The sequence below is a fragment of the Pristiophorus japonicus genome, chromosome 5, assembly GCF_044704955.1.
Source record: "Pristiophorus japonicus isolate sPriJap1 chromosome 5, sPriJap1.hap1, whole genome shotgun sequence".
Classification (NCBI taxonomy): domain Eukaryota; kingdom Metazoa; phylum Chordata; class Chondrichthyes; family Pristiophoridae; genus Pristiophorus; species Pristiophorus japonicus.
This window is the reverse complement of record NC_091981.1, coordinates 24383166-24455254: the sequence shown is the minus strand read 5'-3', so window position 1 is coordinate 24455254 and position 72089 is coordinate 24383166. Positions and strand designations below refer to the sequence as shown.

At 44.2% G+C, this 72089-nt stretch overlaps 1 protein-coding gene across 4 annotated transcripts; it reads left to right on the top strand.

Annotated features, from left to right (window-relative positions):
- Positions 1-20620: 20620 nt before the first annotated feature.
- Positions 20621-69931, top strand: LOC139264252 (leukocyte elastase inhibitor-like). 4 transcript variants are annotated; one of them, XM_070880412.1, is made up of 7 exons: positions 20621-20702; positions 24003-24181; positions 44341-44478; positions 45351-45468; positions 45954-46096; positions 57329-57493; positions 68412-69931. In XM_070880412.1, exons 1-7 carry the CDS (start codon positions 20669-20671, stop codon positions 68814-68816), a joined length of 1182 nt encoding a protein of 393 aa, XP_070736513.1. In that variant the 5' UTR covers positions 20621-20668; the 3' UTR covers positions 68817-69931. The 4 variants fall into 4 exon arrangements, with proteins under 4 accessions (XP_070736513.1, XP_070736515.1, XP_070736517.1 ...); XM_070880414.1 differs by having other exon boundaries at positions 20633-20702; positions 24007-24181; XM_070880416.1 differs by lacking the exon at positions 20621-20702 and adding an exon at positions 20712-20853 and having other exon boundaries at positions 24007-24181.
- Positions 69932-72089: the final 2158 nt, after the last annotated feature.

Genomic DNA, 72089 nt, shown 5'->3' with positions numbered 1-72089 from the left:
GAGCTTTTATCTTGTGTAGTTATCTTTTATGTGGCACCTTATCGAATGTCTTCTGGAATCCAAATACACCACATCCACTGGTTCCCCCTTATCCACCCTGCTCATTGCATCCTCAAAGAACTGCAGCAAATTTGTCAAACATGATTTCACTTTCCTTTCATAAAACCATGCTGACTCTGCTTGATTGAATCATGCTTTTCCAAATGTCCTGTGACTGCTTCCTTAATAATGAACCCCAGCATTTTCCCAACGATCAATGTTAGGCTAACTGATCTATAGTTTCCTGCATTTTGTCTGCCTCCTTTTTTAAATAAGGGTGTGACATTTATGGTTTTCCAATCTGCTGGGACTGGCCCAGAATCGAGGGAATTTTGGTAGATTACAACCAATGCATCCACTATTTCTGCAGCCACTTCTCTTAAGACCATAGGATGTAAGGCATCAGGTCCAAGGGACTTGTCCGCCTTTAGTCCCATTATTTTACCGAGTACTACTTCATTAGTGATAGTGTTAGTATTAAGTTCCTCCTTACCTATAGCCCCTTGATTATCCACTATTGGGATGTTTTTAGTGAAGCCCGATACACAATATTTGTTCGACGTCTCTGCTGTTTCCCTATTCTCCGTTATTAATTCCCCACTCTCATCCTCCATGGGACCAACATTTACTTTAGCCACTCTTTTCCTTTTTATGTACCTGTAGAAACACTTACTATCTGTTTTTATATTTTATGCTAGTTTACTTTCATAATCTATCTTCCCTCTCTTAATTATTTTTTCAATCATTCTCTGCTGGCTTTTAAAAATTTCCCAATCCTCTGGCCTCCCACTAGTCTTGACCACATTGTATGCCTTTGTTTTTAATTTGACACCCTCCCTTATTTCGTTAGAGAGCCGCGGATGGTTATCCCTTCTCTTACAGTCTTTCCTTCTCATTGGGGTATATTTTTGTTGAGAGTTATGAAATATCTCCTTAAATGTCTGCCACTGCTCATCAACCGTCCCATTTTTTAGTCTATTTTCCCAGTCCACTTTAGCCAACTCTGCCTTCTTACCTTTGTTTATTTAAGCTTAGGACCCTGGTTTGAGAACCAACTTTCTCACCCTTCAACTGAATTTGAAATTCAACCATATTAGGGTCTCTCATTCCGAGAGGATCTTTTACTATGAGATTATTGATTAATCCTGCCTCATTACACAGTACTAGATCTAAGATAGCCTGCTCCCTGTTTGGGTCTGCAACGTACTGTTCAAGAAAACTATCCTGGATACACTCTATGAACTCCTCCTTAAGGCTACCCTGGCCAATTTGCTTTGTCCAATCAATATGATGGTTAAAATCACCCATAATTATTGCCGTTACTTTATTACAAGCCTCCATTATTTCTTGATTTATACTCCATCCAAAAGTGTTGCTACTATTAGGGGCCTATAGACTACACCCACCAGCGACTTTTTCCCGTTATTATTCCTTATCCCCACCCAAACTGGTTCAACATCTTGATCATCTGAGCCAATATCGTTTCTCACTAACGCACTGATTCCATCCTTTATTAACGGTGCTACTCCACCTCCTTTGCCTTTCTGTCTGTCCTTCCGAATTGTCAAATACCCTTGAATATTTAGTTCTCAGTCCTGGTCACCTTGCAACCACGTCTTTGTAATGGCTATCAGATCATACCCATTTGTATCTGTTTGTGCCGTCTATTCTGTTATGAATGCTACGTGCATTTCAACAAAGAGCTTTTAAATTTGCTTTTTTACCCTTTTTTCCTGCTTGTTTCCTCTATCCTTCAAACTCACTTTATACATTTTTGCTTTCTAATTCCAGCTTTACTCCCCTCCCTACTCTGAATGTAGTCTCAGGTTCCCATTCCCCTGCCAAGCTAGTTTAAACCCTCCCCAACAGCACTAGCAACCACCCTGCCCCCCCCCCCCCCCTCCCCCAGCTCTATTGAAAGCTGGAATTGTTCAACATCAACATTTGTAACAAGCCCAGACCAAATATGAGCTTGATGTTTCATACTGAGTGTTTAGCACAGTTTATTGTTGTAATATTTCAGATTATTATCCTACCCCACTTCTTTGGGATGTCTGTTCCCATCTCATATGAATGCAAATGGAAGATTTTACATGACAGTTTTGCAATGCCAAGATGTATGCATTTATACAAAAAAATGAGTTTCAGTCTGTATGCTTGGAGTCCTATGTTGTATGCAAACATAGAGTGGGTAAAATCTAAACTTATTTGAGCAGAGTAAGTGACTTGAAAATATACCGTACTGGTGGCTGAGATATTTACTAACATCTCATTGGTAGGAAGGCCATATAAATATCACGTACTGCAGCAGTACCAGTAAAAACTGGTTATAAAAACTTCAAGGTATTATTAGTGCTCAGTCTTAGTGTAGTCTGGATTAGGTAAAACTCACATGTGGGACTATATGAATACACAAGCCCACATAACTGTAGTTTTCGCATATCCATACAATCAACACCAATAAAACTAAAAGCAACAAAAATGATCTCTGGGTCAAATGACATTAAATTATATAAAATTTTGTTCAATTTACATTTGGTGATTCTTTGCCATTATCAAAATGCGGTTGAAGGCACCATTGAAAAGCCAGCTTTGCAAGTCGAGAGAAATGCAACAAGGTGGACGGAGATGCTTCAAAATTGTGGGAGCAAGATGGCTAAAAGGCTCTTTTGATAGAGGAGAAAGGGGCTGGGGGTGGAGGAGAAGAACGCAGGAGAAAGCACCAGAGGCAGGAAAGGATCGGGGTGGAATCTGAATGAGGATTTTGAAATTGATGCTTTATTATTTCTCCACGCCCTCCTCCCCCACCCCCCACACCGCTCCCCCCATACCCACCCCTCACTTTTATGCCATACTTTCCTTAGAAATAGTTTTAAAAAGGACAAGAGTATTTTTTTTATAAGATCAACTGAAATGCTGCAACCTCATTAATTATAACAGAGGATTCCAGTGGTTAAGTTATCAGTCAACAGAATAAAATGTCTGGACACTCCCTTCTGGCAACATATTTGTGCTGGAATGCACTGCCTGAAAGCATGGTGGAGGGAGTGTCAATCGTGGCTTTCAAATTGAATAAGTAGAGAAACGAATTGCTGGGCTATGGGGAGAGGGCAGAGAGTAGGACTAGCTGAAGTGCACTTAGAGAGCCATGCTGTGATCTACTGTGCTCTACAAATTCTATGATTGGATTAAAAGAAGACTTGCATTTATACAGCGCCTTTCATGAACACCGGGCGTCTTAAAGAGCTTTACAGCTAATGAGAGACTTTTGGACTGTAGTCACTGTTATAATGTGGGAAACGCGGTAGCCAATTTGTGCATAGCAAGCTCCCACAAACAGCAGTGTGATAATGATCAGATAATTCATTTTTGTTATGTTGATGGAGTTCATAAATGTTGGCCTGAACACCGGGGATAACTCTCCTGCCCTTCTTCGAAATAGTACCATGGGATCTTTTACATCCACCTAAGAGCACAGACGGGGCCTCGGTTTAACATCTCATTTGAAAGACCGCATCCTCCAACAGTGCAGAACTCCCTCAGTACTGCACTGGAGTGTCAGCCTAAATTTATGTGCTTAAGTCCCTGGAGTGGGACTTGAACCCACAACCTTCTGACTTAGAGGCAAGTGTGCTACCCACTGAGCCACAGCAAGCAGCAATGCCATCTGCAAAAACACATTCTTCCATCTGCCCACTAAATTCTTCAATTGCACTTTCAACTTTTTGAATATCACTTTTGCAATCAATGTCGAGGCAACTTCAGGATTACCAAAAGGCTTCATGTAAACTTCTCATTCATTTCATACAGTTTTATAGCGGACCTTCTTGTCATTCCAACGCACACACATGCACACATCTGAAGCACATTGTTGTGATTCTGTAAAGCATGCACTCCCATGTTCCGCCACCAGGGAGTGCATCCCTTGAAGTCCCAAGGGATCCCAGCATCCCTTGGGAGCACTGTATATAAGCCGGCCCCTAAAGCCTGTTCCTCACTCTGGAGCGTCTTAATAAAGACTGAGGTCACTGTTACTTTGACCTCCCTGTGTGCAGTCTCATCTGTGTTAGGAACACAATAACTGGCGACGAGTATACGAATCCAACGCAAAGATACAGCAAACTGTGGGCATCCTGGAGAAGTTCTCGGAGGGTGAGGACTGGGAAGCCTAAGTCGAATGGCTAGACCAGTACTTTGTAGCCAACGAGCTGGTCAGAGAAGGAAGCGCTGCAAAAAGGAGAGTGGTCCTCCTCTTAGTCTGCGGGGCACCGACCTACAGCCTCATGAAGAATCTTCTGGCTCCGGTGAAACCCACAGATAAGTCGTATGAGGAGCTGTGTACACTGATGCGGGAACATCTTAACCCGAGGGAGAGCGTGCTGATGGCGAGGTATCGGTTCTACATGTGCCAGCCATCTGAAGGTCAGGAAGTGGCGAGCTACATCGCCGAGCTAAGGCGACTTGCAGGACAATGTGAGTTTGATGGCTACCTGGAGCAAATGCTCAGAGACTTTTTTTGTACTGGGCATTGGCCATGAGACCATCCTACGAAAACTTTTGACTATAGAGACATCAACCCTCAGTAAGGCCATTGCGATAGCACAGGCGTTCATGTTCACCGGTGATAACACCAAACAAATCTCTCAGTACACAAGTGCTAGCAATGTTCATAAATTAACTGAAACTGTGTTTGAGAGTAGAAATGTACAGGGCAGAAACCACGAGTCTGCAACTGCCAGCAGGCCTCAGGTGACCCAGATGACTCAGAGTCCCCAATCAAGGATGAATGCAAGGCAATTCACACCTTGTTGGCGTTGTGGAGGCTTCCATTTGGCCTATTCATGTCGCTTCAAAGGGTATGTTTGCAAGAGCTGTGGAACAATGGGGCACCTCCAACGAGCTTGCAGACGAGCTGCAAGCTCTTTAAAACTTGCAAACCACCACGTGGCAGAGGAAGATCGGACCATGGTGGATCAAAGCAATTTCGAGCCTCAGAGAGAGGAGGCAGATGCTGAAGTACAGGGGGTGCACACATTTTCGACGAAATGTCCACCTATAATTCTAAATGTAAAATTGAATGGCTTACCCGTAGCCATGGAACTGGACACTGGCACTAGCCAATCCATCATGAGTAAAAAGATGTTTGAGAGACTGTGATGCAACAAGGTACTCAGACCAGCCCTGAGCCCCATCCACATGAAACTGAGAACGTACACCAAAGAGCTTATCACTGTCCTGGGCAGCGCCATGGTCAAGGTCACCTACGAGAGCACGGTGCATGAACTGCCACTCTGGATTGTCCCGGGCAATGGCCCCGCACTGCTTGAAAGGAGCTGGCTGGGCAAAATCTGCTGGAACTGGGATGACATCCAAGCGTTATCACATGTTGATGAGGCCTCATGTACCCAGGTTCTTAACAAATTTCCTTCCCTTTTTGAGCCAGGCATTGGAAACGTTTCGGGGTGAAGGTGCGGATCCACTTGGTCCCAGAGGCACGACCCATTCACCACAAGGCGCGAGCGGTACCTCACATGATGAGGGAGAGAGTGGAAATCGAGCTGGACAGGCTGCAATGCGAGGGCATCATCTCCCCAGTGGAATTCAGTGAGTGGGCCAGCCCGATTGTTCCAGTACTCAAAAGTGATGGCACGGTCAGGATTTGCGGCGATTATAAAGTAACTATTAACCGTTTCTTGCTCCAGGACCAATACCCACGACCTAAGGCAGACGACCTACTTGCGACGCTGGCAGGAGGCAAGATGTTCACCAAGCTCGACCTGACTTCGGCCAACATGACGCAGGAGCTGGAGGAGTCTTCGAAGGGCCTCACCTGCATCAACACGCACAAGGGACTGTTCATCTACAACAGATGCCCGTTTGGAATTCGGTCGGCTGCAGCGATCTTCCCGAGAAACATGGAGAGCCTACTCAAGTCAGTACCACACACGGTGGTATTTCAGGACAACATATTGGTCACGGGTCGGGACACCGTCGAGCACCTACAAAACCTGGAGGAGGTCCTCCAGCGACTGGATCGCGTAGGGCTGCGGCTGAAGAGTGTCTTCATGGCAACAGAAGTGGAGTTTTTGGGGAGAAAGATCACGGCGGATGGCATTCGGTCCACAGACGCCAAGACAGAAGCTATCAAGAACCCAGGCCACAGAACGTCACGGAGCTGCGGTCATTCCTGGGACTCCTCAACTATTTTGGTAACTTCCTACCGAGGTTAAGCGCCCTCTTAGAGCCCCTACATGTGTTATTGCATAAAGGTGAGAACTGGGTATGGGGTAAAAACCAAGTAATTGCTTTTGAGAAAGCCAGAAACATTTTATGCTCCAACAAGCTGCTTGTATTGTATAACCCGTGTAAAAGACTTGTGCTAGCATGTGATGCGTCGTCGTACGGAGTCAGGTGTGTATTACAACAAGCTAACGTTGCGGGGAAGTTGCAACCTGTCGCCTACGCCTCCAGGAGCTTGTCTAAGGCCGAGAGAGCCTACAGCATGAGAAAGAGGCATTAGCGTGTGTGTTCGGGGTAAAGAAAATGCATCAGTACCTGTTTGGCCTCAAATTTGAGCTGAAAATAGATCACAAGCCCCTCATATCCCTGTTCGCTGAAAACAAGGGGATAAATACAAATGCCTCAGCCCGCATACAAAGGTGGGCACTCGCGCTATCAGCGTATAACTATACCATCTGCCACAGGCCAGGCACCGAGAACTGTGCAGATGCTCTCAGTTGTCTACCATTGCCCACCACGGGGGTGGAAATAGCGCAGCCTGCAAACTTGTTGATGGTGGCGCAGTCCACAGACTTGTTGATGGTCATGGAAGAGTTTGAAAATGATAAATCACCTGTCACGGCCTGCTAGATTAGGACTTGGACCAGCCAAAATCCTCTGCTGTCCGTAGTAAAAAACTGTGTACTGCATGGGAGCTGGGTCAGCATCCCCGTTGAATTGCAAGAGCTAATCAAGCCGTTCCAGCAGCGAAAGGACGAGCTGTCCATTCAGGCAGACTGCCTGTTGTGGGGTAACCGCGTAGTGCTACCCAAAAAGGGCATCTTGGACCTCCACAGCACATACCTGGATATAGTAATGATGAAAGCGATAGCCAGATCCCACGTGTGGTGGCCCAGTATTGATTCTGACTTAGAGTTCTGTGTACGGCAATGCAGCGTGTGTGCTCAGTTGAGCAACGTGCCCAGAGAGGCACCACTAAGTTTGTGGTCCTGGCCCTCCAGACCATGGTTAAGGATCCATGTCGATTATGCAGACCCGTTTCTCGGTAAAATGTTCCTGGTGGTGGTGGATGCTTTTTCAAAATGGATCGAATGTGAAATTATGTTGGGAAGCACCGCCACCGCCACCATTGAAAGCCTGAGGGCCATGTTTGCCACCCACGGCCTGTCTGACATACTGGTCAGCGACAATGAGCCATGTTTCACCAGTGCCAAATTTAAAGAATTCATGACCCGCAATGGGATCAAACATGTCAACTCGGTCCCGTTTAAACCAGCCTCCAATAGGCAGGCAGAGCGGGCAGTACAAACAATCAAACAGAGCCTTAAACGAGTCACAGAAGGCTCACTTCAAACCCGCCTGTCCCGAGAACTGCTCAGCTAACGCACGAGACCCCACTCGCTCACAGGGGTGCCCCCAGCTGAGCTACTCATGAAAAGGACACTTAAAACCAGACTCTCGCTGGTTCACCCCAACCTGCATGATCAGGTAGAGAACAGGTGGCAGCAACAAAATGTAAACGATGGTCACGCCACTGTGTCACGGGACATTGATCTGAATGACCCTGTGTATGTGCTAAACTATGGACATGGCCCCAAGTGGATCGCGGGCACAGTGATAACTAAAGAAGGGAGTAGGGTGTTTGTAGTCAAACTAGACAATGGACAAATTAGGAGAAAGCACTGGACCAAACGAGGCTGTGGTTCACAGACTGCCCTGAACAACCCACAGCAGACACCATCTTTTTCGAGCCCACAACACACACCAAAAGGATCACGACACCACCCCGGACCAGGAAATCAAACCCATCATGCCCAACAACCCAGCAAGGCCAGGCTCACCCAGCAGCCCTGCAGGGTCAACAACACGCCATCCCAGCGAGGGCACAGCCAACACACCAGAACAAACATTTGTACCGAAGCAGTCCACCAGGGAAAGAAAGGCTCCCAATCTACTCACCTTGTAAATAGTTTTCATTTTGACTTTGGGGGGGGGGGAATGATGTTGTGTATCTGTAAAGCATGCACTCCCATGTTCCGCCACCAGGGAGTGCATCCCCTGAAGTCCCAAGGCATCCCAGCATCCCTTGGGAGCACTGTATATAAGCCGGCCCCTAAGGCCTGTCCTCACTCTGGAGTGTCTTAATAAAAACTGAGGTCACTGTTACTTTAACCTCCCTGTGTGCAGTCTCATCTGTGTTAGGAACACAATACACATAATCTAGCACATAAACAGAAAATGCAGGCAATCTCAGCAGGTCTGGCAGCATATTTGGAGAAACAGGCTTAACGTTTCAGGTTGGTGACCCTTCATCAGAACTGGAAAAGTTTGAGATGTAACAGATTCTTAAGGGACAGTGAAAGAAGGAGGGGAGGAAAGAACAAAAGGATCTGATAGGGTGGAAGGCAGAAGAGATTTAAGAGCCAAAATGGATGATGGGCAAAAATGGCACAAGTTAAGAAACAAAAGATGAGTCCAGATGGGGTGTGACTGGCAGTTCAGTGCAGTACTGAGAGTTTGCTGCACTGTCGGAGGTACCATCTTTCATGTGAATTATTAAACCAGGTCTGCGCCGTCAGCTGGAGGTAAAAGATCACGTGGCACTTTTCAAACAGCAACAGTCAGTTTCCCGACCAACATTTATCCCTCAACCAACACCTAATAATAGGTGATCTGATCATTTATTTCATTGTTGTTTGTGGGATCTTGCTGTGTGCAAATTAGTTAACGCATTGCCTACATTACAACAAGGACAACACTTCAAAAGTATTGCATTGGCATGTCAAGCGCTTCTGGACGTCCTGAGGATATGAAAGATGCTATATAAATGCAAGTTCTTTCTTTCACACAAGCGTAATCAGACAAAATTTGACATCAAGCTAAAAAGATTAGGAGAGGTGACTAAACGCTTGGTCAAAGATAGTGAGGAGGGGAGAGTGGCAAAGAGGTGGAGATGTTTAGGGAGGAAATTCCAGAGCTTAAGAGCCAAAAAAGCAGACGGAATGGCCACTAATGGTAGGACAAAGAAACAAGGACATGCAAGAGGCTAGATTTGGAGGCTAGAGGAGATTAGAAATAGAGGGAGCGAGTCCATGAAGTGCTTTTAAACATAAATGAAAATTGTCACTCAGCGGGCAAAGGGAGGAGTGATGGGTGAACGGGGCTGGATGCGGGTTTGGATATGAGCACCAGAGTTTTGGATGAGTGGAAGTTTATGGAGGGTGGGAGGCCAGCCAAGAGAGCATCGGAATCATCAAATCTGGAGGTGCAAAAGGCATAGAAGAGCAGCAGACTGACTAAGGCAAGTGTGCGATGTTAGGGAAATAGAAGTAGGTTGTCTTTGTGATTGGGAGGATCTAGGGTCAGAAGCTGAGGTCATGGTCAAATAGGACGCCAAGATTGCAAACATTTGCCTTCAATCTGTGGCTGGGGAGGGGTTGGAATTGGTGGCAAGGCCGAAGATGACGTCTTTGGTTTTTCCCATGTTTAACTGGGACAAATTGCAGCTGATCTGGGATTGGATGTTGGACAAGCAGGAGGCAGTGGAGGTTTGAGAAAGTTGGTAGAGAGGTAGACTTGGAGGGAGAGGCGGATCATCCCAAAGTGCTTTACAGCCAAGGAGGTTAATGATTCTAAGGCCAGAGGCATGCAAGTGTTTACAAGAGCAACAATTGGTGGTTTTAGATTCACCATCCGGGCCTTCATGTCAAATCGACTCCCACAGATGAGGACTCTCTACTGCTGTCCATCACCACCATTTGTTCTTGCTCACGTGTGATCCGAGAAACACCAGGTGACAGCACTACTTTCACTACTGGTACCCCGACATGTGTGTATTTGTGCTGGTGCTTGGTGTGCGTGGGTCGTGTGACAGTGTAGCCTCAGAAACTACGACCTCCTCTTTGGCTGGACAGTGGAGGGATGGGAGGGGGGGTGGGTGGAGAGGGGAACACTTGATGGGCCTGAGGGAGAGTAAAGACTGAGGGTAAGAATGTTTTAAGTGACCAGTATGTACTTGATAATATCTCAAAGGCTGCCGATATCAAGTCAACATGAGTGACGGTTGTATGCCATGTGGCTGTGTGATATGTAATGCTGTCACCAGGTAGCTGGGAGGTCCCCCTCTCTCCATTGCCCACTGTCAGCAGCTCCGAAACACGGTTCAGCTCCAGGGCCGCCTCCTCTGCTGAATTGAGCGGTGTTGTGATTGGAGGGTCACCACTGCCTCACCTGGGTGTTCTGTGATCTCTTCTCCTGTAAGGAGGGAAACAAGAGACCTTTGGGTAAGAGTCATGGAATGAGTGGAAGGGATGGATGGGCAGCATCTGTTGAGAGTGACTATGAGGCAGAGGTATTACATTGCATTAAGATGAGAGTGAGTGTCAGTGATGGATGATCAGATGGGGATGTGAGTAAGTGCATAGACAGTGAGAGATGGGTGCACATGCAAGGTAGGCTGGTGTGAGGAGTGGCATGCAGGAGTAGGCGTGGGAAGGCAGAGTGAGGGGGTTGGGGTGACACGCACATCAGGATGTAGGGCAATGTGGCATTGTACTCACCTTTCCTGACCTCATGAGGTCGTTAGTGTTTATAACACTGAATCCATGTTCTACCAACAACACTTCTGCTGCTCACCACTTCTACAATCTCCAGCCATGCATTTTTCATCTGAGCAGCTGGCCTCTTCCTCCCATCAGCAGAGAAGAGAATGGCCTTGAAATTGTGGTGTCTGTGATGGCGTACTCTCAGAGTATGCATCGCATTCGCATTGAAATGCCTCGACAGATCATCCGAACCACCTTAAAACTGAAAGTTGGGCTATTTGACCAACAACTGCCTAGCAATTCCACATGCAACTCTTATGGCTGGTAAAAGCAGGTATAGGGTTTGCATGCATCAGCGCAAGGGTATATACACAAGGCTTGAATAAAGCATTTAAAAATCCAAAGTTATGCATGCACACTTGAGAGTTTATGCGAATATTGGCCCGGATTACAGTCTTAATGATGTGCAATTTTCAAAATTAATTTTTATGAGTTTGGTGAAATGACAGAACTTATGATTAAAATTCAACTACTGTTTTATTATATCATTTTTACATTTTGTGATTCTATTGCCCATCATTACAGGATTCCCTTCATAAATGACTTCAATGGAATCTTCCATTTTGATTGGAGGACCGGGCCCGTGTGATCCCAGGGATGCTTCCAAACCGCCTGCGCCCTTGGAATCCGTGGGCCACTACGCTTCCGTCTGCCTGGAGGCCTGAGACCACAACTCTTCACAGCCTGGCTTCAGGAAGTAATTTTGTAAATGTATCGCGGGTCAGAGGCGTATTCTGGAGGTACAACTCCGACTGCAATTTCTAGGCCGATGTCCTTGCAGGCCCCAACTCCTTGGAGTAATATCTCCAAGGAGGCAGCAATAAATCTGGGGTCTGCTTTCTGCCTTTGAGCCTGAATAATTAAGGACTGAGTTTTATCAAATTGTTAGAGCGCAACCAATTCACTTCTCACAACCTGGCTTCCATCTCCACCAGCCTTCAAGTGACACCTGCGCACTGCTCCTTTAAATAGCTCAGCTGAGGTAGAGTCATCAGACCTGCTCCAGTTAATTGGTCAGGACACCCGGAAGTCTGGTTCAACGGCAGTGACTTTGTTATCCACGCCACCCCCCCCCCCCCGCCCCCCCTCTCTGCCTCACCAACCCCCAGCTGCCATCCATACAGAGGTCAACATTCAGCCCAATGTTTCAGGTCTGTGATCTTTTGTCAGAATACAGATGATACCCGACCTGCCGAGCATTTTCTGTTCAGATTTCAGATCTCCAGCGTCTGCTTAAATTTTGCCTTACGTAGTGGTATAGCAGGTTTGCTCAGCATTAAGGTTCAAGCTTCCATGACAATGAAAGCCCAGGAAGATCACCGGTAGAGACACTTAAAATCAACATCCCACAGAATCAGACACTAATCTGTAAAAGAATTAGTCGAATTATTGTGTAGTGCCCTGCTTCTGTTCTCTTCTGCAAATTAAAAATTACAAATGAAATTTCTGGATTTACGGGTTATAATCGGTGTACTATTTAATCTGGCAGACACATTCATTTCTAAATTTTAGTACAGCACAATGCAATGGATTTATTATGCTGAATACACTATTTTGTTTAGCTTCGATAATGCCATTCTAAAGACTGGAGGCTAGAGTTGGCATTCAGAACAAAACATTGAATTCATTTTATGTGCCAAGCCCATATTAGATCATGTGCTTTTTAAGCTGCTGTTATTCCAAATGACTGCAGTTGCTGATGCTGCAGAAACTCCTCTTATCAATTCAACCCAGTTAGGCAGTTCTACAGGTTAACGAAGGAAATGCTGAAGATCATCAACAAACATCCCTCATTACAGTTTCTGTCTAAAGCAACAAATCCTCATTATGCCAATTTCAAGTAAGCACTGCCTTTGTTGCCAGGGATTCAGAAATGCACATCGGTCAAGATCACATTATAAACAAAAAATGATAAGTGATGTTTTTGTTACAATATGACCTAAGTTGGACAACACACAAAAAACTATTAAAAAAGGCCATCCACACAACGCAAGAACTTAAAAAAAATTCATTCCTGGGATGTGGGCGTCACTGACAAGGTCAACATTTATTGCCAATCTCTAATTGACCTTGAGAAGATGGTGGTGAGCCACTTTCTTGGACCGCTGCAGTCCTTGTGGTGAAGGTACTCCCACAGCTGTTAGGGAGAGGAGGTCCAGGATTTTGACCCATTGATGATGAAGGAACGGTGATATACTTCCAAGTCAGAATGTTGTGTGACTTGTAAGGGAATGTGGAGGTGATGGTGTTCCCATGCACCTGCTGGCCTGTCCTTCTTGATGGTAGAGGTCGCGGTTTTGGGAGGTGCTGCCAAAGAAGCCTTGGTGAGTTGCTGCAGCGCATCTTGTAGATGGTACGCACTGCAGCCATGGTACACCGGTGATGAAGGGAGTGAATGTTTAAGGTGGTGGATGGGGTTGCAATCAAGTGGGCTGCTTTGTACTGGATGGTGTTGAGCTCTTGAGTGCTGTTGGAGCTGCACTCATCCAGGCACTTGTCATCTCAGGAGGCCATTGAATGGAGAGCCAAACTAAACTTTCCTTTTCTAAGCTTTTTCTGTCATACAAAAGTATTAGTAATGGGAACATGAATTTAAACTTTATACTGTGGCTGCTCTCCACCTGCCAATTCCCACCTTCCACCTCCCTTCCCCCCCCCAAGCCTCCATAGTACAGACTCAACAAAGACAAAACCTTGGACACCCCTGCGCTAACTGACTTTACTGCTAATTAGCAATAGGTTGGTTATAGTGCAACCATATGGGTATTTCTTGTTTGCTTTTTCACTTTGTTTGTTCCCCCCCCCCCGCCTTTCTCACCAATTTACTCCCCTCCCCTCATAAAGGCAAGGTATGGTTACCCTCCAGTACCTCATGCGAATGACCATTACCATTATTTAAGTATGAACTTCTAAACTGAGAGTTTACAGACTATTTAATCGTGGAGGTCATCACAGCTGAAGCTAATCCTGTCCTCATCATTGTCCAGGCACAGTCACTTCCAGTAGGGATTACTGATTGTTCAGGAGCTGGAAGCTTGGCTTAAAAAAAACTTTCCCTCCTGACGCACAGTGTATTGCCGCCAATTGTAGTATCCCTATCACCACCCCAGCTAAGTCAGTATAGACCAGGAGTCAAATCTGGGATCTTCCGGCTTGGTAAAGGCTCAGCCACTCACTGCATACACTTACTGAGCTCTGATGTTTTTACATGTGCCCAAGCATGGATGTGCTTGCCAGTTGCTTCTGGTAAGCCAAACAATAGCAGAGAAGCAAAGGTTAAAATAAATGTTAAAATAATTTTTTTTTTTTAATGATTTAAACATTCACTTACATTTAAAATTAGTTTAGGTAAATTTTGTCCTGTTTAAAAATGTTTACATTTATTTTTCAAATCATTACATTTTTATTTTAAATGTTTAATTAAAGGATATTTTCATTAATGTTGAACCTGTGATCTTTTCTTTTTATTTAATTAGTGACCTCGCCATTTCTCATGGCTTTTCTATTCCTGTTGTGTTGATCAGTGACAATCCTATCTCTAACTAGTTTGTAGTATCCTTCACAACCTGTGTACATTCATGCCCATCTCTTCCACAACTCCCTGTCTAATGGCCCTAAACAAAGCTATGAGTAATAGTCTCCTACTATGACTGTAGTGTGTTGGACTGCTTTCTTGTTCTTTTTCGTTTTGTTGCTTTAAACGTCAGATTACACACACAATCAGTTGTAGTAATGCAGGATCAGGTCTTTATTAAAACCTCATACTAATCTGTATGAGCGAACAAATCTTTTCATACTACACAAAACCAGTGTGAGAGCTGCTGAGACACACCCGTCACAAAACCAGTGTGAGCACAAGCTGCTTTTGAGACATCACACTGTCTGATTCCAGTGTGAGCTGCTAAACGGTGTTTCTTTACATTGCTTATACTTATTTACCTTTGATCACTACATTCAATGCATACTATCAATATATCATGGTACCGGGTACATCAATTTATATACAAAGGTCACTGAATAACAACATAAACTAAACAACCAGGCTCTCAACTCTTCTAAATGATTTACTGGCACAATAAAACCTTCCACTCCCTAAAGAGTTATCAAGTTGACACATTCAGATATGGCTGAATGACTCTTACACATTCTACTATTATCTTTCCCATGAAGATATCTTTAAAATCATCTTAGCCAATTTACAACCCATGCTCAGCAGAAAGCTCTTTTAACTTTTAACTCATCGTGTGCTGGTCTTACAGACTGTGCAGAAAGAATAGCGAGGTGCCCAAGTAGTGTGAACCCTGTTCCCATATAGTGCATTATCCCTCTTTGTTCCCCTCAACCACTCTGCAAGCTTCAGTATGGTTGACTACACAATTCTCTTCCCAATGCCTCCTCTGTTGTCCAGTTTGGTGGAATCGCTCTGCTTGGTTCCAGTCTTATCTATCTAATCAAAACCGGAGTATCTGTAGAAATGGCTTTCCAGCCCAGCCAATACCGTCTGCTCCCGTGCTCCCCAAGGGACCATTCTTTACCCACTCTTTTAACCCTTGATGTCATCACCTGCAGACATGGGTCAGCTTTCATACATATGCTGACATTACCACCACTCTTGACCCCTTTGCAAACTGGTCAAACTGTCTGACTTCCAATCCTGGACAAGATCCTTCAACTAAACATTGTCACAAATTCTGTACCCTTGCCACCAACTCAGTATCTGTCCCAGGTCACAGTCTCAAGTTAAACCAGATTGTTTACAACCTTAGTGTTCTGTTCAACCCTCAGCGAAGTTCCCAACTCCATATTCTCTCTAAAACAAAGACACCTACTTCCAACTCCGTCAGCCCGTCTTCTGCTGAAACCCTCACTTCCAGCATTGATTACTGCAGTGCTCTCCCATCGTCCATGGTCTGTAAACTTCAGCTCATCTGAAACTCTGCTGTCCAATTCTATTCCACACTGAGTACTACTTGCTCATCACCCATCCTCGTTGACCTAAATCAACTCTCGGTCCCCCAATGCTTCCGATTTAAAATTTCCATCCTTATGTCCCATGCGCAAGAATTCCCTCTCTAAACCACACTGCCTTTCTTTTCTCTCTTTAAGACTCTTCTTAAGCCCACCACTTTGACCAAGCTTCTGATCACCCCTCTTAATCTCTCCTTCTTTGACTCTGCGTCTGTTTTTCCCTTATGCTTCTGTAAAGAGTCTTGGGATGTTTTCCATATTAAAAACGCTGTGTAAATGCAAGTTTTGTTGCTATCCCTAGTTGCCCTGAGAAGGTAGTTTTAGAATTGAATGGTTTGCTAGACCAGTTCAGAAGGTATTAAAAACCACTGGCACTATCCTTCCCTGATTCTTCCCTCTCCTGAACCTGATGCTGTTACACATGTATCACAAAGTCAGCAGATCCCCTCCACGATAAGTGACAGTTTTAGGCAGTAGGTGAGGGGCAAAGCAACGCACATCGATGATTTTCATTTGCAGACAAGCCTTCTGAAATGCTGAATCTTCGACTTAACAAAAAATTTGAAGGAAACTTAACAAATTAAATTAAAATCCTATTCCTTGCAATGATCAGCACTCCAGTCCCTCCGGTGCCCATTAGTAGCGGAAGGCCTGAAGCGTGCCGGTGGACACCTCATGCTCCATCTTCAGGGACACTCGGGCAGGAACATAGCTGAGGAAGAGAGGCAGGCAGTGGGGCCGAACAACCTCCCCCTTTGAAGTGCTGAATGTTCCATATAAAAAATGTGGGACAGCTGGGATGTATGCCAATGCCACTGGACATTAGTTTGCATCAAACAATCCCTGTCCCGCGTCCCTACGGACGACAAACTGATTCTCCTCAGCGACTTCAACGCCAAGGTCGGCAAGGACACAGACCCCTGGGGAGGCATGATCAGCAGAGAGGGGGTAGGGAAAACCAACTCCAGCAGTACCCTGCTCCTGACAAAATGCCGAGAACACAACCTTGTCATCACTAACACCTTGTTCCGCCAGAGGGACAAGTACAAGCCATCGTGGCAACACCCTCACTCCAAACATTGGCACCTGCTCAACTATGTCATCGTTCGAGCCAGGGATCGCAAGGATGTGTGCATCACCCTCGCCATGACAGGAGCTGACAACTGCTAGACCAACCACCGCCTAATCCGGTCCATCATCAACATCAATATAGCCCCAAAGCAGCGATGGCAACTGAAGCAGCTCATCGCCAAAGCTTACACACAAGCACCAAGACGTAGCTTGGTTGGCGGTGAGGAGGGCCCTACCCGTCAGAGTGTTCATGCACAGCCGACGCCTCAGCAGCACGGCACGGTGCCCCCGGGCCGGCTGCGGGGCGGACGAGACTGTCACCCATCTCCTTCAGGATTGCGCCTTTGCAACGCAGGTCTGGAAAGAGATGCAGTGGTTGCTGTCGAGGTTCATCCCAAGCAGCTCCGTAACACAGGACTCTGTGCTCTACGGGCTGTTCCCAGGGACACACACCAAGACAGACATCACCTGCTGCTGGAGGGCCATCAACTCGGTCAAAGACGCTCTTTGGTCTTGCCGAAACTTGCTGGTCTTCCAGAACAAGGAGATGACCACGTCCGCATGTTGCAGACTGGCGCAATCCAAGATCCAGGAATACGTGCTGAGGGACGCACTGAAAATTGGTGCAGTCGCCGCAAAGGCACGGTGGGGAAGGGCCACAGTCTAAAGCCCTTCCGCCACGGAAAACCCGGGGGCAGAAATCAGCACCAAACTCCCTCGGGCTGTATTTGTAATTTACACTTTGTATCTGTAAACACCAATGTCGTGCCATGTACAATGCAAGGTGCGTTATGAAATGCATGTTTGAAAAGACAAAATGTAAATGTACCGTCACCCATTCTGGGCACTGTATTGTAACACATAAAATGTAATTTGTGTAAATGTACCACAATGTACCCTGTTAATTGTACTGAATCACAGTTGAACAGAAAAACGAGAAATGTAACGAACGGAACTGCCGTCAGCACCCAGATGTATTGTATGGGATTGCTGACCGCAGCGAAATGTAATGAAATGCCATTGAATGTACTGTACAGAATCTTTTTTTATGAATAAAGTATATTTTGGAAAAAAAAACTGAAGCAGTGCCGCAAAAAAAATCAATGCCGGGGCACTCATAGATCCAGCTAAGAGAGCCCTATACAGCCAGTGCCTCCACTGCTAATCTGGCGACCCTTGATGACCCCGAGACGCAGAATGCCCACAGCGCTTGGTCTGCCCTCCAGATCACCATAACCAGTGCCTGCGAAGAGACGCTCAGTCACTCAACCAGGAAACACCAGGACTGATTTGATGAGAATGTTCAGGAGATCCAAGAGCTAATAAATCACAGGGCATTTCTGAACCTAAAACAACAATCCAACTCGGGAGCAGCAAAGCAGCTTTACAGACGGCTTAAGGCCAAGGTGCAACAAAAAACCCGCGACCTAAAGAATAGATGGTGGTTGGAAAAAGCACAGGAGATTCAGCAGCTGGCTGACAACCATGATGTACGAGGATTCTTCACAGCAGTTAAGGCCACCTATGGCCCAAGCACCCAAGGCCCCACCCCACTACTGGCCAAGATTGGGGAGACAGTCATCAAGGACACCGAGGTAGTCAGGACCCGCTGGAAGGAGCACTTCGGAGATATCCTCAACCAAGACTCTGCCTTTGACTCGCGTGTCCTCGACTCCATCCCGCAGCATGCTACCCGCCACCACCTCAGCGAAACCCCAGCCCTGCACGAGGTAGAAAAGGCCATCCGCCAGCTCAAGAAAAAACAAGGCAACGGGAGGGGATGGAATCCCCGCTGAGCCACTGAAGTATGGCGGAGAGGCACTATTGGCACGTATGCATGACCTCATCTCTCTCATCTGGAAGGAGGAGAGCATGCCGGGAGATCTCAGAGATGCAGTAATCATGACCATCTTTTAAAAAGGGGACAAGTCCGACTGCAGCAAGTACAGAAGAATCTCCCTGTTATCGGCTACTGCGAAAGTCATCGCTCGAAGCATCCTCAACCGTCTTCTCCCTGTGGTTGAGGACCTCCTCCCAGAGTCACAGTGCAGATTTCGTCCACTATGGGGTACAACGGACATGATCTTTACGGCACGACGACTGCAAGAGAAATGCAGGGTACAGCACCAACCCTTGTACATGGCCTTCTTTGACCTTACAAAGGCCTTTGACACTGTCAACCGTGAGGAACTATGGATCGTCCTCCTCCATTTCGGCTGCCCCCAAAAGTTTGTCACCATCCTTCGCCTGCTCCACGACGACATGCAAGCCGTGATCCTGACCAACGGATCCATCACAGACCCAATCCACGTCCGGACCGGCGTCATCGCGCCAACCCTCTTCTCAATCATCCTCGCTGCAATGCTCCACCTCACACTCAACAAGCTTCCCGCTGGAGTGGAACTAAACTACAGAACCAGTGGGAACCTGTTCAACCTTTGTCGTCTCCAGGCCAGATCCAAGACCGTCCCAACCCCTGTCGTCGAGCTACATTATGCGGACGCTCTTGTGTCTGCGCACATTCAGAGACTGAACTCCAAGTCATAGTCAACATCGTCACTGAGACGTACGAAAGCATGGGTCTTACACTAAACATCCGTAAGACAAAGGTCCTCCACCAACCTGACCCCGCTACACAGCATTGCCCCCCAGTAATTAAGATCCACCAGTGCGGCCCTGGACAACGTGGACCACTTTCCATACCTCGGGAGCCTATTATCAAGAAGGGCAGACATCGACGACAAGGTTCAACACCGCCTCCAGTGCACCAGCGCAGCCTTTGGCCGCCTGAGGAAGAAAGTGTTCGAAGATCAGGCTCTCAAATCTGGCACCAAGCTCATGGTCTACCGGGCTGTAGTGCTACCCGCCCTCCTGTATGGCTCAGAGACATGGACCATAAACAGTAGATACTGCAAATCGCTGGAGAAATACCACCAGCGATGCCTCTGCAAGATCCTGCAAATCCCCTGGGAGGTCAGATGCACCAACATTAGCATCCTCGACCAGGCCAACATCTCCAGCATCGAAGCGCTGACCACACGCGACCAGCTCCGTTGGGCGGGCCACATTGTTCACATGCCTGACACAAGACTCCCAAAGCAGGCGCTCTACTCGGAACTCCTACACAGCAAGCGAGCCCCAGGTGGTCAGAGGAAACATTTCAAGGACACCCTCAAAGCCTCCTTGATAAAATGCAACATCCCCACCAACACCTGAAAGTCCTTGGCCAAAGATAGCCCTAAGTGGAGGAACAGCATCCGGGAGAGTGCTGAGCATCTCGAGTCTCGTCGCCGAGAGCATGCAGAAAGCAAGCGCAGGCAGCGGAAGGAGTGTGCGGAAAACCAGTCTTCCCACCCACCCTTTTCTTCAACGACTGTCTGTCCCACCTGTGACAGAGACTGTAATTCCCGTATTGGACTGTTCAGTCACCGAATAATTCACTTTTAGAGTGGAAGCAAGTCTTCCTCCTCGATTTCGAGGGACTGCCTATGATGATGACATTAGGAATAAGAAAGGTAATCAGTTTGCAACTTTTTCTTTAGCGAGAGTAGACAACACATTACAGTTGTGTGCACAATCCAGCTCAAACAAGACCTGGGCACAGTTTGTGATTTCACCCTCGGTGAGGTCACATTGTGTGATTATGGACACGTCTCCACAGTTGTCGTGTGCTGCTGTCTGTGGCCGCGCCCCCTTGATCAGGTGACTGGACCCGATAAAGGGGCGGGAGCGCCGGGAGCCGGGTTATGCGCTGCCTTTTGTGCTGCAAATCAGCCAGCAGTGAGTATGCCTGTCTTTTGCGTAGAGCTGCGTTGGCGTTGGTTTGTCGTCTCTCTGCTCGGTGTAACTTCAGCCGCGTTGTGTGGGCGCAGTGGCCCGGGGCGTTGCGGGGAACAGTGGGAATACTCCGGGGCGGTTTGGCTATTGCTAAGTGGGTTGTTATTTCGTTTCTGTATTCATCGCCATGTTAGTTAGCCTCCGAGATTTTGGGCGGGGAATATTTCGGATATTGTAATTGAGAACGACTTGAATTCAAAATTTCTTTCTCGTTTTTTAAATTTAACAGAATGTCAGTGGTATTCCGAGCACTTCATGTATTGCCGGCTCATAAATGAGTTTAAATTATTCAACCTTAAAAACAATACATTGTCAACAAGCATCATGTGGTTTTACTTATTACAGCTTTTACAACTTTAAAAAAAAACAATTCAAATACTCAAATTGCCATGGTGGAATTTCTCGATCACTTATCTAGTGACATAACCACTCCTAACTTTAATAAAAATCGCTCTGCTGTACGTGATTTAAGGGCTTAATTATCATTTTTCTGGTAACTTCCTGAAAGGGGAGACGCCCTTTGTCACCAGAATGAATAGGAGCCCTGTCTGCTTTTTCCCCCCTTGTAATCTTTTGAATTCTATGCAGTGATCTGATACTTCAATGTTGATTGTCAAAAAAAATCTTGAACATTTCTAAATTCAGCTGTTGAAAGGATACACCATGATTCCCCCACCCGAATTGTTAAACCTGTCTTACTCTTCGATGCTGCCTGCCCTGACCATTTCCAGTATGTTTTTTTGCTTTTAATTTTAAATGAAAATTATTCCTTTTTTTAATTTAGTGTAATGTGAGCACTGAGTTAATTTGTGATTTTTATCTTTTTTTTATTAACTAACTTTCTCTGCCATAATGGTACCTAATGAGTGTGGGTAAAAATAACAGCTATCTATACTTATTTTATTGCAGTAGTCTATTAGTGTTTAGCTGGCCATGTGCTCTTAATTGCCTTAAAAAAATTACATGTGCATTTTAAATGTACATTTTACATTTCTGTAATCTTTCCCCATGCAGTTCAAACATGTTGAAAATTGTTTATACATTGAGTTTGACTTTTTACTCAATGAACCCAAAATTCCAAGCCCAATTACATGTCTATTTAGAAATCAGTTTAACTGCAGTGGGAAATGTGGGAGTGTCACCAGGATGGTTCAGCTTTCGTGGGGTGGGTCTGCCATTGTACAAATAATATAACTGAGTAACCTTATAAATACATAGTAAATTTGAAACTCCCTTGGCTTTGGTTTGTAGTAATACAGTATTCCTGCAACCATGATATTGGAAACTAGATTGTTGTGTTTAACTGGAAAGCTGATTTGATTATGCCACAGAGGGGCTAGTGGCAAATCCGGGTGCTCGGAAGCATTTTATTCAATAATAATGCTGTTGTTGCTCAATTTTACACTTGTGTAGTATTCTGATATCCAGTGTGATTGCAACATCTCCCCATATATAAAATCTTTTGACCTTGTTTAAACAAGCCTTCAAAAAATGTGTTTTGTGACTATCTATCTGAAATATTTACTGAGTTGTGCATTCTTGGTCCCCAGCACAGTCAAGTAAACTTATGTTAATATCAGCCCACAAGTAATTGCATGAAGCCATTACCCTTGCTATTCACTTTAAAAAAAAAAATCAACAAACTGTTGTATGCAGTGGGACAAGAGCCAACAACAACTTTGTTGTGTCTTTAACATAGTAAAATTTCACAGGAGTGTTATCAAAAAAAATTTGACACCAAGCCACATGAGAGTGGAACAGGTGAAGTTCATAAATGTAGGTTTTAAGGAGAGTCTTAAAGGAATGGGAGAGGTTTAGGGAAGCAAGTTTACAGAGGGTGCAAGGTGGGAGGCTGGCCAGGAGAATGTTGGCATAGTCAAGTCTGGGGGTAACAAAAGCAATCATTTGAGCCAACTTGCACTTTCATTTAAGTGTTCCTGCACGTGGTGAGAAAACTAGTTTGAATCCTGGAGATTCACAGTTGCTGCTGTTTTCAATTTGGGGGGGGGGGGGGGAAAGAGCGCAATCAACTTAAGGTTTTGGAGCAGTGAAAAAGTTCCAGGAAATGGTGGCACTGCGGGGACAGTGGCATTGCTAGTTAGCGCCTTGTGTTCCTGGGACGTTTGTGGCAGTAATAATGGCGTATGTAGTAATTTTGACATTACTATGGTGGTACAGTCCAGGAAATTCCAGACCAATCTCTAGCTCTGTAATGTGACATCACCCCATTATAATATAAAGTTGGAATATTACTCCTAACCTGCTGACCAGCATTCACAACCTCTGTTCTTCACCAGCCTCCCCCATCCTCAGCCAAAGAAATAGGGGTAGCAATTGCCCCCCCCCCCCGGCCCGAAACTGGGCGCATGCACTCTGTTTAAATGGTTTTTACCGCAGCTGCGGTTCAGGTTGCCTCTTGAGTGAAATTCCGCTTTTTCTTTTTACTTTGATCCGGTAGTCACTCCTAATGGGGATGGTGACTACACGAGAGGGGAGGCTAAGAGGCAGTGTAAACGCCTGAGGGACGGAAGTTGGGGTGGTGCGGAGTGACCGCCGCAATGACGTCATCACTGTGCTTCACTTACAGGGGAGAGCCTCTGCGATTTTAAAACTTTGGCCCACTGGGCCATCAGGGAGGGTTTCGGCTGGGCCAATGGTCTGGCACCCAAGAGGGAGTGCCAGGCTGCCTGTTGCCCAGCCGAACCTGGGGGTATAATTGTCTGGCCAACAAAAACATGGTGGTAGCGGCAATGCATCCTTCCCTAAATGGGAAGCTGTACTACCGTTTCTGAATGCCACAGCCTCACTGGACCACAGGCAAGAAGCTTGTTTTGGCACCTTCGGGCGGGCCGAAGATTTTCAGAGGGCCATATCGCTGTTGGGTGGGTGGGTGGCGGAGACAAGGTAATGATGCGCTTACCACGGATCGGCGGGAGCGATCGGGGAACCAGTGGGGGAAAACTCCATGAAAAGTTGACCACTTCGTAGTGTAGCTGCCGATTTGCAGTGGTAACGGGCCTTGAGGAGAGAGGCCTGTTTTGGCCCATAGAGCTTACTGGTCTTTTGTCAGATTGTGTGCAAAGCAAAGGGTGTAACTTTCCCCACCCCATGCAGCTGAAACTTGATCTCTAATTCCTAATCTACTGACTGGAGTTTCTACAAAGTATCCTTCCTGAGAGGGAGAGGATGCAAAACAAAGGAAGCCGCTTACAATTAAAATGTTTTCTTTCCCTCTTGCTCTAGATAGATTCGGAATGGATCCTCTGGGTGTTTCAAATGTCAAGTTTGCTGTTGATCTCTTCAAGCAGTTGGATAAAGATGATAAAACTGGCAATATCTTCGTATCTCCATTAAGTATATCAGCTGCTCTGGCCATGGTGTATCTTGGTGCTAAAGGGAGCACTGCAACTCAGATGGCTAAGGTGGGTGATGCATGGACTTTAAGGTATGTCTTATTTCCTCGTGACTAAACTGAACAAGCACCATGTAACTACATGAAGCTCCTGGATAGACAAGTATCATACGGCTCGACTCAAACCAGCGCCTCTTCAACTTTGGCAGCAGTCAAAGAATCATACTGCAAAGATGGAGGCTATACAGCCCACTGTGCTTATGCTGGCTCTTTGAAAGTGTGATCCATTTAGTCCTAATCTTCTGTTCTTTCCCACAGGCCTCTAACTGTTTTTGTTTCAACTATACATCCAATTCCCTTTTTTGAAAGTTATTATTGAATCTGCTTCCACCACCCTTTCAGACAGTGCATTCCAGATCAATCATAACTTACTGTTTGTTTTTTTTAAAAGAAAACATTATTCTCATCTCCACTCTAGTTTGCTAATGTTGCAGAAATTCACTGGACTTGTTGTAGGATGTTTGAATGGCACCAAATCATTAGCCCCACTTAACAGTAAACCTATGTAGTTTTGTTTTGCTGTTAATTTGTCTGGCGGAATAACACAAAATTACATGGTCTACAGCACAAACAGGCCATTCAGCCCAACTAGTCCGGCTGGTGTTTATGCTCCACCCATGCCTCCTCCAACCCCCTGTTCATCTAACCCTATCAGCATTGCCTTCTATTCCTTTCTCCCTTGTGTGTTGAGGGAATTTCCCCTTAAAATGCATCTATGCCATTTACCGCAACTACTCCATGTGGTTGCGAGTTCCACATTCTAACCACTCTCTGGGTCAAGGAATTTTTCTTGAATTCCCTATTGAATTTATTGGTGACTATCTTGTATTTATGGCCTCTAAGTGGAAATGTCTGCTCTTTCATAACCTTAAAGACCTCATCGGCTCACCTCAGCTTTCTCTTTTTTTTTTAAAAGAGAAAAGAGCCCTGACCCATTCAGTCTTCCCTGGTATCGTCCTTCTAGAATAGTACAGCACAGAAGGATGCCATTCAGTCCATTTGAATCCTGATCAGTTGTGCAATTTGATGTATTTTAGATTGATTTGCAATTTAGAAACTGTGAGCTGACACAGGACAACATCCCAGAGTACTTGAGGAGGTGGCCTTGGAAATAGTGGATGCATTGACAGTGATTTTCCAACATTCCATAGACTCTGGATCAGTTCCTGTGGAGTGGCGGGTAGCCAATGTAACCCCACTTTTTTAAAAAAGGAGGGAGAGAAAATAGGGAATTATAGATCGATCAGCCTGACATCGGTAGTGGGTAAAATGATGGAATCAATTATTAAGGATGTCATAGCAGCGCATTTGGAAAGAGGTGACATGATAGGTCCAAGTCAGCATGGATTTGTGAAAGGGAAATCATGCTTGACAAATCTTCTGGAATTTTTTGAGGATGTTTCCAATAGAGTGGACATGAGAGAACCAATTGATGTGGTGTATTTGGACTTTCAGAAGGCTTTCGACAAGGTCCTACACAAGAGATTAATGTGCAAAGTTAAAACACATGGGATTGGGGGGATTGTGCTGACGTGGATTGAGAACTGGTTGGCAGACAAGCAAAGAGTAGGCGTAAATAGGTACTTTTCAGAATGGCAGGCAGTGACTAGTGAGTACCGCAAGGTTCTGTGCTGGGGCCCCAGCTGTTTACATTGTACATTAATGATTTAGACGAGGGGATTAAATGTAGTATCTTTAAATTTGCGGATGACACTAAGTTGGGTGGCAGTGTGAGCTGCGAGGAGGATACTATGAGGCTGCAGAGTGACTTGGATAGGTTAGGTGAGTGGGCAAATGCATGGCAGATGAAATATAATGTGGATAAATGTGAGGTTATCCACTTTGGTGGTTATAAACAGAGAGACATACTATTATCTGAATGGTGACAGATTAGGAAAAGGAGAGGTGCAACGAGATCTGGGTGTCATGGTACATCAGTCATTGAAGGTTGGCATTCAGGTACAGCAGGCGGTTAAGAAAGCAAATGGCATCTTGGCCTTCATAGCGAGGGGATTTGAGTACAGGGGCAGGGAGGTGTTACTACAGTTGTACAGGGCCTTGGTGAGGCCACACCTGGAGTATTGTGTACAGTTTTGGTCTCCTAACTTGAGGGACATTCTTGCTATTGAGGGAGTGCAGCGAAGGTTCACCAGACTGATTCCTGGGAAGGCGGGACTGACATATCCAGAAAAACTGGATCAACTGGACTTGTATTCACTGGAGTTCAGAAGAATGAGGGGATCTCATTGAAACATTTAAAATTCTGATGGGTTTCGACAGGTTAGATGCAGGAAGAATGTTCCCAATGTTGGGGAAGTCCAGAACCAGGGGTCACAGTCTAAGGATAAGGGGTAAGCCATTTAGGACCGAGATGAGGAGAAACTTCTTCACCCAGAGAGTGGTGAACCTGTGGAATTCTCTACCACAGGAAGTTGTTGAGGCCAATTCACTAAATATATTCAAAAAGGAGTTAGATGTAGACTTTACTACTAGGGGGATCAAGGGGTATGGCAAGAAAGCAGGAATGGGGTACTGAGGTTGCATGTTCAGCCATGAACTCATTGAATGGTGGTGCAGGCTCGAATGGCCTAATCCTGCACCTAGTTTCTATCAATGTTTCTATTAGTTAAGGCCAGTCATTATGGTTGAGGTGGGTAGAAGAAAATAGAAACTAGTGGGAAATTCACTCAGTATAATTTTATAGTTCTGATGTAAACTAATTCTGCACTCAATGATAAACTCTGAACCTTCTCCTGCATGTGACAAATCATCTAATGTCATTATTCTCTAGAGTTTAGAAGAATAATTGGTGATCTCATTGAAACCTACAAAATTCTTAAAGGGCTTGACAGGGAAGATGTTCCCATGGCTGGGGAATCGAGAACCAGGGGTCACTGTCTCCGAATAAGGGGTCAGCCATTTAGGACTGATGAGAAATGTCTTCACTCAGAGGGTGGTGAATCTCCATAATTTGCTACGCCAGAGGGATGTGGAAGCTCAGTCATTGAGTATATTCAAGGGATATTGGGATAGTGCAGGAAAGTGAAGTTGAGGTGGAAGATCAGCCATGCTCTTATTGAATGGCGGAGCAGACTCGAGGGGCTGAATGACCACCTCCTGCTCCTCATATGTTTTTGCTATAATCCCACTGTGATGTGCTCATTTATTGGCTGAAAAATATAAACCTAGGAGGAAAAAATAAATTGTTTTTAAATAACACACATTGTCAGTAATTTAAGTATTTTTTAAAGAATTTTTGGCAGGTTAAGTCCTTTCATTGAGGATGGGCTTTTTAAAATAGTTTTTTCTTGTCATCCAACTTGGGTCATATTGTAACAAAAACATCACTTATCATTTTTTGTTTATAATGTGATCTTGACGATGTGCATTTCTGAATCCCTGGCAACCAAGGCAGTGCTTACTTGAAATTGGCATAATGAGGATTTGCTGCTTTAGACAGAAACTGTAATGAGGGATGTTTGTTGATGATCTTCAGCATTTCCTTCGTTAACCTGTAGAACTGCCTAACTGGGCTGAATTGATAAGGAGTATCTGCAGCATCAGCAACTGCAGTCATTTGGAATAACAGCAGCTTAAAAAGCACATGATCTAATATGGGCTTGGCACATAAAATGAATTCAATGTTTTGTTCTGAATGCCAACTCTAGCCTCCAGTCTTTAGAATGGCATTATCGAAGCTAAACAAAATAGTGTATTCAGCATAATAAATCCATTGCATTGTGCTGTACTAAAATTTAGAAATGAATGTGTCTACCAGATTAAATAGTACACTGATTATAACCTGTAAATCCAGAAATGTGTGATCCTGTATTTCATTTGTAATTTTTTAATTTGCAGAAGAGAACAGAAGCAGGGCACTACACAATTCGACTAATTCTTTCCAGATTAGTGTCTGATTCTGTGGGATGTTGATTTTAAGTGTCTCTGCCAGTGATCTTCCTGGGCTTTCATTGTCATGGAAGCTTGAACCTTAATGCTGAGCAAACCTGCTATACCACTACGTAAGGCAAAATTTAAGCAGACGCTGGAGATCTGAAATCTGAACAGAAAATGCTCGGCAGGTTGGGTATCATCTGTATTCTGACGAAAGATCACAGACCTGAAACATTGGGCTGAATGTTGACCTCTGTGTATGGATGGCAGCTGGGGCGTGGTGAGAGGGAGGGAGGGAGGGAGGGACTATTTAAAGGAGCAGTGCACAGGTGTCATTTGAAGGCTGGTGGAGGTGGAAGCCAGGTTGTGAGAAGTGAATTGGTTGCGCTCTAACAATTTGATAAAACTCAGTCCTTGATTATTTAGGCTCAAAGGCAGAAAGCAGACCCCAGATTTAGTGATGTTTCCTTGGAGATATTACTCCAAGGAGTCAGGGCCTGCAAGGACATCGGCCTAGAAATTGCAGTCTGAGTCGTACCTCCAGAGTACACCTGGCCCGCGATACATTTACAAAATTACTTCCTGACGCCAGGCTGTGAAGAGTTGTGGTCTCGGGCCTCCAGGCGGACAGCAGCATAGTGGCCCACGGATTCCAAGGGTGCAGGCGGTTTGGAAGCATCCCTGGGATCATGTGGGCCCGGTCCACCAATCAAAATGGAGAATTCCATTGCAGTCACTTATGAAGGGAATCCTGCAATGATGGGCAATTAAATCCTGAAATGTAAAAACTATATAATAAACAGTATTTGAACTTTAATCATAAGTTCTGTCGTTTGACCAAACTCAAATTAATTTTGAAGATTTCACATTAAGACTAATCTAGGCCAATATTTGCATAAACTCTCATAGCCCAACTCTTTTCAGGCAGTTCGGATGATCTGTCGAGTCATTTCAATGCGAATGCGATGCATACTCTGAGTACGCTATCTCAGACCCCACAATTTCAGGGCCATTCTCTTCCCTGCTGATGGGAGGAAGAGGTCAGCTGCTCAGATGAAAAATGCATGGCTGGAGATTGTAGAAGTAAGCAGCAGGAGGATTGACATGGATTCAGTATCAGAAACACTAATAACCTCGGTCAAGAAAGGTGAGTGCAATGCCACATTGCCTTACATCCTGATGTGTGTGTCGCCCCAACCCCCTCGCTCTGCCTTCCCAAGCCTACTCCTGCACACCACTCCTCACACTAACCTACCTTCTCCGGTGTACCCATCTCACTTTATGCACTTGCACTCATCCCCATCTGACCATCCACCACTGACACTCACTCTCATTTTAATGCAATGTAATCTGCCCTATAGGCTGCCTGCCCATCCCTTCCATTCATTCCATGACTCACCCAAAGGTCTCTTGTGGGAGAAGAGAGCACAGCACATCCAGGTGAGGCACTGAACCAATGGTGACCCTCCAATCACAACACCGCTCAGTTTAGCAGAGGAGGCGGCCCTGGAGCCGAGTCGTGTTGCGGAGCTGCTGACAGTGGGCAATGGAGAGGGGGTCCTCCCAGCTACCTGGTGACAGCATTACATATCACAGCCACATGGCATACAACCATCACTCATGTTGACTTGATGTCAGCAGCCTTTTGAGATATGATCATGTACATAATGGTCACTTAAAACATTCTTGCCCTCAGTCTGTACTCTCTCTCAAGCCCATCAAATGTCTTTTTCCTCCTCCCCCCCCCCCCCCCCCCCCCCCCCCAGTCCAGCAAAGGCGGAAGATGAATCTTCAGAGGAGGTTGTGGTTTGAGGCTACACTGTCACACGATCCAAGCGCCAGCACAAGTGTACACACGTCAGGGTACCAGTAGTGAAAGTAGTGCTGTCAGCTGGTGTTTCTCGGATCACACATGAGCAAGAACACATTGTGGTGATGGACAGCAGTGGATCTGAGGGAGTCAATCTGACATGAAGACCCAGATGGTATATCTAAAACCACCAATTGTGGCTCTTGTAAACACTTGCAAGCCTCTGGCCTTGGAATCATTAACCTCCTTGGCTGCAAAGTGCTTTGGGATGATTTTCTTTCTCTCCCGCTCGCTCTTTCGCTCTCGCGCACATTGGAAACGGCCGTGCCACCAATTCCAACCCCTCCCCAGCCACAAGTTGAAACCAAATGTTTGCAATCTTGGCGTCCTATTTGACCATGACCTCGGCTTCTGACCCTAGATCCTTTTTACACCTCCAGATTTGATGATTCCGATGCTCTCTTGGCTGGCTGCCCACCCTCCATAAACTTCAACTCATCCAAAACTCTGGTGCTCATATCCAAACCTGCATCCAGCCCTGTTCACCCATCACCCCTCCCTTTGCCTGCTGAGTGACAATTTTCATTTCTCTGTTTAAAAGCACTTCATGGCCTTGCCCCTCTGTCTAATCTCCTCTAGCCTTACAACTCTGCATTCCTCCAAATCTAGCCTTTTGCCTGTCCCTTTCTTTGTCCTACCATTAGTGACCATTCCTTCTGCCTTTTTGGTTCTTAAGCTCTGGAATTCCCTTCCTAAACATCTCTACCTATTTACCTCTCTGCCTTTCCCGCTCTCTTTGACCAAGCATTTAATCACCTCTCTGGACCTTTTTAGGTTGTCAAATTTTGTCTGATTACGCTTGTGTGAAAGAAAGAACTTGTATTTAAATAACATCTTTCCAAACCTCTCATCGTGGATAAAGTCAGACTAGATACTGCAAGCTCAGTGTGGCTATAGTCCTTTTATTGCAGGAGTGCCTCTCCAGCCTGTGAGGCCTCCTTTTTATATACAGGTTCTCCCAAGGGATTGTGGGATCCCTTGGGACTCGAGGGGATAAGCCCTCTGGTGGTTAGACATGGTAATTACATGTTTACATACATAACACTCAGGACATCCAGAAGCGCTTGACATGCCAATGCAATACTTTTGAAGTGTTGTCCTTGTAATGTAGGCAATGCGTTAACTAATTGCACACCGCAAGATCCCACAAACAACAATGAAATAAATGACCAGATCACCACCTATTTTTAGGTGTTGGTTGAGGGATAAATGTTGGTCGGGAAACTGACTGTTGCTGTTTGAATAGTGCCACGTGATCTTTTACCTCTAGCTGACGGCGCAGACTTGGTTTAATAATTCATATGGAAGATGGTACCTCCGACAGTGCAGCAACCCCTCGGTACTGCATTGAACTGCCAGTCACACCCCCATGTAGACTATCTCTTGTTTCTTAACTTGTGCCATTTTTGCCCATCATCCATTTTGTCTCATCATTTCTGCCTTCCATCCTTTTGTTCTTTCCTCCCCTCCTTTAACTGTCCCTGCACTTTCTTAAGAATCTGTTACATCTCAAACTTTTCCAGGTCTGAAATGTTAACCCTGTTTCTCTCCACCAATGTTGTCTGACCTGCTGAGATTTCCAGCATTTTCTATTTTTATGCCCGCCTAGATTATGTGCTTCAGGTGTGTGCATGTGCGTGCGTTGGAATGAATAGAAGCTCTACCGTAAAACTGTATAAAATGAAAAAAGTTTACATGAAGCCTTTTGGCAATCCTGAAATTGCCTTGACATTGATTGCAAGAGTGATTTTCACAAAGTTGAAAGTGCAATTGAAGAATTTAGTGGGCCGATGGGAGAATGTGTATTGGCAGATGGCATTGCTGCTTATGGTGTCAGCTTGGCTCAGTGAGTAGCACACTCTCCTGAGTCAGAAGGTTGTGGGTTCCAGTCCCACTCTAGGGACTTTAGCGCACAAGTCTAGGCTGACACTCCAGTGAAGTGCTGCTCTATCGGAGGTGCCGTCTTTCAGATGCGATGTTAAACCGAGGCCCCGTCTGTGCTCTTGGGTGGACGCCAAAATCTCATGGCACTATTTTTGAAGAAGGGCAGGGGAGTTATTCCTGGTGTTCAGGCCAACATTTATCAACATAACAAAAATAGATTATCTGGTCATTATCACATTATTGTTTGTGGAAGCTTACTATGCAAATTAGCTGCCACGTTTCCCACATTACAACAGCGACTACACTCCAAGTACCTCATTGGCTGTAAAGCTCCTTGAGATGTCCAATGTTCATGAAAGGTGCTATATGAATGCATGTCTGTCTTTTTTAAAAATAGAATCAAAGAATGGTTACAACACAGGTCACAGCATGGCTCTCTAAGTGCACTTCAGCTAGTCCTACTCCACCCTTTCCTCATAGCCCAGCAATTTCCCCCCCCCCCCCCCCCCAGCTATTTATTCAATTTGAAAGCCATGATTTATACTGCCTCCACCACCCTTTTCAGGCAATGCATTCCAGCACAGATATGTTGCCAGAAGGGAGTGTCCAGACACTTCATTCTGTTGAATTAATTAATGAGGTTGCAGCATTTGAGTTTATTTTATTTTTTTTAAAACACTCTTCTCAGGAAAGTATGGCAGAAAAGTAAGGGCAGGGGTTGCGTGGAGAAATAATAATGCATCAATTTCACATTCCACCCCTCGCCCTTTCCTGCCTCCTGGAGCTCTCGTGCGCTATGCTCCTCCAACCCCCACCCCCAACCAACTTCTCTATTTACTGTAGCAGAGCCTCTTGGCCATCTTGCTCCCACAATTTTGAAGCCCCTCCATCCACCGTGCTATATTTCTCTTGACCTGCAAAGCTGGCTTTTCAATGGTACCTTCAGCTGCATTTTGATAACTGCAAAGAATCACCAAATGTAAATTGAACAAAATTTAATGTCATTTGACCCAGAGATCATTTTTTGTTGCTTTTAGATTGATTGATTGTATGGATGTGAAAACTACAGTTATGTGGGCTTGTGTATTCAAATAGTCCTGGATTAGGTAAAACTCATCTGGACTACACCAAAACTGAGCACTGATAATATCATACATCTTGAAGTTTTTTTAACTAGTTTTTTTTTCTTGGTGTTGCTGCAGAATGTGATATTTATATGGTCTCCCTACCAATAAGATGCTAGTAAATATCTCGGCCACCAGTATGGTATATTTTCAAGTCGCTTACTCTGATCAAATAAGTTTAGATTTTACCCACTTTGTTTGCATGCAACATAGGACTCCAAGCATGCAGACTGGAATTCATATTTTTTTTGTACAACTGCATTCTTCTTGGCATTACAAAACTGTCATGTAAAATCTTCCATTTGCATTCATATAAAATGGGAACAGGCATCCCAAAGAAGTGGGGTAGGATAATAGTCTGAAATATTACAACAATAAACTGTGCTAAACACTCAGTATGAAACATCAAGCCCATATTTGGTCTGGGATTATTACAAATGTTGACATTGAACAATTCCTTACAGCAGGCAAACTCCAATTCCAAAACTTGTCAAATCCTGTATGTTTCATCTGCTCTGCAATTCTCTCATTTAGTGTAATTACTGTTTAATATATCATGTGCAGAAATATGGCCATTCCATGGTGCACAGTCTTGCATGCTTGGTGAATTTAATTAGATTATTATTAAGCACCAAAGAGGATACTGATTTTAATGAATATAACTTGGTTCTGAAACAACCTTTTGCAATTTGAAATGTTTGTGATTGATCTGCAACAATATTTACTTTGAGATGACATTCCCAGCTGATTGTCACTACTCCTAAAAACAAAGGAATTACACTCTAATCCTAAGAGGTTCCAAAACCTTGCTGAGCCCACTGGAGATTAATTTCCCATTCATGTCCCCTTTCTGAACCAATGTATTTGCATATTAATGTTTGTGTAGATATAGCTGATAACTTGGAATAATTAAGCCGTTTTACCATTTTCGCTGTTTTAATTCTCTTTTTTTTTTGTATCTAATTTTGAGTTTTTTTTAATACTAAGTTTAATCATATTAGAACTCACCGACCGGGGAATTCCTGTGATCTGCTCCTGTTTGTTGACGGTTACTTCGCTGGAAATGTGGGGTAAACCCCATTTAGTTTCCAGCACATTTCTTGTTGAAGTAATGCCAGTGAAGCATGAGCAGATCGAAGGAATTTTCCCAGCTGCAATGACAGTGTAAACAACTTCACCTGAAGGGAAAAGCTGCAGGCCTCGCCTCTGGGTTGGGGATGCACAATTGTTTAAAGCCTTGGATTAAATGTCAATGGGTCTGAAAAGATGCAGAAACTATAACCAAACAGCCTTATGGAAATGAAGACCTTTCCATTACCAGCAGTGGAGGAAGATACTCTGCAAGTGTGAGATGTAACCATACCGTAATCCAGTTTATAAAGAATGTGGTTATGATTTTGCTTCGAATACTACCGAGGAAATCTTTTTCCTCCTTGTCAGCTGATTATTTAGTACTGTGTGGGTGCCACGACACCATGTGGCGCTCCCAGAACTATCGTGCCTTTCCCCCTCAACTTACTCTGTTCGCGATCCCATTGAATGATCTAGCTCTCACATTCCCCCACAAAAATAAATTCCATCACAAGTGGTATAATGCGCAACATTTTTACATAAAAAGCATGATTTTATGAAATTGTACAGAGTTCTTGATCTTGCTTTCCAAAGTGATTTATGTAAATGTCTTTTTCTTTTAAATACAAAATCCAATTGGGTCGAAATAAACTTTTCCAGAAAGGTGCAGAGCACTTACCAATACAATAAATATTGAGGTGACCATTTTTAAAGGAGGGCTATTTATCTAGTCCCTCAAAATGACTGGGGGGGCTCAATAGGACATCGATGTAGGGGCAAAAAAAGGATACGCTCTAGAGCTGTAGAACTCTGGGAAAAGTTCCCTAGCCAATGATTCCATTGCCCTCCCTGGCTACTGTCTCCAGCTAAATGAGATTATTTCATAACCTCCTTGTCCTATTTAACCCTGTTGAGCTTCTGACCCCATAATAATCTTAAAGAGCCTACGCCCACCTGCTACTGAAACACTCATGTTATCTCCAGGCTCCATTATTCAATGCTCTCCTGGCCACCCTCCCACTTTCACACTCCATAAACTTGATCATCAAAAACTCTGCCTGTATTAAAGCACTCTCCCAATTGTCGCTGATGGAGTACTCCTGTGCTCACTGATCGACATTGGCTTCTGACCCCATAATCTCCATCACAAAGAGTCTACTTCTACAATATTGCCCATCTCTGCACATTTGCTCCTGAAACCTCATTCATGCTTTTGTTAACTCCAGACTCAAACTATTCCAATGCTCTCCTGGCCGTCCTCTGATCTTCCACCCTCCATAAACTTGAGATCATCCAAAATTCTGCTACCTGTATTCTAAGTCTCCAAGTCTTGCTGAACTACATTGGCTCTCGATCCACCGACATTTGAAATGTAAAATTCCCCTCCTCGCCTCCTCGATCTCCAGTATCCTCCTCCAGCCCCCACAACCCACCTGCATTCCACCAAGTCTGGTCTCCTGTGAATCCCTGACTTCATCTGACCATTGACATCCATACCTTTAGCCGTCCAGGCCTAAAGGTTGGAATTTCCTCCAAACCTTTCACCACGCCACCGCTCTTGCCCTTTTATTACTTTGTTATGGTAGGACCAGAACAGATGCTCTCGGCAGAGTGTTTGCTAGTGCTATTGGTTAGGGTTTAAACTAAAATGGCAGGGGGATGGGAATCGATGCAGGGAGGTAAACAGGGGGCAGAAGCAAAAAGTAGGAAGGAGAAAAACAAGAGTGGAGAGCAGAGAAATAAAGGGCCACATTACAACATAATTCTAAAAGGACAGTTTTAAAAAAAAAACAAGGCTGAGTCTCGATGCGAGGAGCATTCGAGTTAACTGCGCAGACAGCTGTTTACGGATATGATGTAATTGGGATTACGGAGACATGGCTCCAGGGTAACCAAGGCTTGGAATTCAATATTCAGGAAGGAAAAGGTGGGGTAGCATTACTGGTTTAAAGAGGAGATTAATGCAATAGTAAGGAAGGACATTAGCATAGATGATGTAGAATTTATATGGGTAGGGCAGAAAACATTAGTGGAAGTTGTGTCCAGACCACCAAACAGTAGTAGGGAGTTTGGGGACGGCATCAAATGGGAAATTAGGGATGTGTGCAATAAGGGTACAGCAGTTATCATGGGTGACTTTAATCTACATATTGATTGGGTTAACCAAACTGGTAGCAATACTGTGGAGGAGTTGTTCTTGGAGTGTAATAAGGGATGGTTTTCTAGACCAGTATGTCGAGGAACCAACTAGAGAGCAGGCCTTCCTAGACTGGCTCTTGTGTAACACTAGAGGATTAGTTAACAATCTGATCGTGCGAGGCCTTTTGGGGAAGAGTGACCATAATATGGTGGAATTCTTGAGATGGAGTGACAAAGTTAATTCAGAGACTTGGGTCCTGAACTTAAAGAAAGGAAACTTTTGACGGTATGAGGCATGAATTGGCTAGGATAGATTGGCGAATGATACTTAAAGGGTTGACGGTGGATAGGCAATGGCAGACATTTAAAGATCCCGTGGATGAACTACAACAATTGTACATCCATGTGTGGCATAAAAATAACAAAGGGAAGGTAGCTCAACTGTGGCTAACAAGGGGAATTAGGGATAGTGTTAAATCCAAGGAAGAGGCATATAAATTTGCCAGAAAAAGCAGCAAACCTGAGGACTGGGAGAAATTTAGAATTCAGCAGAGGAGGATGAAGGAGGGGGGAAAATAGTGTGAGTAAGCTTGCAGGGAACATAAAAGCTGACTGCAAAAGCTTCTATAGATATGTGAAGAGAATAAGATTAGTGAAGACTAATGTAGGTCCCTTGCAGTCAGAATCAAGGGAATTCATAATGGGGAACAAGGAAATGGGAGACCAATTGAGCAAATACTTTGGTTCTGTCGTCACTAAGGAAGACACGAATAACCTCAAATATTAGGGGACTGAGGGAAATCCTTAGTCAGAAAATGGTGTTTGGGAAATTGAAGGGACTAAAAGCTGATAAATCCCCAGGGCCTGATAGTCTGCATCCCAGAGTACTTAAGGAAATGGCCCTAGATGCATTGATCATTTTCCAACATTCCATGGACTCTGGATCAGTTCCTATGGACTGAAGGGTAGCTAATGTAACCCTACTTTTTTAATTTAAAAAAAAAGCAAAAACAGGGAATTATAGACCGGTTAGCCTGACATCGGTGGTGGGGAAAATGCTAGAGTCAATTATTAAAGATGTAATAGCGGTGCATTTGGAAAGCAGTGACTGGATCGGTCCAAGGGGTACTGAAGTTACATGTTCAGTCATGAACTCATTGAATGGTGGTGCAGGCTCAAAGGGCCGAATGGCCTACTCCTGCACCTATTTTCTATGTCTATGTTTCTAAGTCCGTGTGGATTTATGAAGGGGAAATCATGCTTGACCAATCTAGAGTTTTTGAGGATATAACTAGTAGAGTGGTTAAGGGAGAACCAGTAGATGTGGTGTATTTGGACTGTCAAAAGCCTTTTGAAAGTCCAAATACAAGGTCCCACACAAGAAATTACTATACAAAATTAAGGCACGTGGTATTGGGCGGGGGGTGGGGGGGGGTGGGGGGTGGGTGTAGGTAATGTATTGATGTGGATAGAGAAGTGCTTCCTGTCTGCCAACCAGAGTGGGAATAAACTGGTCCTTTTCAGAATGGTAGGCAGTGACTAGTGGGGTGCTGCAGGGTTCTATGCTAGGTCCCCAGCTATTTACAATATACATTAAAATGATTTTAGATGGAGTCGAATGTAATATCTCCCAAGTTTGCAGATGACACTAAGCTAGGTGGCAGTGTGAGCTACGAGGAGGATGCTAAGAGGCTGCAGGGGGACTTCGACAGGTTAGGTGAGTGGGCAAATGCATGGCAGATGCAGTATAATGTGGATAAATGAGGTTATCCACTTTGGTGGCAAAAACAGGAAGGCAGATTATTATCTGAATGGTGACCGCTTAGTAAAAGGGGAGGTGCAACGAGACTTGAGTGTCATGGTATATCAGTCATTGAAGGTAGGCAAACAAGTACAGCAGGCAGTAAAGAAAGCAAATGGCATGTTGGCCTTCATAGCGAGCGAAATATAGGAGCAGGGAGGTCTTGCTGCAGTTGTACAGGGCCTTGGTGAGGCCTCACCTGGAATATTGTGTTCAGTTTTGGTCTCCTAGTCTGAGGAAGGACATGCTTGCTATTGAGGGAGTGCAGTGAATTTTCACCAGACTGATTCCTGGGATGGCAGGACTGACCCAAGAAAGACTGGATCGGCTAGACTTATACTTACTGGAATTTAGAAGAATGAGAGGATCTCCCAGAAACTTATAAAATTCTGATGGGACTGGACAGGTTAGATGCAGGAAGAATGTTCCCAATGTTTGGGAAGTCCAGAACCAGGGAACACAGTCTAAGGATAAGGGGTAAACCATATAGGACCAAGATGAGGAGAAACTTTTTCACCCAGAGTTGTGAACCTGTGGAATTCTCTGCCACAGAAAGTTGTTGAGTCCAGTTCATTGGACATATTCAAAAGGGAGTTGGATGTGGCCCTTATGGCTAAAGGGATCAGGGGGTATGGAGAGAAAGCTGGGGTGGGGTATTGAGGTTGAATGATATTGAATAGCTGTGCAGGCATGAAGGCCGAATGGCTTACTCCGGCACCTATTTTCTATGTTTAAAGCCTACCTCTTTTGACCAAGTGTTTTGTCTCCTCCTTTGTCTCCGGTGTCAATTTTTGTCTGCTTTGCGCTCCTGTGAAGCACCTTGATGTTTTACTACGTTAAAGGCGCTATATAAATGCAAGCTGTTTTTAAGCAGAGTTGGGTGTGGTACCGATTTGATATTTTTTCTATGGTGGGACTGAGCATTTCAAGAAGAAATTTATGCTTTACAGCAGTACCAACAGAAGGCATTACTTTTTTGAACTGAAATATTGAAAATATCTATAAACTGGGACTGTTTGCAGGGGGAGCCTGAGCTTTAGAGAGAGCAGAGTCAGGAATGAGCCTGTTGGCTAGACTTCCCATTATTATCGCTTTGGGTGATATTTCCTGGAGTGCATAAGGGATGGTTTTCTAGACGAATATGTCGAGGAACCAAATAGGGGGAGGCCATCTTAGACTGGGTGTTGTGTAATGAAAGAGGATTAATTAGCAATCTCGTTGTGCGAGGCCCCTTGGGGAAGAGTGACCATAATATGGTGGAATTCTACATTAGGATGGAGAATGAAACAGTTAATTCAGAGACCATGGTCCAGAACTTAAAGAAGGCTAACTTTGAAGGTATGAGGCGTGAATTGGCTAGGATAGATTGGCGAATGATACTTAAGGGGTTGACTGTTGATGGGCAATGGCAGACATTGAGACCGCATGGATGAACTACAACAAATGTACGTTCCTGTCTGGTGTAAAAATAAAAAAGGGAAGGTGGCTTAACCGTGGCTATCAAAGGAAATCGGGGATAGTATTAAAGCCAAGGAAGTGGCATACAAATTGGCCAGAAATAGCAGCGAACCTGGGAACTGGGAGAAATTTGGAACTCAGCAGAGGAGGACAAAGGGTTTGATTAGGGCAGGGAAAATGGAGTACGAGAAGAAGCTTGCAGGGAACAAAAGTTTCTATAGATATGTAAAGAGAAAAAGTTAGTAAAGACAAACGTAGGTCCCCTGCAGTCAGAATCCGGGGAAGTCATAACTGGGAACAAAGAAATGGCAGACCAATTGAACAAGCACTTTGGTTCGGTATTCACTAAGGAGGACACAAACAACTTTCCGGATATAAAAGGGGTCAGAGGGTCTAGTAAGGCGGAGGAACTGAGGGAAATCCTTATTCGTCGGGAAATTGTGTTGGGGAAATTGATGGGATTGAAGGCCGATAAATCCTCAGGGCCTGATGGACTGCATCCCAGAGTACTTAAGGAGGTGGCCTTGGAAATAGCGGATGCATTGACAGTCATTTTCCAACATTCCATTGACTCTGGATCAGTTCCTATGGAGTGGAGGGTAGCCAATGTAACCCCACTTTTTTTTTTTTAAAAGAGCGAAAACAGGGAATTATAGACTGGTCAGCCTGACATCGGTAGTGGGTAAAATGATGGAATCAATTATTGAGGATGTCATAGCAGCGCATTTAGAAAGAGGTGACATGATAGGTCCAAGTCAGCATGGATTTGTGAAAGGGAAATCATGCTTGACAAATCTTCTGGAATTTTTTGAGGATGTTTCCAGTAGATTGGACAAGGGAGAACCAGTTGATGTGGTATATTTGAACTTTCAGAAGGCTTTCGACAAGGTGCCACACGATATTAATGTGCAAAGTTAAAGCGCATGGGATTGGGGGTAGTGTGCTGACATGGATTGAGAACTGGTTGTCAGACAGGAAGCAAAGAGTAGGAATAAATGGGTACTTTTCAGAATGGCAGGCAGTGACTAGTGGGGTACCGCAAGGTTCTGTGCTGGGGCCCCAGCTGTTTACACTGTACATTAATTTAGACGAGGGGATTAAATATAGTATCTCCAAATTTGCGGGTGACACTAAGTTGGGTGGCAGTGTGAGCTGCGAGGAGGATGCTATGAGGCTGCAGAGTGACTTGGTTAGGTGAGTGGGCAAATGCATGGCAGATGAAGTATAATGTGGATAAATGTAAGGTTATCCACTTTGGTGGTTAAAAACAGAGAGACAGACTATTATCTGAATGGTGACAGATTAGGAAAAGGGGAGGTGCAACGAGACCTGGGTGTCATGGTCCATCAGTCATTGAAGGTTGGCATGCAGGTACAGCAGGTGGTTAAGAAAGCAAATGGCATGTTGGCCTTCATAGCGAGGGGATTTGAGTACAGGGGCAGGGAGGTGTTGCTACAGTTGTACAGGGCCTTGGTGAGGCCACACCTGGAGTATTGTGTACAGTTTTGGTCTCCTAACTTGAGGAAGGACATTCTTGCTATTGAGGGAGTGCAGCGAAGATTCACCAGACTGATTCCCGGGATGGCGGGACTGACATATCAAAGACTGGATCAACTGGGCTTGTATTCACTGGAGTTCAGAATGAGCAGGGACCTCATAGAAACGTTTAAAATTCTGACGGGTTTAGACAGGTTAGATGCAGGAAGAATGTTCCCAATGTTGGGGAAGTCCAGAACCAGGGGTCACAGTCTAAGGATAAAGGGTAAGCCATTTAGGACTGAGGAGGAGCAACTTCTTCACCCAGAGTGGTGAACCTGTGTAATTCTCTACCACAGAAAGTTGTTGAGGCCAATTCACTAAATATATTCAAAAAGGAGTTGGATGTAGTCCTTACTACTAGGGGGATCAAGGGGTATGGCAAGAAAGCAGGGATGGGGTACTGAAGTTGCATGTTCAGCCATGAACTCATTGAATGGCGGTGCAGGCTAGAAGGGCTGAATGGCCTACTCCTGCAACTATTTTCTATGTATCCAGCATTTTTTCAGGATTGCTGGAATATCATCCATTTTTTTTTTTAAAAACCACTTGTTTCGCCTTTTTAATTTGGGTTATAGCGATAGCAGTGTATTCATTCGTGCAAGGCCGGCATCCAAAGCAACGGCTGTTCTGCACATGTGTGGGTTTTTTAAGGCAAAGCGCTTTTCCTGTGATTCAGGGGTCATCTGGGAGGGGCCGGGAGAGAGCGTTGCGGATGTTGCAAGGAGAAGGAGGGTGCAAGCCTTTTCTAATGAAGCCAAAGGCTTCACGAGGTGGAGACTCGGTGGGGCCAATTAACCTGGATGTGGGAACCCCACTGCCCCCCCCCCCCCCAATATGCCAGTGAATATGGGCGTACATTGCCGAAGTGGTAACTTCAGCAGTCCACGACACGAGCGGCAATCCAGTCTGCAAGCACTGCAACAGTCTGATGGCATCTGCAAGAGTAGCTATTAAGTTACTACATTTTATAATTGTAATGATGCACTGACATTAATTAGAATGTAAATCTGCTGGATTATAATTAAGATGGGTAATCTTTGTTAGCATCCCTGTTAAGGTATGCATTGAGGTCAGAACCTGCACCCTCCAGATTCTAACCCTGGGAGGGGAGGTGTCCCAGGAACCATTCCATGCAAATGTGCATTTGTAATCTTGGAGGGATGCCTTAAACTGAATCGACATTATTTTTTAAACACTTTGATCGAAAATTGGGGCCAAAGGAATGACTGGAAACCCAGACTGCAAACATTCAGCATTTGTACCACTTAGTTTAGAAGGAGAATTATTAAATTATATCGCTGCTTGTGTGCTGTGAGCAACTCTTTAACTTGGGCACCATCTCCTTTTTGGTTAGGTTGGTGGATGTGGCATGACTAAGCACTGAGGGGTCTCCAGCTGCTGTCAGTCACAGTGACCCAGCCTGGAGTGGGGGAAGAGCTGCTCTGGCTCACTGTCTGCCGTGGGACATTAGCTCCGGTCACACACAGGTCTCCGAGCACAGCCCAGGGACACAGTGCCCCTTCCCCTCATATTTGGGTAAGAAATTAATGGGTGACTAGCCTTTTAAGAGAATTATGGGAAAATGTTAAGTAAGCTAAATGTAAGACACAAGGCAGATTTTTTTTTTTTAAATGCCTTGGGCAAATTGGAAGGATCCACAGGTACAGCCAGAGAAAAGCCTGTGGAGTGATCTTTGATCGTGTAGAGAAACCAGCTGCTAAACACATTACTGCCTCATTTATTTAATTATAAAGAAAAGCTTGGCGGCAGCAGAGATATGTGCAGACAGGGAGATCAGATAACACAACTTGTGATTAATGGGAGGGAGACATTCATTGTGCAAGAAAACCAGTTCATTCATAAGGAATGTTTCCCTTTCTGTTCCAAAACACCTCTGCATCCTGTAAAGGTGCTCGCAGGAAGGGCAATGTGCATACAGTCTATTGCTCCCTGCACCCTGAAGTTTGTTCTCGAACACCAAAGCCCCCTCACTCTATGCCTTCCTGGTCACGGGGACGTTTATAAACTCTATCCTGTGTGTGTAAAGGACTTCAGTCACCTGTCGAATGCACCAATGTATGGCATGCTGAGATACCGCAAATGTCGCCAGATGAGGCCTGAAAGGAGCCAGATGCATAGAAAATGCCACCGTAACCTTAACCTCCACGGGCAGTGTGGTCCTGATGGTGCTGGTAGGCTGCAGATCTCCCTTAATTAGCTGGCATTTCTAATGACCACCTTTTGGAAGCACAGCCTTCCTACGCACGTGTTATCTGACCAAGTCCAGGTATGATCGCTTATTCCTGTAAATGTGTTTGATGCAAGATCTCCGCCTCCTCGGCAGTCTACCACCTCTGAGAGTGCCCTTCAATGAACCTTCTCCCTTCTCTTCTGCAGCATGGGAGTAGTCATCAATACTAGTTGAGAAATTACAGGCCCCATCACGATAAATGCCCTAATCTGTCTTCAGATATTCTTAAATTCTCAACAATTACAATATAAACTTGAAATTGACCACAATGTGATTAGATGAATATTCTAAAATGCTCTTAAAATCACTCGGGAATTACTTCAATGCTCCCATCCACTTCAAGCAGCCTTTTATTAAATGACGTCCACACTGCCGGGTTACGGTCAGGTGAGTGCAGCTTTTCTTGAGCATCTTTTTGGGCAAGTGATCCTTTGGGCGAAATGCTGAAAGTAGTGCTTGGTGATATTTGGGTGCTAGTTTCTATTAAACCGTATTCATGCACAAGTGATGACTTATTTACATTTTTTTTTAAATAGGCCGGGCAATTCAGCGCATTCCTGTATGAAAGTTGCACTGGCGATAAATGGGCAATAATCAGGCACTAATTTCCATTTATCAAATATGGCTGATAAACAGCATCTTGGCACTAAATGGGCAAATGTGCTGACTCTTGCCCTGAGAGTTTGTGTTCCTACAGTGCCACCAATGTAAGTGCATATTGCAGGCATGGCCTGTTGGAGGATGCGAGGTATAATCACCATGTCTCCAATCAGCTTATTGTGCCCTCCAGTTTGGGGCAACTCTGCCCTTGAACTTGCACTCCAACTCTAGCAGTACGTGCATTGGTCGATCAAATTTTATTTTTCAGACTGCCTTGATTTGAAGAAACCTGGCGATGTACAGGAGCTCTGCTCCAGCCTCCTAGCACAAAAGTGACACTATTGTAGTAAATCAAAGGGAAAAACAACTCTTAAATTGTTGCATGTTGGACAGAAAAGCAACCAATACCAATTTGGTGAACATCTTTATACAATTCCCCATAAAATAGCTGGTATGCTTTTCCCCAGTTGAGAATTGGTATTCTAACTCTAAAATTGGATTCATTTCTATTGATGACTTTTAACTTTATCTCTCTCAGGTGCTTGCTTTTGATGACGTACCAGACCTCCATTCTGAATTTCAGACATTGCAAGCTGCGATCAACAAGCCTAACACAAACTATCTGTTGAAGCTAGCCAATCGCCTCTATGGGGAGAAGACCTACAACTTTCTTTCAGTAAGATTTTAACTAGGGTAGTGCCACACCAGTGCATCATGTCTCTTCTATTGGGCAGTCCCTCAGAGTCGAGGATGACTTGCTTCCTCACCTAAGTTGAGTTTTCAGGTGACTGAGTCCAATGCAGAGGACCTACAGTCTGTCACAGATGGGGCAGATGGTGGTTGAAGGGACGGATGGGTGGGGTGCTTGGGTTGTCGTGCACTCCTGCTGTTTGCGCTTGCTCCTCGCGAAGAGACTCTGTTCAGCGCCTTCCCGGATGCTTCTCCACTTTGAGCCTGGTCTCCAAACGACTTGGATTCCCTTGCCACTGGACCAAGATGACTGGAGACCATGCTCTGCTGCATTAGCCTAGTATGTATATGCAAATACAAACATACTCCTACTATCTTCATTCCTCCTTCCCACAGAACCCCTCTCTCTGGAATTCATAAGACGTTCCTTGTTTGTCCCAGCCGCTGCTCCTGACCTCTGCCTCTCGCTCCTGCTTCTGGGTCCTGACCCTTCCACTGAGCTCCACCACTCTAAGATATGCAACTAATCCATTACTTAGATTCTGATGTCTAGCTTTTTTTTTCAAGCAGCTGACAGATCCTAATCTCAAGCCCAACTACCCACCTGATTCTCCCACAATGTCTTTAGCTTATAGAGTGCTGCAAGTCTAGACTTGCCGAAACTTAAATAACGTCGCATGTGTTGTAAATCTACAGGGAGAAATGTATTTTCCCATCTTTCCCTGTCTCCCACCCCACCCCTCAGGGGGGAAAAAAAAAAAGCAATACTGTATTGTCACTTCATTCCAGTTGTGAAATGAATATTCAAATTGTGCAAAGTAGATTTATTATCTTGATCACTTGCCTGTAATCCTTCAGCATTTCCTTGAGTCTACTCTGAAATACTATCAGGCAGAGCTAGCTACTGTTGAGTTTGTCAATGCACCAGAAGAAGCCCGACAACAGATCAACTCCTGGACAGAAGCACAGACTGAAGGCAAGTGCTGCTGAATAATTCTTTCAATAACAGAGAAACTCTTCTATATGTACATGCCTTCAGAGTGACTGAAGCTTCCCAAATGTTACTAGCAGAATTGCTCGTGCTGTAAGTGTTTTTTTTTCATTCGTTCCTGGGATGTGGATGTCACTGGCAAAGCCACAATTTATTGCCCTCAAAAATGATGCTGAGCTGCTGCCTTGAACCACTGCAGCCCTTGTGAAGGTAGTTCGGGAGTGAGGAAGAATTGTGCTTTCTAATGTCAATTGGACCCATTTTAAAATGTAGTTCCAGCCACAGTTATAGGACATTAAGCTGTAAATAATGTGCCAAATAATCCTGAAGCTCCACACAGTGCTGTCATGTGACATCAATACATTTTGGTTAACAACTTTGTGGTCATTGCCATTCATTGGTTATGTTTCCTTTTTTTTTAAATTGATCCTTGACCTGTCATTGTGTGGTTCTGTTTTTTTTTCCTCCAGGCAAGATCAAGAACTTATTGGCTGAAGGAACTGTTGACGGCCTCACAAAGCTTGTCCTTGTGAATGCCATTTATTTTAAAGGAAACTGGGACAAGAAATTTAAAGAAGAACATACACGAGATGGACAATTCAGAATAAACCAGGTAATGTGGGAGAAAAACTGTTAGTGATAACCTGGTTACTGTTTGAGCAACAAGGACTCTAATTGAAAGTCTAGCAGCATACTGTGCTTCTGCTGCATACCCAAAATAAATTCCAGTCCTTCATGGCATAAATTAGGTATTTGTCCTCATCAGCTGGGTAGATAAATGGAACACTGAATGGGTCTCAATGATGGTTGCCATAACTGGTATAAAGTGCCTGCTTGCTTTAGTGCGAAAGGGTTACAAATTTCAACTTTGATCATCAGCACATGTTTTTCTGACTGTTAAAATGATGGGGTAGAAATTCCAATTCGGCACTCTGGATGAGAAGTGTCAAATGACATTTTGATCAAAATGAAGCATTTTAAATGCCACAAAGATCTCGAGAGTTTATCACCACACCAACTCGTGTTTATATAGCATCTTTTTTAATGCACTGAAACATCCCAAGGCGAGTCACAAGAGCATTGTCAGACAAAATTTGACGCCGAGCTTTTCACAGCTTTTATTAATTCTGCTGGTTTCATAAATCTAGCACAGTAACTTAATTTCATACTGACTTAGTGGTTGACCTCAGTACCTGTTTTAAAATAGTGTCAAGAGGAAGTGTCTGTCTTTTTTTTACATTTTGATGCGCGCATGTCCGATCTAGGGCTAGATTTTCAGAATCATCAGATTAGCCACCGGCAGTGCACTCTAACTGTTCTCCAATCCGCCGGTGTTGTACTGCTGCGAACCTGTCTAATTTTCCTCATTGCAATTTTGTTACATATTTATGATGGGCTCCAGAATTGAATAGTGACCTCAAAAAACTTGAGCTCATTCAAAACTCGGCTGCCCAAGTCCTAACTCGCACCAAGTTCCGTTCAACCATTGCCACTGTGCTCACTGACCTATGTTGGCTCCCATTCCAGCAACACCCCATTTTAAAATTCTCATCCTTGTTTTCAAATCCCACCATGGCTGCGGTTTTGGCCTCGGCCCTCACTATCTCTAACCTCCAGCCTTACAATCTTTTACTAATATTAAAGGCACTATATAAATGCATGTTGTTGTTTAGGCAGTTTGCCTCTGGGAAGGGGCAAGAAAATCCAGTGCTGCTGAAGAGGTCCAGGGAACCATTTAGTATCTGATGTGGCTTAAGCCATGTCTGAGGCTGGTGTTTCTTCAGGGCACTGAGCCCATAAGTTTAAACACTTCTGTTGAGGTCTGTCCTGCAGCAAAGGAGGACCCAGGCTTTGGGCTCTGAGAGAAGGTGGCCCACAAAGGGAATTATCCCAGCCCATGGAAAAGGCTGCCTTTGTAGGGATTGCTACCTCTCCTTCATTTAAGGAATACTTGGGTTACATTCTATACAATCTTCCATAAGGATGATTTCCAATGGGAGCATTGGAAATTGCTTGAACATCTTGCTGACAGAGTTGAGTTTAAGAACATAAATAGGAGCAGAAATAGGCTATTCTGACATTCAATTAAAATCATGGCTGATCTGATCATGGCCTCCACTCCACTTCACTGCCCGCTCCCCATAACCCTTGGCTTTCTTTATTGTTCAAAAATCTGCTTAACTCCACCTTTTTTAAAAAATATATTCAAAACCCAGCCTCCACAGCTCTGGAGTAGATAATTCCGAAGATTCATGACCCTCGGAGAAATTACTCCTCTGCTCTGTTTTAAATGGACGACCCCTTATTCTGAAACTCTTCCCCCACGAGGGGAAACATCCTCAGTATCTACCCTGTCAAGCCACCTCAGAATCTTGTGCATTTCAATAAGATCACCTCTCATTCTTCTAAGCTCCAAATGAGTATAGGCTCAACCTTCCTTTATCTCCGGAATCAACCTCGTGAACCTTCTCTGAACTGCCTCCAATCCAAGTATATCCCTCCTTTTTTAAATAAGACCAAAACTGTATGCAGTACTTCAGGTGTGGTCTCACCAACGCCCTGTACAGTTGTAGCAGGACTTCCTACTTTTATTCTCCATTCCCCCATGCAATAAAGGCCAACATTCCATTTGCCTTCCTAATTACTTGCATACTAACTTTGTTTCATGTACCAGGACCCCAGATCACTCTGTACTGTAGCATTATGTAATCTTGCCATTTAAAAAATAATATGCATTTTAATTTTTCCTACCAAAGTGGACAACCTTACATTTTCCCACATTATTATTCCATCTGCCAAATTATATCCCTTTGCAGGTTCTTTTGCCTTTTCCTCACAACTTGCTTTCCTATCTATCTTTGTATCATCAGCAAATTTGGCTACATTATTTGGTCCTTTCATCTAAGTCATTAATATAGATTGTAAATAGTTGAGGCTCCAGCAGTGCTCCCTGTGGCACCCCACTAATTACAGTTTGTCAACCTTAAAATTACCCATTTATCCTGGCTTTGTTAGTTAGCCAATCCTCTATCCATGCTAATATATTAACCCCTCCAACCCAGTGAGCGCTTATCTTATGCAGTAACCTCATGTCACACCTTATCAAATGCCTTCTGGAAATCCAAATACATTACATCTACTGGTTCCCCTTTATCCACCCTGTTTGTTACATCCTCAAAGAACTCTAACAAATTTGTCAAACTTTATTTCCATTTCATAAAACCATGCTGACTGCTTGACTTATTTTTTAAATGTCCTGCTACTACTTCCTTAATGATGGACTCCAGCATTTTCCCAATGACAGATGTTTGGCTAACTGGTCTATAGTTTCCTGCTTTCTGTCTCCCTCCTTAAATAGTGGCATTACATTTGTAGCTTTCCAATCCACTGGGACCTCTTCAGAATCTAGAATTTTGGTAGATTACAACCAATGCATCCATTATCTCTGCAGCCACTTCTTTTTAAGACTCTAGAATGCAGGCCATCAGGTCCAAGAAACTTGTCCACCTTCTCATCCCATTAGTTTGCCTACTGCTTTTGCTCTAGTGAAGGTGATTTTAAGTTCCCTCCTCCCCAATAGCCCCTTGATTATCAATTATTGTGTCTTTTACCATGAAGACTGATACAAAATATCTGCTCAAAGTCTCTGCTAGAAGTTCTCTACCTGTTTTTATATTTCTTGCTAGTTTATTCATCATTTTTTTTTTTTTTACTCATTCTTTACTGGTTTCTATAAAAATTCCCAATCCTCTGGCCTTCCACTATTCTTCCCAACATTGTATGCTTTTATTTTCAATTCGATACCATTCTTTACTTAGCCACGGATGGTTCATCCTAGATAAGAAATATGAGCAGGAATAGACCTATTTGGCGCCTCGAGCCTAATCTGACATTCAAAAGATCATAACTGATTTGATCCTGGCTAAGTTCCCTGCCTGCTCCCCATAACCCTTTACACTCCATTCAAAAACCTGTGTATTTCCACCTTGAATGAATATATTCAAAGACCCAGCCTCCACCGCTCTCTGGAGTAGAGAATTCCAAAGATTCACAACCCTCGTGGGTCGTGAATCTTTAGAATTCTCTACTCGAGGAAATTCCTTTCCTCTTCTGTTTTAAATGGGTGACTTTTTTTATTCTGAAACTATACCCCCTAGTTTCCCACGATTGGAAACCTCCTTTCTGCATCTACCCTGTCAAGCCCCCTCAGAATTGTATGTTTCAATAAGATCACACCTCATTCTTCAACCTGCTCAACCTTTCCTGGCGATGAAGGGGTTGTCATATGTAGAATCGACCTCGTGAACACTCTGAGCTGCGTCCAATGCAAGTATATCTTTTTTTTTAAATAAGGAGACCAAAACTGTACACAGTACTCCCAGGTGTGGTCTTGCCAGTGCCCTGTACAGTTGGAGCAGGACTTCCCTACTTTTATACTCTAACCCCTTTGCAACAAAGTCCTTCTCTTAGAGTCTTTCTTTCTCATTGGAATATATGTTTGCTGAGAGTTATGAAATATATCAAATGTCTGCCACTGCTTATCTACAGTCTTGCCTTTTAATCTATTTTCCCAGTCCACTTTAGCCAACACTGCCTTTATACCTTTGTAATTGCCTTTTATTTAAGTTCTGGACACTAGTTTGAGACCGAGCTTCCTCATCTGCCAAACTGAATTTGAAATTCTACCATACTATGATCACTCTTCCCAAGAGGATCCTTTACTGTGAGATAATTAATTGATTTAATTCAGTCTCCTTACACATTACCAGATCTAAAATAGTCTGCTCCCTGGTTGGTTCCACAATGTATTGTTCTAAGAAACTATCCAGAATACACTCTCTGAACTCTTCCTCCAATCAATATGAAGATTAAAATTGCCCATGATTATTGCTGTAGCTTTCTTACAAGCCTCCATTATTTTTTGATTTATACTCTGTCCTACGGTGTAACTACTGTTAGGGGTTCTATAGACTACTCCAATCAGTAACTACTTCCCCCTCATTATTTCTTGTCTCCAGTCAAACTGATTCTACATCTTGATTTTCTGAGCCAATATAATTTCTCACTACTGCTCTCATCTCATATATATATTCAGAGATACCCCCACCCTTCCTTTCTGCCTGTCTTGCCAAAATGGCACATAACCCTGAATATTCAGTTCACAGCCTTGGTTGCCTTGCAACCACGTCGCTGTAATGGCAATCCGATCATATCCTTTTATTTCTATTTGTGCCGTCAACTCCTCTATCTTGTTACAAATGCTGTGTGCATTCATATAAAGAGCTTTTAATTTTGTATTTTTGCTCTACTCTGACCCCACTTTCTGATGCATTCATGTTTATATGCTTTGTCCTGTCCTGGTTATCACTATCCCTATTGGCTACCCTGCACTATTGCATTCTCCTTTCTGTTTTGACTTTTTAAAAAAAATTTCCACTCACCTGATTTCCCTGTGCCCCCACTATTTAGCTTACAGCCCTAGTTATTCGATTTTTTTTTTTTTTCCAGGACACTAGTCCCAGCTTGGTTCAAGTGAAGCCCGTCCCGACAGAACAGCTGTCTTATCCCAGTACTGGTGCCAGTGCCCCATAAGTCGCAACTCATTTCCTCCACACCAATCTCTGAGCCACACATTCATCTCAGATTTTTATTTACCCTATGCAAATTGCTTGTGGCTTGGGTAGTAATCCAGAGATTATTACCTCTGGTACCTTTTTAATTTAGCCCCTAGCTGCTCATACTCCTTCAGCAGTTTCTTTGCCAAAGGAGACTCATTTGGCAGTGAACTTAGATTTTGGTCAGCTTATGGTCTCTATGCTAGGCCTGTAGCTGTCTAGCAGCTGGCATAGCTCAGTTATTACTTTTGTGATTTGAATTGTAGTGTTTTTGAGCAGTGCTAGCGGTCACTGAAATGACTCCTCGAGAGGAAGATGTGGTTAGTGGGCCTGAAGTGGAGACTGCCTATAAGCAGCCTGGCATTTTTGTGGGTGTGTCCTGATCCTGATCCAGAGAGAGTGAGAATGAATTTGCTGGAATCCTTTGAGGATATAACAAATGGTGGATAATGGGGCATCAGTGAAGGTGGTGTATTGGGACTTGCAGAAGGCATTTGACAAGGTGCCACATAAAAGGTTACTGCACAAGATAAATGTTTACGAGGTTGGTGGTAATATATTAGCAGGGATAGAGGATTGGTTAACTAACTCAATAGTCTGGATAAATGGTTCGTTCATGGCTTGGCTTGGCAATCAGTAACTACTGGGGTGCCACAGATCAGTGCTGGGACCCCAACTATTTACAGTCTTTTATTAACTACTTGGAGGAAGGGACTGAGTGTAACATAGCCAAGTTTGCTTTTCCTCCCATCTTTGTATCGTCAGCAATGTGAGGAGGTCACACAATCTGCAAAAGGACATACGCAGGCTAAGTGAGTAGGCAAAAATTTGGCAGATGGAGTATAATGTTGGAAAGTGTGAGATCATGCACTTTGGCAGAAAAAAAAATCAAAGAGCAAGTTATTATTTTATATCGAGAAAGATTGCAAAGTGCTGTAGTACAGTGGGACCAGGGGGTACTTGTGCATGAAACACAAAAGGTTAGTATGTAGGTACAGCAAGTGATCAGGAAGGCCAATTGAATCTTGGCCTTTATTGCAAAGGGGATGGAGTATAAAAGCAGGGAAGTCTTACTCCAGTTGTACAGGGTATTGGTGAGGCCACACCTGGAATACTGCGTGCAGTTTTGGTTCCATATTTACGAAAGGATATACTTGCTTTGGAGGCAGTTCCGAGAAGGTTCACAAGGTTGATTCCAGAGATAAGGGAGTTGACTTGCGAGGAAAGGTTGAGTAGGTTGGGCCTCTACTCATTAGGATCACCTCTCATTCTTCTGAATTCCAATGAAATGTATAAGATTGAGGGGGCTTGACCAGGTGGATGCAGCGAGGATGTTTCCACTGATGGGAGAGACTAGAACTAGAGGGCATAATCTTTGAATAAGGGGCTGCCCATTTAAAACTAAGATGAGGAGAAATTTCTGGGGGTTGTGGATCTGTGAAAGTATATCCCTCCTTCAATATGGAGACCAAAAGTGTATGCAGTACTGATAACCTCACAATTTCCCACATTATACTCCAGCTGCCAAGTGTTTGCACACTCTCTCAGCTTGTCTATTTCCCTTTTCAAATTCTTTGACCTCCTCACAACTTGCTTTACCACCCATCTTTGTTTCAAAAGATTACAACCTGACCATCAATTGGGCCAGAATTTGCAGTAGCAAGGCATCTAATGGTGTCTGCCATTGGACTTGCCCCTGCATCCCTTGGCTCAACATTTTGTCCACAAAGCTGCTGATGGTAGGAGCAGATAACAGCTCAGCGAATGCGGAGTCAGGGGACAAGTAGCAGAATGGATAACTAGCTACATTCAAGATGAAGCAGAGGGTTGGGGTAAAGGTTAGCTATTCAGAGTGGCAGAAAGTGGGAAATGCTGTTCCACAAGGATCAGTGCTGGGGCCACTGTTCACAATTTATAACAATTTATAACAATTTAGACTTTGGAATCAAACACAATTTGTGGATTATTCCAAATTGTGGGAGGGGGGGGAGATGGTCAATACTGAGGGGACTGCAACAAATTGCAGGAAGACATTATTAAACTTGCAGAATGAGCAAATAATTGTCAAATTAATTTCAACACTGATAAATGTGAGGTCTTGCATTTAAGAAAAAGGTCATTTTACTTGGAAAATACAAATCTAAAATAGTAGAGCAAAGGGATCTGTGTACAAATGCACAAATTGCTAAAAGTAGCAACACAGGTTAACAAGGTCTACTTCTAGCAGGATAGAATTGTTGGTGCCTAAACTTGCACCTATAAACTGGTAGAATTCTTTATTCAGCTGGAGAGTGACAGTTAATTTGGAAATTAGGGTCCTGAACTTGAGGAAAGGTAACATTGATGGTATGAGGTGTGAATTGGCTAGAATAGACTGGCAAAGGACACTTAAAGGGTTGATGGTGGATAAGCAATGGCAAACATTTAAAGATCACATGGATGAACTTCAGCAATTGTACATCCCTGTCTGGAGTAAAAAAAAAACTGGGAAGGTGGCTCAACTATGGCTAACAAAGGGAATTAAAGATAGTGTTAAAACCAAGGAAGAGGCATACAAATTGGCTAGAGAAAGCAACAAACCTGAGGACTGGGAGAAATTTAGAATTCAACAGAGAAGGACTAATGGCTTAATTAAGAGGGGGAAAATAGAGTATGAGAGGAAGCTTGTAGGGAACATAAAAACTGACTAAAAGCTTCTATAAATATGTGAAGAGAAAAAGATTAGTGAAGACAAACGTAGGTCCCTTGCAGTTGGATTCAGGTGAATTTATAATGGGGAACAAAAATGGCAGACCAATTGAACAAATATTTTTGTTCTGTCTTCATGAAGGAAGACACAACCTTCTGAATGTACTAGGGGATAGTGGGCCTAATGAAAAGGAGGAACTGAAGGATATCCTTTATTAGGTGGGAAAGTGTTAGGGAAACTGATGGGATTGAAGGCTGATAAATGCCTGGGGGCCTGATAGTCTGCATCCCAGAGGACTTAAGGAAGTGGCCCTAGAAATAGTGGATGCATTGGTGATCATTTTCCAACAGTCTATTGACACTGGATCAGTTCCTATGGATTGGAGGGTAGCTAATGTAACTCCACTTTTTAAAAACCGAGCGAGAGAAAACGGGGAATTTTAGCCTGACATCAGTAGTGGGGAAAATGTTGGAATCAATCATTAAGGATGAAATAGTGCACTTGGAAAGCAATGACTGGATTGGTCCAAGTCAGCATGGATTTATGAAGGGGAAATAATGCATGATGAATCTTCTGGATTTTTTTGAGGATGTAACCAGCAGAGTGGACAAGGGAGAATCAGTGGATGTGGTGTATTTGGACTTTCAAAGGGTGTTTGACAAGGTCCCGCACAAGAGATTGGTGTGCAAAATCAAACCACATGGTATTGGGGGTAATGTACTGATGTGGATAGAGAACTGGTTGTCAGACAGGAAGCAGAGTCTGGATAAATGGGTCCTTTTCGAATGGCAGGCGGTCACCAGTTGAGTGCTGCAGGGCTCTGTGCTAGGACCCCAGCTCTTTACAATACATTAATGATTTAGATGAGGAAATTGAGTGTAATATCTAAGTTTGCAGATGACACTAAACTGGGTGGCAGTGTGAGCTGTGAGGAGGACGCTAAGAGGCTGCAGGGTGACTTGGGCAGGTTAGGTGAGTGGGCAGATGCAGTATAATGTGGATAAATGTGAGGTTATCCACTTTGGTGGCAAAAACACAAAGGCAGAATATTATCTGTGGTGGCAGATTAGAAAAAGGGGAGCTGCAATGAGACCTGGGTGTCATGGTTCATCAGTCGTTGAAAGTTGGCATGCAGGTACAGCAGGCGGTGAAGGCAAATGGTATGTTGGCCTTCATAGCTAGGGGATTTGAGTATAGGAGCAGAGAGGTCTTACTGCAGTTGTACAGGGCCTTGGTGAGCCCTCGCCTTGAATATTGTGTTCAGTTTTGGTCTCTTTTAATCTGAGGAAGGACATTCTTGCTATTGAGGGAGTGCAGCGAAGGTTCACCAGACTAATTCCTGGGATGGTTGGACTGTCATGAGGAGAGACTGGATCAACTGGGCTTTTATTCACTGGAGTTTAGAAGGATGTGAGGGGATCTCATAGAAGCGTATAAGATTCTGACGGGACTGGACAGGTTAGATGTGGGAAGAATGTTCCCGATGTTGGAAGTCCAGAACCAGGGGACATAGTCTTAGGATAAGGGGTAGGCCATTTAGGACTGAAATGAGGAGAAACTTCTTCAGAGTTGTAAACCTGTGGAATTCCCTGCCACAGAGTTGTTGATGCCAGTTCATTGGATATATTCAAGAGGGAGTTAGATATGGCCCTTACGGCTAAAGGGATCAAGGGGTATGGAGAGAAAGCAGGAAAGGGGTACTGAGGTGAATGATCAGCCATGATCTTATTGAATGGCACTGCAGGCTCGAATGGCCTACTCCTGCATCTATTTTCTATGTTTCTATGTATCGAACCTTGGTTAGATCACACATTTTCAATACTGTGTACAATATTGCTCTCCATAATATGAAAAGAATAGAGGCACTGGAGAGGGTGCAAAAAAGATTTACAAGGATGATGCCAGAAATGCGAGGGTATACCTAATCCAGAAAGGATAAACCAGCTAGGTCTCTTTTTTTTTCTCAGACGGCTGAGTGGTAACCTGTTAGGTCTTTAAAAGGTTTTGATAGTGGATACAGAATGTTTCCACTTATTGATGGTCTCTAGTTTTGCTCTTCCCCATATGATAGTCACCAAGAAATCCAATGGGGAATTCAGCAGAAACTTCTTTACCTGAGGAGTGGTGAGAATGTGGAACTCGCTATCCCAGGCAGTGCTTGAAGGGAATAGTATAGATGTATTTAAGGAGAGGCTAGACAAGCATATGTGGGAGAAGGGAATTGAAGATTATGCTGATCGTTAGATAAAGACTGGAGGAGGCTCGCGTGGAGGATAAATGCCAACATATACCAGTTGGGCTGAATGGCCTGCTTCTGTACTGATATCCTAATGTGATCCTGTGAAACAGAGCATAGTAACCGGAGTGAACAGGGCACCCAACAGAGTTGGCGAATGCGATTTAAGGATTGTGACATACACACAGGAAGGACTGCGAGGGAGGGGGAATGGTCCAGAAGTAGAAATAAATAGTCGTGTTGGCATTCTTCACAACAGAATGAGAGGAAACCTGAAAAATGGTGCAGGTTTTTCTTCGAGGTTTTCCAGAATCCTATAACGCCACGAATCATCATCGCATTCGCCAACTCTGTTGGTTGCCCTGTTCACTCCAGTTACTATGCTCTGTTTCATAGGATCACATTAGGATATGCAGCACAGAAACAGGCCATTCGGCCCAACTGGTACATGTTGGCATTTATCCTCCACTTGAGCCTCCTCCAGTCTTTATCTAACAATCAGCATAACCTTCAATTCCCTTCTCCCTCTTATGCTTGTCTAGCCTCTCCTTAAATACATCTGTACTATTCCCTTCAAGCACTGCCTGGGATAGCGAGTCCCTCAAAATCGAGCAAGACTTGCTTCCACTCTGAGTTTTCAGGTGACTGTACAGTCCAATACAGGAATTACAGTCTCACAGGTGGGACAGACAGTCATTGAAGGAAAGGGTGGGTGGGAAGACTAGTTTGCTGCATGCTCCTGCCGCTGTCTGCGCTTGGTTTCTGCATGCTCTCGGTGCTTCACGTCCTCCCGGATGCTCTTCCTCCATTTAGGGCGGTCTTGGGCCAGGGATTCCCAGGTGCCGATGGGAATGTTGCACTTAATCAAGAAGTCTTTGAGGGTGCCCATGAAGCGTTTCCTCTGCCCACCTGGGGCTCGCTTGCCATGTAGGAGTTTAGAGTAGAATGCTTGCTTGGGAGTCTCGTGTATAACCCCACTACACTGCACGCTGCAAGTGTGCATTTATGTGATAAATGTATATCTAGTTGGCTATATAATGTACATGGAATTTAGTGTGTTAAATTTACTTTGTCTGAATATTGTCAAAATAATTTTATCTAATGTCATGAGTACCCTATACAACCACTGACATTGAGAAGTGATAAATGTTGAAGCTGAATGTGAGAAGATCAGTTATTTTTGGTGGTATGAGGTGAAATAAGCTTTATTGTGTAATACTCCCATTTCCTCATGAAATAATTTCTTGTACACTTGAGTAAATGGTGCTCTCCAGCTTTGCTAATAGTCTGTCTTTTTACTTTCAGAATGAAACTAAACCAGTGCAAATGATGCGGCAAAAAGCCAAATTTAATATCGCTTACATTCATAAAGTTGCGACCTGGATACTTGAGCTCCCCTATATTCAGAGTGAGCTGAGTATGATCATCCTTTTGCCAGATATAAAAGATGACTCCAGTGGGCTGGAAAACGTAAGTTGGAAGTTTCAACATGAACTCATGATTCAAGGGAATCAAATCAGTTGCTGAAAAATGATTAATTCAGCTGTCCCCTTCCAAAAATGAATCCATACAATTCATTCCAATCTCATGACCAAATGGGACTAAAATTCAGACAGAATCTATAGAAATGGTTTATGATTAAGCTTAGTGGGTTTGACTGAATTATTTCCATAAAAGGAAAGTTGACCAACATCTTGCCTGACTCACTTTTTGTTTCCGCAGATGTAATGTACATGCATTCAAATCCCCCATCACTTGGCTGTAGAGGGCGGGAATTGCTAGGTCATTTTACATTGAACAGGTTTAATTTGCTATAGTCCATCAAATGCAGTATGATACGGAATGTTCCCTTTCCACCACCATAGGCGGTCCCTCAATCGGAAGACTTGCTTCAACTCCAAGTGAGTTCTCGGGTAACTACAGTTCAATACGGGAATTAGTCTGTCACAGGTGGGGAGTCTGGTTTGCCACACGCTCCTTCCACTGCCAGCTTAGCGATGAGATTCTATGCTCTTCTTCTACTTAGGGTGGTCTTTGGCCAGGGACTCCCAGGTGTCAGTGGGGATGTTGCATTTTATTATGCTTATCATCTGTTCCACCAACCAACAGTTGTTAACCGTCTCTACCCTTCTATCAAAACATCTCTACTCTTATTTCTCCAGAAGAGCTTTTGGAGAGAGTAAAATAATTCTGTCTTATAAAATGTTTCCTCTGCTTGGTACAAGTCTGTATCACAAAGGAAGAGTGCACTCCAATACTAAAAGTTGCAGAAAACCTCCAGGTCAAGTTTTCCTAGAGCATGAGAATTCTCTAGCCCAGGGGTTCACAACCTTTGTTTTTTCTGAGGCACCCCTCCCATGTTCTAATAGTTCCACAGATTTGTAACACCAATGCAAGTGTTTTTCAGTATAACAACACCTGAAACTTGTTGCTGGTGCTGAGCAACAATGATGCACAGACTCTCGGGAATATTCTGCAACTGACCAATCATGACTGACTGTTGAAAGATTATCCACTGCATCTTTTTAACGCCATCCACATTAAAGTAAAGGAAGACACTAGGTTTTGCGGATAAGTGAAGTAGCTTTGTATTACTCTAGCAAAGAGCCAACACTGACATGATAAATCTTCTGGAATTTTTTGAGGATGTTTCCAGTAGAGTGGACAAGGAGAACGAGTTGATGTGGTGTATTTGGACTTTCAGAAGGCTTTTGACAAGGTCCCACACAAGAGATTAACGTGCAAAGTTAAAGCACATGGGATTGGGGGGTAATGTGTTGATGTGGATTGAGAACTTGTTGGCAGACAGGAAGCAAAGAGTAGGAGTAAATGGGTACTTTTCAGAATGGCAGGCAGTGACGAGTGGGGTACCACAAGGTTCTGAGCTGGGGCCCCAGCTGTTTACATTGTACATTAATGATTTAGACGAGGGGATTAAATATAGTATCTCCAAATTTGTGGATGACACTAAGTTGGGTGGCAGTGTGAGCTGCGATGAGACTGCAGAGTGACTTGGATAGGTTTGGTGAGTGGGCAAATGCATGGCAGGTGCAGTATAATGTGGATAAATGTGAGGTTATCCACTTTGGTTGTAAAAACAGACAGACTATTATCTGAATAGTGACAGATTAGGAAAAGGGGAGGTGTAACGAGACCTGGGTGTCATGGCACATCAGTCATTGAAGGTTGGCATTCAGGTACAGCAGGCTGTTAAAGCAAATGGCATCTTGGCCTTCATAGTGAGAGGATTTGAGTACAGGGGCAGGGAGGTGTTACTACGAGGCCTTGGTGAGGCCACACCTGGAATATTGTGTACAGTTTTGGTCTCCTAACTTGAGGGACATTCTTGCTATTGAGGGAGTGCAGCAAAGGTTCACTAGACTGATTCCTGGGATGGTGGGACTGACCTATCAAAGACTGTATCAACTTGGTTTGTATTCACTGGAGTTCAGAAGAATGAGGGGATCTCATAGAAACGTTTAAAATTCTGACTGGTTTAGACAGATTAGATGCAGGAAGAATGTTCCCAATGTTGGAAGTCCAGAACCAGAGATCACAGTCTAAGGATAAGGGGTAAGCCATTTAGGACCAAGATGAGGAGAAACTTCTTCACCCAGAGAGTGGTGAACCTGTGGAATTCTCTACCACAGAGTTGTTGAGGCTAATTCACTAAATATATTCAAAAAGGAGTTGGATGTAGTCCTTACTACTAGGGGATCAAGTGGTATGGCAAGAAAACAGGAATGGGGTACTGAAGTTGCATGTTCAGCCATGAACTCATTGAATGGTGGTGCAGGCTCGAATGGCCTAATCCTGCACCTATTTTCTATGTTTTCTATGTTTCTATGAACATAAGGACATGCCATCTAGCCCCTCAAGCCTGCTCTGCCATTCAATAAGATCATGGCTGATCTGGCCATGGACTCAGCTCTACTTACCTGCCTGCTCTCCATAACCCTTAATTCCCTTATTGGTTAAAAATCTATCTGAATGTATTCAAATCACATAATGAGCTAGCCTCAACTGCTTCCTTGGGCAGAGAATTCCACAGATTCACAACCCTCTGGGAGAAGAAATTACTTCTCAACTCGGTTTTAAATTGGCTCCCCTGTATTTTGAGGCTGTGCCCCCTAGTTCTAGTCTCTCTGACCAGTGGAAACAACCTCTCTGCCTCTATCTTGTCTATCCCTTTCATGATTTTAAATGTTTCTATAAGATCACCCCTCATCCTTCTGAACTCCAACGAGTAAAGACCCAGTCTACTCAATCTATCATCATAAGGTAACCCCCCTCATCTCCGGAATCAGCCTAGTGAATCGTCTCTACCCCCTCCAAAGCTAGTATATCCTTCCTTAAGTAAGGTGACCCAAACTGCATGCAGTACTCCAGGTGCGGCCTCGCCAATACCCTGTACAGTTGCAGCAGGACCTCCCTGCAGACTGCTGTAAGCTCTGTTGTAAATTAAAGGGCAGACATGCTGGTTTGCATTGTCTTTATTGGAGGCAAGAAGCTACCTTTGTATTCACCACACATCAGCTTCCTTGGAAATCCTTGGCCATTCATTGTTTACCCTTGAACTTCAAATGAATTCAGTTTTTAAAATAATCTTCCATTGTACTTTTAAAACCAACATATTTGCTTATGACTTTTTTTTAAGTCTTAATTTATCTCTCTGCTGCCTGTTTTTAGAATAGGAAAAAAAATTTTAAATCCTGTGAACAGGAACTCTAAATCAAAGTTTATAATCATGAAATTCTCCAGCACTTTGGTTTGTATGAGCAGTTTATATAATTGGAATAAATTGCAAAACATTTTAATAAGCATCTAGTGCCTGACGGGTCTTGTCGAGTTCTCTGGTTAATGTGTTGGTAAAGGATCAGGGCCATCCAAAGCACCATCTCCTTTCCTTAGACAGTTTTAATAACCAATTGGCCTAAGAATGCAAATGAAAATCAACCCTATTTATCACCCAGATATATTTAATGGGAAGACAGTCCCAGACTGACTTTAGTTGTGGACAGTGAAGTCATTTTCTGTTTCTCTGGAACTGAAATAATAAACAATTTGTGAGCATTGCATTTAATGTGTGTGTGTGTGTGTTTTACCCAAGTGTTTTCTATCAAATAAAAATAGACAATTTATAGCCGTAAATAACAGTGCGGGGATGGTGGATGGTTATTTACAATCTGTGTCTACTTTTGGTGGACCCCTAGCGCAGCTGTTCAAATTATTTTGGTTAAAGGACCCTTTTCAAATGGATTGGTAATCATGGTTTTACCCCCCCCCCCCCCCCCCCCCGATCTAAATTATGCTATAAACTTCTTGCACACTTACATTTCTGAATGTAAAGATCAGTGTCCTGTTAAATGGACTTGCATGACATTTCACCAGGGCTGTCTGATATAGTGAACCTTGACATGATTGGTGATGTGAAAAATGTTATCTTCTGTTCAGCTGCAAGGTAACTCTAACATACCTGTTAAATACTTCAGCACATGGCACCTCCCTGCTCTTCCTGGAGTGGAATTGGGCTCGGTGGTTCCTGTTGGGAACATGGCACCGTTTCAGGTGAAACCCTCCACTGCCTGCCTACTCACTGCACAGCTGCCGAATGTTTCAGGGTTTTCTTCCCCCCACCCCCCACCCCTGTCTGTGCTGTAATATCGCTGATATGTGGCCTGGTGTATGGTAATTCTGCCATCAGGACACCGCCAGTAACTGGGACCAGGGCTTTCGTCCGGGTCCACTCTCAAGCCCAGCTGCTGTACTCTGTGAACAGAAGCTCAGTTTGATCATTGTTCCAGACCCTTGGACAAGGTTGCTGTGGTGTCTCCTTCCTACCCTCCCCCAGCCTCAGCACCAGCCCTGCCAATCCATTCCCGGTGTCTCTGGGGCCCCTCGTCTCCTCATGGCATTCAGTCAGTCCGTCACTAATCTATGTACATGTCCCTTTCCAGAGCGGCCTCGTCCCCAGTGCCTGCTCAGCGATCGCTGCTTACCAGTGTCTCGGTGGACGTGACATCGAACTCCCGGGGCGCGAGCTCTTGGCCGCCCCGCTCGAGCGCATGAAGGAAAGCAAAATCACGGCCACTAGCGTGCATGCACCAAAATAACAGCCAACTGGCCTGCACCACAGCAGCAACTGGTCCTGTTCGCATTGTTTTGTGGCGCTCCTGAAAAGCCTCTCTGGACCTGCCTGAGGTCTGCGGTTATCCATTTTGGATCAGATAAATCAGCTTGTTTCCTTAATGGCACTAGATTAGGCACCACGGATGAATAATGGGATTTGGGTGGCCATGTGTACTAGGGTTGCTAACACTGTTTGGAGGTTTGACCATGTGACATCTGACTGTTATAGCATTTACTTTGTAAAGTTTGGTTCCCCTGTTGAGTAACTTTGGTCGTGGTTTCACACCAAGAGCTGTGTGAGAAGTTACAAGAACCAAGGGCCACCTGCAAACAGGTGAAGAACGGAAATAGAGGGCAGTGACGAGAGGGCATCGCAGGGGAATCCAGAGTTGGAAAGAACTTGAATTCCACCAATAACTAAGTATCCAGTAGCTAAAGAAATGACACTCCACTTTCTCCCCCCCCCCCCCCCTCATAACCAACAGTAATGCAATACTCAGTCTACATGTAAATAGTAGTAATAGATGTAATGCTCCACTCTCCTATCTGTGTAGAAACCTAGAAAATAGGAGTAGGCCCTTTGAGCCTGTACCACCATTCAATAAGATCATGGCTGATTATTCACCTCAATACCCCTTTCCTGCTTTCTCTCCATACCCCTTGATCCCTTTAGCTGCCGGGGCCATATGTAACTCCCTCTTGAGTATGGAACTGGCATCAACAACTCTCCACTGAATTGTTAACCCGTAAAGAAGTTTCTCCTCATCTCGGTCCTAAATGGCTTATCCCGTGGCCTTAGACTGTGGCCCCTGGTTCTGGACTTCCCCAACATCAGGGACATTCTTCTTGATATACATTTATGTACCTGGACAATACATAAATACAATGGTGCGCTACAGAGGGCGCTGTGGTGGGAGACCTGGAAGTACCCGCAAGACAGAGAGTATAAAAGGCTATCCACCACACTGGGAGGCACTCGAGTTGTACAATAAAGGACCAAGGTCACAGCAGTTACTACAACACCAGACCGTGTGCAGTCAGTGATTTTGAGTGCTACATACACTGCACTTCCTGCATCTAACCTGTCCAGTCCCGTCAGAATTTTATGTTTCTGAGATGCCTCCTCATTATTCTAAACTCCAGTGAATACAGGCCCAGTCGATCCAGTCTCACCTCATGTCAGTCCTGCCATCCTGAGAATCAGTCTGGTGAACCTTTGCTGCACTCCCTCTAGCAAAAACGTCCTTCCTCAGATTAGGAGACCAAAACTGAACACAATATTCCAGGTGAGGCCTCATCAAGGCCCTGTACCACTGCATTAAGACCTCCCTGCACCTATACTCAAATCCCCTAGCTATGAAGGCCAACATACCATTTGCTGCCTTCACCGCCTGCTGTACCTGCATGCCAACTTTTAATGACTGATGTACCATGACACCCAGGTCTTGTTGCACCTCCCCTTTTCCTAATCTGCCGCCATTCACATAATATTCAGCCTTCATGTTTTTGCCACCAAAGTGGATAACCTCACATTTATCCACATTATACTGCATCTGCCATGCATTTGCCCACTCACCTAACCTGTCCAGGTCACCCTGCAGCCTCTTGGCATCCTCCTCACACCTCCACCCAGCTTAGTGTCATCTGCAAACTTGGAGATGTTACACTCCATTCTTAAATCATTGATGTATATTGTAAATAGCTGGGGTCACAGTACTGAGCCCTATGGCACCCTACTAGTCACTGCCTGCCATTCTGAGAAGGACCTGTTCATCCCTACTCTCTGCTTCCTGTCTGCCAATCAGTTCTCTATCCACATCAATACTGAAGGAAATCCTTATTGGGTGGAAAATTGTGTTCGGGAAATTGGTGGGATTGAAGACCGATAAATCCCCGGGGCCTGATATTCTGCATCCCAGAGTACTTAAGGAAGTAGTCCTAGAAATAGTGGATGCATTGGTGATCATTTTCCAACGGTCTATCGACTCTGGATCAGTTCCCATGGACTGGAGGGTAGCTAATGTAACAGCACTTTTTAAAAAAGGAGGGAGAGAGAAAACGGGTAATTAGCCTGACATCAGTAGTGGGGAAAATGTTGGAATCAATTATTAAGGATGAAATAGCAGCACATTTGGAAAGCGGTGATGGGATCGGTCCAAGTCAGCATGGATTTATGAAAGGGAAATCCTGCTTGACAAATCTTCTAGAATTTGAGGATGTAACTAGTAGAATGGTCAAGGGAGAACCAGTGGATGTGGTGTATTTGGACTTTCAAAAGGCTTTTGACAAGATCCCACACAAACAAGAGATTGGTGTGCAAAATTAAAGTAGATGATATTTGGGTAATATACTGACGTGGATAGAGAACTGGTTGGCAGACAGGAAGTAGAGAGTCGGGATAAACTGGTCCTTTTCAGGAATGGAGTGTAATATCAAGTTTGCAGATGACACTATGCTGGGTGTCGGTGTGAGCTGCAGGGTGACTTGGATAAGTTGGGTGAGTGGGCAAATGTATAGCAGATGCAGTATAATGTGGATAAATGTGAGGTTATCCACTTTGGTGGCAAAAACATTATCTGAATGACGGCAGATTAGGAAAAGAGGAGGTGCAACAAGACCTGGGTGTCATGGTACATCAGTCATTGAAAGTTGGCATGCAGTTACAGCAGGCGGTGAAGAAGGCAAATGGTATGTTGGCCTTCATAGCTAGGGGATTTGAGTATAGGAGCAGGGAGGTCTTACTGCAGTTGTACAGGGCCTTGGTGAGGCCTCACCTGGAATATTGTGTTCAGTTTTGGTCTCCTAATCTGAGGAAGGACATTCTTGCTATTGAGGGAGTGCAGCGAAGGTTCACCAGACTGATTCCCGGGATGGCAGGACTGATGTGAGGAGAGACTGGATCGAGGGCCTGTATTCACTGGAGTTTAGAAGGATGAGGGGGGATCTCATAGAAACATATAGAATTCTGACGGGACTGGACAGGTTAGATGCAGGAAGAATGTTCACGATGTTTGGGATGTCCAGAACCAGGGGACATAGTCTAAGGATAAGGGGTAAGCCATTTAGGACTGAGATGAGGAGAAACGTCTTCACTCAGAGTTGTTAACCTGTGGAATTCTTTACCGCAGAGAGTTGTTGATGCCAGTTCATTGGATATATTCGAGAGAGTTAGATATGGCCCTCATGGCTAAAGGGATCAAGGGGTATGGAGAGAAAGCAGGGAAGGGGTACTGAGGTGAATGATCAGCCATGATTTTATTGAATGGTGATGCAGGCTCGAAGAGCCGAATGTCCTACTCCTGCAACTATTTTCTATGTAATGCATTACCCCAATACCACGTGCTTTCATTTTGCACACTAATCTCTTGTGTGGGACCTTGTCAAAGTAATGCAATACTCCGTCTACATGTAAATGGTAGTAATAGATGTAATTCCCTGCTCTCCTACCTGTGTCTAGTAGTAATCCAATAACCTGTGATATGCTGCGGCTAAAGCTAGAATCTCCCCGCACTGTCAGAACAAGGAGGTAAAATCATTAAATTAGAGCTAGGCTATTTAGGAGAGGAAACACTTTTTTTTTTCATGCAAAGGGTAGTGGAAAATCTGGAACTCTCCAAATGCCTGCAGCTGCTGAGTCAATTTAAAATTTCAAGACTGCAGTCGTTTATCTTTTAAATAGAGCTGGGGTATGGATCAACCATGTTCTAATAGAATGGTGGCACAGGCTCAAGTGGTTGAATTGTCTACTCTTGTTCCTATGTACAGTTGCTGATGACACTTAGCCCGTGTGCCAGGCCTTGAAAACACATTGGGCTGGATGTTCAGTTTCGGGTGCACATCAGTAAAGTCGGCATTGCACGAGGATTTGCGGCACATGCTGCAAGTTTTGGCAACGTTAGACTGGGGCCAGTAGTGCTGTGAGAGTCCTTTTTGTGGTGGTGGTGGTGGTGGTGGTGGGGGGGTGGGGGGGGAACAAAACCGGTTTGACCCTGTTGGTATTCTGGGCGTGGTACAAGGGTCGGGAGAGCGTCACAAGTCTGATGGTAACGCAGTCTGCATCATTGCACGCCGGCGCACCTCTCCGCGGCAGTACAGGGAAGCGACGCCGCAAAGAGGTGCCTGAGGATCCCGCCGGCCGGGTTTTCACCGCAGAGGGTCAAATCGCAGCAAAAACCCGGTTGCAAAGTCAGCAAAAATCCAGCCCTGCAGCTCAGATTGTGCTCGAGGCACTAACTAAGCTATTTCCTCACCTGGGGAGTGAATGTGTGCTATGTGCAAATGAGCTTGCTTTCAATCGAAATCACTGTTTTAGCCTTAAGTGATCAAACTTTATCTTCTTTGGCTGCTTAAGTGCCATGGAGTCACATCAAATTTAATTCAACATTCACCTTTACTTGCATATAGAAACATAGAAAATAGGTGCAGGAGTAGGCCATTCAGCCCTTCTAGCCTGCACCGCCATTCAATGAGTTCATGGCTGAACATGAAACTTCAGTACCCCCTTCCTGCTTTCACGCCATACCCCTTGATCCCCCGAGTAGTAAGGACTTCATCTAACTCCCTTTTGAATATATTTAGTGAATTGGCCTCAACTACTTCCTGTGGTAGAGAATTCCACAGGTTCACCACTCTCTGGGTGAAGAAGTTTCTCCTTATCTCGGTCCTAAATGGCTTACCCCTTATCCTTAGACTGTGACCCCTGGTTCTGGACTTCCCCAACATTGGGAACATTCTTCCTGCATCCAACCTGTCCAAACCCGTCAGAATTTTAAACGTTTCTATGAGGTCCCCTCTCACTCTTCTGAACTCCAGTGAATACAAGCCCAGTTGATCCAGTCTTTCTTGATAGGTCAGTCCCACCATCCCGGGAATCAGTCTGGTGAATCTTCGCTGCACTCCCTCAATAGCAAGAATGTCCTTCCTCAAGTTAGGAGACCAAAACTGTACACAATACTCCAGGTGTGGCCTCACCAAGGCCCTGTACAACTGTAGCAACACCTCCCTGCCCCTGTACTCAAATCCCCTCGCTATGAAGGCCAACATGCCATTTGCTTTCTTAACCGCCTGCTGTACCTGCATGCCAACCTTCAATGACTGATGTACCATGACACCCAGGTCTCGTTGCACCTTCCCTTTTCCTAATCTGTCACCATTCAGATAATAGTCTGTCTCTCTGTTTTTACCACCAAAGTGGATAACCTCACATTTATCCACATTATACTTCATCTGCCACGCATTTGCCCACTCACCTAACCTATCCAAGTCACTCTGCAGCCTCATAGCATCCTCCTCGCAGCTCACACTGCCACCCAACTTAGTGTCATCCGCAAATTTGGAGATACTACATTTAATCCCCTCGTCTAAATCATTAATGTACAATGTAAACAGCTGGGGCCCCAGCACAGAACCCTGCGGTACCCCACTAGTCACTGCCTGCCATTCCGAAAAGTACCTATTTACTCCTACTCTTTGCTTCCTGTCTGACAACCAAACAATATATTTCAAGCCCGTGGTGAATAAATCCCAAATGAAACACCAGTGTGGCAGAAGTGCTAAGAAGAACACTTCCCATATAGTCCTGTCCAAAAAAAAGTCGAACGGGAATCAGTAAGGAAAACATAAATGTAAATAGAGCATTAGTGGCTGGATTGATTGGATTCAAAGGCAAATTTTTACACCCGGGGCTAGAGCACGATTGCTTTATGGTAATCCACTGGATTTTGGTACAGCTGCGAGCTGTAATATTTGATTTTTGTTTTCAAACATTACCGGTAAATGTAAAAGTGCATTCAGCTTGATTCCATAATACTTGAAATACTATGGTTGGTGTTTTAAATTCTCTGCATTGCAACCTTGGTGTTATATTTGACCCCGAGATTAGCTTCCTACCACATCCGCGCCATCACTAAGACCGCCTATTTCCACCTCCGTAACATCGCCTGACTCCGCCCTTGCCTCAGCTTATTTGCTGCTGAAACCCTCATCCATGCCTTTGTTACCTCCTAGTCTCGACTATTCCAATGCACTCCTGACCAGCCTCCCTCGTTCTACCCTCTGTAAACTTGAGGTCATTCAAAACACTGCTGCCCATGTCCTAACTTGCAGAAAGTCCAGCTCACCCATCTCCCCTCTGTTCGCTAACCTACATTTGCTCGCGGTTAAGCAATGCCTCAATTTTTAAATTCTCCATGATAATATATAATCAATAAAATGCATGTTTTTGATGGTGTTTTAACATTAGATTCATTTTGTTTTTTAGCTTCAAAATCAGCTCACTTTTGATAATCTGATGGACTGGACCAACCCAGATATGATGGATAATATGGAGGTTAATGTCGAACTGCCCAAATTCAAGCTGGAGGAGAAATATGACCTTAAATCAACCCTCACCCTAATGGGGATGGTAGATGCTTTTAGTGATTCGCAAGCTAACTTCTCTGGAATGACTGAGAAAAATGACCTGGTTTTGTCAAAAGTTGTTCATAAATCCTTTGTCGAAGTGAATGAAGAAGGCACAGAAGCCGCTGCTGCCACAGCACCAATCCTTTTACTGAGAAGTGCCAGGAGAACACCTGACTTTGTGGCTGATCATCCGTTCTTGTTCTTCATCAGACACAACAAAACGCGCAACATTTTGTTTTTTGGAAGACTTTCCTCTCCTTAAACACAATGCCTGGGCCTGCAGCTACTGCAATCCAACCCCGGTTAGGTCAGTTGGGTAATGACTCCACTTTGAAAACCACGTGTGTAGACAACAGACCCTGTGATAATCTCGGATTTCCAGGGGTCTGCAAGGTACCTATGAGAGTGGGGTTTAGTGGCAGTTGAGAGAAATGGGGTAGAATTAAATAAAATGCTATTGATTTTTTTTCATGATTATGAACAATTTATTTATAAAATTACTGTCGTATTTAATCTTCTATGAAAAACTCTTACTGGAGGGGCTTGGATTGCAAATCACATTGCTTCAGTCCTATGGTCGTGGGGGAGGGGGTGGGTCTCAAATATAAAAGCTTAAATGCTAGTCTGGACTTTTTTTTTTTAAAGTCCTTTTATTTTTAAATATCTCCATTTATTTGATGTAATAAGGGGGCCAGAGTAACATGATCTTGGATAATCTGATCTTAATTTTAGGTGCCATCCTATCTTGTGTAATAATGGTTTATGCCAAAATGGATTACAACATCTTAATTCATCCAGTCTGAGACAATACCCTTCCCCTTTCCTCCACCACCACCCCCCCCCCCTCCCCCCCCCCATTATAGCATTTAACTGTTTCTTCAATGATTTGAGTGGATCTCTTCACTACTGTATCTAAAGCCTACTTCAAATGTTGATCTGTTTGTGAATAACTTGATAAGTTTAGTCCTTTTTATCAGTTTGGACCTGTGCCCGCTTATCCGACTCGCACTTTAAAAAAAAAATTAAAGTAGTATTCTGGATTAACCTCCTCTTGCATTCTCTTAACTATCTTCTCTTCTAAGATCACCTCAGATTCCTTCTTTCCAGGTTAAAATCTCCAACGATCAATGTGTTTCACAATGAATTATTTTTGAAGTGCAGTGATGTATGTAGGCAAACAAGGTTTTTCTGCAAGGAGTGATCAGATGTTGGAGGAAAATATGTTAAATTTAAAATCAGAGTTTTAATAATGTGTTTTTTGCTGTGTACTGTGCCTTTGTTTAGGCTTGACCTGTGTGTTAGAGGCTGCAATTTTTTGTTGTTAATCAATAATGACCTATTTTAGTTTGATGCTGAAATAAAATGGTTTGCACTTGCCTCGTGTTTTCTTCATTTGTTCACAACTATTGGGTATAGGAATCTATAAGACACCCTTTTAAGACATTTTGTTGTTCATGTTGTCTTACTCGCAGAAAAAAAAAGGCTGATGTTCAGGAATTTCCTTAGTTTCCTGTCAGGAGTTGAGCTTTTTGCCAAGCAGCTGGAAGAGTTTGCGGATAATGTTTCATTTGCTTTCAATAAACTTTTCACTCTTTCACAGTGGAGGAAATGAACAAAATACCAGTAGTACAAGGAAACCTAAAAAATAAGTCAAGAGGAGGAACTTAATTGGATTTAATACCAGTGGGGGGGGGAGAAATCAAGAAAATAAGGGGACTTGAGAGACTATTCAGGACCTGATGGTTTCCACCTTAAGGTATTTTTTTTTTTTTAAATGGATGAGGAAATTGCAGATGTGTTAGTCATGTTCCAAAGTGCTCTAGTTTTAAGAATTGTGCCTTTTTGGATTGGAAAATTACAAATGTTACTCCATTATTAAGAAGGGGTGGGGAGAAACCAGGAAACTACAGACCTGTCAGTTTAAGATAATTCAATAGAGAAATTGCTGGCCCTATCATGGACGGTGAACACTTGGACAAGGTGTCACCTGGTCAAAGTATGGGTTTGTGAAAGATCAGGCAGGACTGACAAATCTAGAATTTCTTTGAGGAGGTCACGCAAGCTGGATAGGGGAGTATCTATATGGACTTCCAGTAGGTATTTGACACGGATATGCACGAGAGATTACTAGCAAAAGTGAGTGCAGGGAATTGTACGCAACCTTGTGAGATGGGTTGGTAATTGGCTGGGACATAGGAGACTGAGTAAGGATGAAGAGTTTGTTCACTGGTGGGATGTGACCAGTGTTGTTCCCTAGGGACATAGATATATTTATATATTTGTGGGGGTTGGAATTCTTCCCTGCCCCCACTTTCCCCATTCCCCCACCCTCTGTTCCTCTCTTCCCCTGCCCTCAGTTTCCCCTCACCGCATGCTCATGGGTGGCCTCCTGGTTCTTGGAACTTCTTGCACAACAGCTGCTGGTGCAAAACCATGAGCAAAAATACTCAACTATAAATATAATATATTTGTAGAAATCGTGATCAGATATGTTGTCAGATTGTCACGTGACTAGGCATGCCTCCACTGAGAGTTGGCAATGATACGATACGAAGATTGAAGTTGCATTTAACGTTGAACTGGACGGTAAGGTTATATAATGGTCCAGAATTTACAGTGCGTAATATCAGTGAACGAACAATGTTTGCTGTCATTACCCCTTTGAAACAGACCGCATCTTCAGGGTGTTACGTATGGGCATCCTAATGGGGAAATCCTGAATTTACAGTCAATCATTCACTGCTCTGATGCAGACTGCACACTGTGCTCACCCCCCACCCCCCCCCCCCCCCCCCCCCCGGGCCTTAAAGGCAGGAATCGGTGTAATCTGTCAAATCATAGAAACTGGTGAAAGCTTCAGCCAGTAATAACATTGTTAAATACCCCATTAAATCTTAGACCTTTTTTGGGGTTAGGCATGACTGGGGTTTTACCAACGTATTGACTGCTAAACAAAGCTTCTGGACTGGAAAAATGTAATAAAATTTTGTTGAGTAAAATTTATTTATTTTAATGTTTGTTGATCTTTATTTCAGGTTTTACCTTTTCCCCATGAGAAAACCCTAATCTTTGTTTTGATCTCTAACATTTTTAAAAGTTCGAATCAAAAGAACTTACCCACTTCCTGGTTTGCTGCCAGTGAGAATTCTTCATTTTAATTGGCTGCTTAGACAGCTTGTTGACGTCACTGCAGCTCGCACGAGGGGATCCCCATTAATTTGCGATGATTTAAATTACACGTCCAAAAAACCCTGAAATTCTTGCCACAGAGATCACGATGCACTGAACGGTCCGGTCAGCTTTACCCAGACTGTGTGAGTCTCTCTGGCTGCTGTCAGTCACCCAGTGACCCAGTCTGGACTGGTGGAGAGCTGCCCTGGCTCACTCTCTGCCCTGGGACACTTTGGGATATTAGCTCCGGCCACACGGAGGTCTCCGAGCACAGCCCAGGGACATGGTGCCCCCTCCCATTATGGTCCTGTCATTACAAAGCTCACCAGCAATCCTGATTCCCCCCCCCCCCCCACTCCCTCCG

What these genes read in the sequence shown, in the direction of transcription:
- LOC139264252 (XM_070880412.1), top strand. Translation starts at nt 20,669, where the DNA reads ATGCGCTGCCTTTTGTGCTGCAAATCAGCCAGCA. An exon ending in AGACCTACAACTTTCTTTCA is followed by an intron (nt 44,479 to 45,350) that starts GTAAGATTTTAA and finishes GTAATCCTTCAG; the next exon opens with CATTTCCTTGAGTCTACTCT. An exon ending in ACTCCAGTGGGCTGGAAAAC is followed by an intron (nt 57,494 to 68,411) that starts GTAAGTTGGAAG and finishes TTTGTTTTTTAG; the next exon opens with CTTCAAAATCAGCTCACTTT.